This window comes from Mytilus trossulus, chromosome 10 (genome assembly GCF_036588685.1).
Source record: "Mytilus trossulus isolate FHL-02 chromosome 10, PNRI_Mtr1.1.1.hap1, whole genome shotgun sequence".
NCBI classification, from domain to species: Eukaryota; Metazoa; Mollusca; class Bivalvia; order Mytilida; family Mytilidae; genus Mytilus; species Mytilus trossulus.
Window position 1 is genome coordinate 56,707,261 of NC_086382.1, and position 72,089 is coordinate 56,779,349.

Here is a 72,089-nt window from a genome sequence, read left to right on the forward strand (position 1 = left end):
TTGATCCCTTAAGAAGTTATTGCTTTTTACGGACAATTTTACACACATTGTTTATGTTTTTTAACTTCACAAAATCTTCTTAAACGAAACTAGTAAACAGTTTTTATTTCATTTCCTTGTACGTTTAGAAACAGAGACACTAAGGCTGAAATTGAACATATGGATAAAATGCATTTATTTGCTCTTGGAGAAAATATGGCAGATACAATGAACATTTAAATGTCATTTTTAAGAGCAAAAACAATCATTGATGAAAGATTTGAATAAAAACCAAACTGGTGAGCGATTTAGGCTCTTGAGAACTACTTGTTCCTTTTTAAACCCTAATGTAGAAAGCATCATTGTGAACTTAATATAAATCCTTTGCTTTTTAGGTGTTATTGTTATGTATTTGCTGATTTTGTGTCATAAATGGATACCATATAACCCCCTTGTTTAATGTAATACAGTATTTAAAAAGCATTAAGGGTTTAAAATTCAATTACTAAGGTGTACACGAGTAACGTAGTTGAGATATGTAAACGAATCGAAAATAATGTTACATTTGAGAATTGTAAATTTGAGATTATCGCGTCTTTCAATAATATCTAAAAGTTTGAAGTCCATATTTGTGTCAGAATGGAAAAAAAAGTTCAGATATGAAATAGACATGGTAGTATCCTTCATCTCAAGTTCACTTACGTGAGATGTACGTTTAAATGACAAAATATCTGAAAGTGAAATTAAAAATTCGCAACATGCATTTTGTTAAGTCTTTGACATCGTAGAATGAGACTTATTTCCAAATAACAAAACGAGATATTTTACACCTTGAACATGGTACATGACCTCCATTCCCATGTCTAGAATTTTATCTAGCATTTAAGTTGGGTAACTTTGTTCACTTTTAAGTTGCATATTCTAAATTCTTTCGACGACTTTTGTTTGTCATTCCGATGTTTTTTGTGTCTTTCTTTGACTAAATAATTTGGATATCTCCTACATATACTTTTGTTTCCATCTAATAAAGGAAAATCGTATGGCTCTAGAATATTCATATTGCGCTTTATTTACAGTTACTGATTGTGCCTTTATTTGACATGTATTGTATGTTTTCTGAGTTTCATTATTTGTTTAGCAAATATTCGCCTCATATATCAAAGTTACAAAAATTGTTTTTCCAAATTCTTTATATCACATAGTTGTTTGACAGTGAACAATATCGATCCTTATAACAACTACTTTTTAATTTTAATTTGTGTAAGTTCTAAATTGTAGAAATACGTATATGTAATTCTTGTTAATTATATTGGACACTGTGAGAAAACTGTCAATCTATAATAAAAGGGTTTTTTTCACACAAGGTGACGTTAAATGTGTCTAATCTGAAAACATGGTGAAACATTGAAGTTTTTCTGTCACAGGCATAGAAGCTCTCATCAAGTATTTGGAACCATTTTTTTAGAATTTTTTTTTTGGTTCGGTCTTTGGATTATAAACATATGACATAAGTATTTTTGAAACGTTATATAACCACTAGGTTGATACCACAGTTAGTAATTGTATCGTTGCATCAATAATATCACAGCGTTCACTCTGTTTATCGAGAAAAATAATCGTGAAGAATAAGTAACAGTCGACAAACATTGCGATCGAATCGTGAAAGAACTGGTATCGGATTGTGAAAGCAAATATTTATCCTGCAATTAGCCAACTATTGTACAAATAACAGGTATACAAATAAATGTTTGCTTTGTTTGTACTTGTACAAATAAAGTCTCCTGTTACCCAACGTCCTTGTTGAGCAATTGAGAATATGAGTATTTTTGTTTCCTTACTGGTTCATTTTGAAGTTCTCTTCGCGGTCCGCGTTTCAACTATGTCGATTTCTTTGAGAAATTAATGACAATAATTTATATTTTGATAACTAAATTTTCAAGTTTTGGGAGTAGTTTTTCCGGATAAACATAATATATGTACATTGTCGGAAAATATAAATTTTATTTGTACACGCTACGAAACAGGAGAAAAGCTCGACAGAGCCTCGCTTTCCGTCCTGTTTTTAAAGCTCGTACAAATAAATTTTATATTTTCCGACAACATACATATATTGTATATTTCAACTGCAAAATCTGTGAAAATATCCAGTGTATTATCTACAGGTGTAAACATTCGTGAATATTCTAATTCGGTAGGTCACATTCATGAAAGGAAAGGGGGATTGTAGTTACTACGTAAGGAACATATCCGATATCATTTGTGAAACAGTTATTCCATAACGGTCAACCAACTGGTGATGGCGTCCGTAAAGTTTACAAAGGGATGATTTCAACTTCACCATTTTGAACTCTTGGTTTAATAGCTTCCTTGTAAGCAGCAACCCTCTATCAAGAAAATCATGAGAGGCAATGCAAGCACGGGAATATCGTATCAATTGGGAGATATATACCCCGAATGCAGGACGGGTGCTGCTGGAATGTTGCTACCTAGAAATTGAAAGTTCACAATTGGAAAGCTGAAATCATCTCTTTTGTCGTAAAGTTAGACAGATAAACTATTGGTGTAAAACAGAAGACAATAATTCAACAGCAGAATTTGTTTGAAAAGATAAAGGATTTGGTTTTAGAAGAAAGTCCACGAATGTGTATTTTATAGTAAAATATAGACATTTCAGTATACAGTATAAAACACTTTTAATTAACAAAAATATTATAAGACTTTATTATCAAAAAGATTCTCTACGGCTTAAATAATAAAAGATTGCTGCTTACAAGGTTGCTATCATATTCCCCTTTAAAGTATTTTTCTAACGGTTAAGCATATCTTTAACTCATTTATTCCTTTACCATAGGGCTACTGGTAATACTTTATTTTTGTTTCTGAATTTTCAAAGAGTAATATTTAAATGCTTAAATATACTGACTGTATTTTACCTTTTATTAATTAATAATTGCTATAACAACACCTATTGTATTTTATTTGTAGGCATAGATTGAATATATTTTTATCAAATGTTGGCATAGGTTGAAGACATCCATTTATTTCATATACTTGTTGGGTCAAATTAAATAACTTGCATAGAATGAAATTATATTTTGTGTCACACTGAAACACAAGATTTCTGGTTCATTTTATCAATTTCTAAATTGTATTCCTCCAGGATAACCATAACCGTCATACTGTTTACTACCGTATACCCATAATCCAAATTTTGTTCCATTCAAATGCTTTATATGGTGGGCCCCATGTTCAATACTTACACTTCCGGTGCTGAAATCATCCGATCCATGAGAAATACTATATATGTTAAGTGTTATACGCTTATCATCAAGAATGAATCCACCTATCTCGCTACTCTGCACTACAATGCTTATAAAACTGGAAAAGCCCTTTGATGGTACAGCAAAATGATATTCCGGTAAGTATTGATTAACGCCATGAATAGTCATCATGAAAGTATCAAAAAATCCTGGTAATGTATATTGAGGATAGACAGTTACGATAACGTTATCTGATGACTGTATGTATGAAATTTTCTCGTGTTGAAAGTCTAAATATTCTCTTGGTCTCAGCAATATGGAAATTGCACTTGACGTATTTTTGAAAGTAATTGAGGTTGCATTAATAGACAACACCCTTACAGTGCTCCATTTATATTTTGCTATTTCTGGAATGACATATAACGAGTCAAGTTGATCTGTCGGTAGGATCATTTCCATGATTGGGTTACAGTCATAAACCGATGGGGTATTATATGTGTTAATGCAGTTGCTTCCACTAATAACAAACACAGGTGCAGAAGATGTCACCAAAGTTCCAGTTAAATCGTGTGTATGTGAAAGCTGAAAGGTTTCGTAGGGATTTAGTACCATGGTTATGGAAGAATTTAGAGAATATTTTACATTATTTACTGTTATTGGACCCTGATCACTTTGTAACAGAATATGCACTGTTGTATTTGTGTTTAAAGGAGATACAGCCATAATGCTTCTTGATTTAAAACGACGACCAATATTAATTATATTAAAAGACGGAATAACGTATATAGTAGATTGGTATTTAGCCGGTATAGCCAAGTATCCTTCACCACCGTACCGAGCGTCATAAAATCCATAAATAGATGCAGTATCATTTGTACATATTAGCGCTCCATGCTGACCAGCTCCATCAGCTGTTATCCTCACGGTATCACCAAGGGGAAATGCAAAGTTTTTTGGTGTAATCAATACAGTCTTATAATAATTTTGAGAAAATTCCTGGACTGTTATTTTGACTGTACTGTTCCCAGCCACAAATAGGTCTGATTCTCGGTTTACAGTATACTCTTGTTGTAAGAAGAACACTTTGAAACAGGAAATGTCTGTGCCTGAAAAAGTCGACTACTAAAAAAGTTTTTTTTTAATTAAAGAACACTATCATATTGTGTCATTGTTTGAAAGTCAAATATGTGTTTTTACTATAAAATTGTAAAAACAATACCAAAAGGCGTTTTTGATCTCATATGGGCACAAGCTATCCTTCAAATGAGATAACGTTTTTTCTCAAATGTAATAACAGTAACTAAAATGCTATGCAAACTTCATAAAAAGGCAATGTCTTGTTAAAGCACTTCTTGTTAAACGTACACACGGTAGGTATAGTGTCCGGTTGGGATCCTGTTTTTTTTCAGTGATATGATCGGGTGTTTTCCAGTAATTTAATCGAATATTTTCGAGTGTGATCTCGTTTATTCGACTGAATATGATCAAATGTTAAGCAAACAGCACGGATAGTAAGGTCGTCTTACCGAGGAGCGTTTTGTACAGTGATTTCGTTATAGTTTGGTTAAGTTTGTCATGGATAAGTTATGTTACTTCCCAAAACTCCCAAAACGATTGCCCCAGTTCTTTTAAAATGGGCAAGTAAAAAGCATATAACATGTCTTTATCTATATTGTAAGTCGAACAATCTTAATTGAAATTGTTGTTTTAAGAAATTAACGCAGAATAACCAAAATATCATAATTGGTATGGGTTGGTTAAGCGATTGACATGGTTCAGTTAAAAGTCTAGAAATTCGTCATGGTTTTGATTACATTTGTCATGGTTTAGATCCAAATAAATACATATTTGTGCCAACTTAATATTGTTAGTTTGTTTGAAGTCCATTGTGAAATATTAAAGTAACACAATTATCTAATTGACTAAGGAGTATAACACAAACAGTAAGGTTAACGAAAAGCCAGGAATGGAAGATGATAAAACATTTTGTGATTCAATTTTATTTTTTTAATCATTTTATGTTGAGTACTACTAGTGCTACCTTTGACATTTGTGCGGCAGGAAAAATTTTCCGGTTCTTCAAATGTACGGAACCAACAGAATAATGCTGTTAAGAACTAGAAAGGAAGTTCATAAAAGTGGTTGTCGCCAAAAGTAGGTAGCAACAGTTAGGAAATCTATTTACATCCCATATGCATAGCTTTCTTGCAATATCAAGCTTACTGGTTGTGTCATATATGTAGAATCAAAATCGTCCATAGATTTTATATCCAGTATATAAAATAGCAAAATATAAATCTTTTGGGTGTATCCATGGCAACAATCTGCATTTATTTGTTATAAATATTTAAATATTGCAAAAAGGGTGTAAAGATGACACATATTTCCCATAATTTTCCTAATACTAGTAGTAGAATTTCAATACCTTTTCTGATTATAGTTATCAAATGTACCAGGATTATAATTTTATACGCCAGACGCGCGTTTCGTCTACATAAGACTCATCAATGACGCTCAGATCAAAATAGTTAAAAAGCCAAACAAATACAAAGTTGAAGAGCATTGAGGACCCAAAATTCCAAAAAGTTGTGCCAAATACGGCTAAGGTAATCTACTCCTGGGGTAAGCTGAATTTGTTTACATCTATCTTTCAATACATCTCATTTTTTTGGTAAAATTGCGTCAATAACTTCGTGTAGAAAAAAAGTGTTTGTAAACATTACATTATTTTTTTAACCATTGGCTGGTCTAGCTATGAAATTCGGAGAGTCAAACAGAAAATAGCCCATACAACATGTAAAATATAATCTTTATGTTCTTATAAACCATCTGTGAAGGCTAAACTAGTACTCATTTGTCTAAAAAAAAGAATTTCATTACACAATAACTTTCATATTTGAAAAATCCACCGGGTCGAAAAGGCAAAACAACTCCTAACTGTGTATTGCTAACTCAAACGTTATGCTTAACAGTTACGTGAATAATGACGTTGCAACATTATACTTATGTGTTCCGAACAATGACGTACATAGTCTTGAAAAGTCCTCAGATGAATGAAAGGGCTAGACCATGCTGCTTTTAAAACTCAGTTTGTGTATTTGATTTTTAATATGTATTTATATAGATAGAAAGATAGATACAAGTCTAAATTGAAAACAATGTTCAAACCTATGATTGCGTTGGATTAAAATTACAATTTTTATATGTGTGCATGTGAAACGAATTCATTGGTAGAGAGGCCTAATACAGCACAAACAACATTTTCCCAAAGACCACAAAAGTGACAAAAACGTTTAACAAAACGCATTTGACTAACAGGTCGTACAACTAAAGTTCTTAAATCTTGCTGACTGCCATTGACGACTGCCAAATAAATTGATCAGAAGATGAAACATGGACCTTATTTTTTTTATTAAATACCAAACATACTTGAATAAACTTGCGGAGAAGATGGAAAACCACAAACATGGGGTGCAAAAATTTGTACAACATATTAGGATTTCGACAATTTTTATACGTGTGCATGAAAAAAAACGACATTTTGGTAAAGTAGTCTAAAACAGCACAAACGACATTTTCCAAAATCAGGCATGAAGATGGAGTTGTTACAGATCACCTGGATTATCTATTGTAAAGGATCCTACAAATCAATGTAAGATGCAGTCAAAGAAATAATTTTATTATAAGTACGTCTAAACCAGTGACGACTCTATAACATATTTCAAGCCATCGAAATCTCCAGCAGTGTTGATGATACATGCATAAGGCTAAAAATACATTCTGTGTTTTTTTATTCATATCAACATCAACCTACCAATGTTCATTCTGTTAATTTGTTATTATTGACCTTCGCTTAATTACAGTTACAAACTGGAAGAGGTCAGTTATTAAGCCACACGATGTCTTCTTTCTTATTTAATTCTACTTTAAAACTAAATACGGATCATTTCGTGAAAAAACACAGATGTTTTAGATGTTGATTAAAACAGATAATACAAAACACTGACTTTAAGTGAACTACAAAGAAATTGTGCGTATTTTTCGATCAGAACATGTAAAGCATATAAATACGATGGGAACTCATATACTCTCGAAAAAGCAGTGAAATAATCTGCTCGCTTGTAATTTCACTCGAAAAAAACTTGATCTAAACTCGAAAAAAGTGGGCCATTCACTCAAAAAAATTAACATGATCAAAGCTGGACACTATACATACGTACCCTAGTTCGCCATTTGCAATCCTTGACATCTACGTTGAAAGGTTGCTTAAAATACTGGAAAAGTTCGAGGCAATTGACCGCAATTATTATAATCATGCTATTATCAGACCAGACATGGATCCTCTGTCACAATTTTACTCCAAATACTGTCTTAACGCAGTTTTTTTTACAATAGGTATCATATCAGGTTTACAAAGTAATTTCTTATTACAATAGGATTATACTTAGCAGTCCGACTTACTGTCTTCAGTAGGCCATGTAGGAAATTAAATTTCCCTAGAATTTCGTCATTTTGCATAAAATAAAAATATCGCATGGCGTTTCTCTTTCGTTATATTCTATTTGCGTCATAGAACAAGAGCAGCAAGAATATATTAAAAATAAGAAATAAGAGGAATCTATTACGTAATATAAATGGGAGTCAAAAGCGCTAAACGCATTTAAAGGCGTGTATTACTAAATAAACATTTGGGATTTAGTATCAATCTATGGTTATCTCCTTTTTCCGATAACTTCAACAAACCGGGTATTCAATATCGGACTTGTTGAACACGTAAGTTTTTTGAGTAAACTGAAATATATTTTTCAATCGTCTTTTTAGAATTGAAAATTGATTTTTTTCATTTTTTATTTCCTCTTTTTCTGCGACGTTTAAATTTTAATTTTATATCCTTGCATACATGATTTTATTTTCTTTATATATACTGTAAACCAACTAATTTTCGCGGATACTTTATTTCGCGTTTTACCCTTGCTTGACCACTTCGCGGCTATTTAATTTCGCGATTATCTGATATACTTGATGAAGTTTGTTGAGGAAAGATCAAATATTGACATATTCGCGACGATTTATATTCGCGTTATTTTTCTACTCGCGAAAGTCGCGAAAATAAATCGCTCGCGAAAATAAGTTGGTTTACATTATATATATATATAAACACCTCCCGAAACGAAAGCTTATTTTTTATAAGCTAGAGTTAGAGGAGGGAATAAGGTCTTTATAAATGATAGGCGGTGTTGTCGTAGAAGTTAGAAAAAAAGGACAGGTTCCAGCCCCGGAGCACGAGGGGAAGTTACGAATCAAATCTACTCTAACATCGTTAGGTTGACTGTATATACAAAATTATACAGTGATTGTATGCTTTTAAAAATAGATAAGCATCCTGCAATTATACTAAAGATGAGTAGATGATAATTTCTGTACACTAAAAATAAATACTTCGTGTATTGTATCAGAGATCCTTGTTTAATTCCTACACGCAGGTAATACTATTTTTAATAAGCTAGAGATAGAGGAGGGGATAAGGTCTCTGCACAATGCTAGGCGGTGTTGTCGTAGAAGTTAGAAAAAAAAGTACAGGTTCCAGCCCCGGCGCCAGGAAGGAAGTTACGAATCAAATCTAGTCTAATATCGTTAGATTGATTTTCTAGGGACTTTATATATTTATAAACCGAATAAACCGAATTCACCAAAAAAATTATGAAAATCATTGTATAAAAGTGTGATATGTATTTAAATAAAAAATAAGATTGTTTTTATGGGATTATTGATTACGCGCGGTTTCGGTACTCTTTCATACCCAATTAATGATGCTTTACATTCGATTAAAAGATGATATACCTTTATTTTCACAGCGAGTCCCATGATATCCATGCACACATATACATCTGTAACCACTTTGTACATTTTGACATGTTCCTCCATTCAAACAATAACACTTAACTGGAATTACTGTAAGTTCGTCATTATAATATAATTATGCATTTAATTCGTATGATCGATTTTGATAAAATGCTAGTTTTTTAGTTATGGATAAAATAAGTGGTTAATTCTAAATAAATCTCATAGGATTGTGTGTCACCTTTTGTGTGTTCTTTCACGTTGTTTACAGTAATATTAAGGAAGTTGAATCAATTTGAAAGACTTATTTCTTTTTTCTGTACCACCGTTGGAAAAAACAGCAGCTTTTTCATAGATTTTGAAGTAAAAATTACACTAAATTGTACTCACGAACCAACACGATATATAACGATCCATCCGCAGTGTCTGACCACCGTTAGATTTTCTTGCATGATCGTTTTCCCCATGATTTGGACATTTATTCGAAAATAATATTGTAGGTATTATAGGATTTTTTGTATGTCCCATATCAAAAAGGTTACCTAGTCGGATTATTCACAGATTTTACCAATTACCTACCATTAGGCTGTGTTTGTAAAGGATAGCTCCTTGTTGTAAGTGACGGTATTGGTGTTCCTATCATCTGATAATCATTGTTACACAAATTTGCATCACAACATAATAAATGGCTCATTGATCTCTTTTCACTTTCTTCTCGTCGTCCAATTATAGGCAATGAAATATATTGCGAATCACATACCTATAAATTCAAAATAGCATCTTTACTTGCCAGTTGCTATGCTGACATTAAAGGTACAATTTTACTGCACCGGATGCGCATTTTGGATAAATTATTTTCTTTTCAGTATTGCTGGATAACAAAATATCAAAACATCCAAAACAAAAAACAAAAAGGGACACAAACATTTAGAGATGACTGGATAAGAAATCAGAACTTTGCAAGAGGTAGATCATTATTCCCTCATGCCTATTGTATATTTTCTGACTGTATGCTGTAATACGAGGTTTCGGGTGGGTTTTTTGTAGTCTTGCTCAGTCTATAGATTTTTTGTTGTGTTTTGTGTACTAGTGTTTGTCTTTTGGTACGTTTTCGGTTTTTGTCATGGCATTGTCAGTATGTTTTTTACTTTTTAAGTTTTTGTATTATTAGTATGTTTAGCAAACGAGTGGCTGATTTGTCCATATTTTTTTGGCTGCAGTGGTTGTTTGTTACGAATCAGAAACTTTTACAAAAAAAATGAAAAATAACGAATACCGAAGTCCATAATCAAGGACAAAATCAAAAGCTGAAAGACATCAAACAAATTGACAAAAATGGTCAATTCCTTACATGGAACAAACATTTTCTTGTTTATAAACTGGGGGATTAAACATGATCTTATAGCTAGCTTAACCTCTCACATAAATTTATGACATTCGCATACAATTCGATTATATTGTTTGATTATAAAACAAACAGACATAATAGGTAAAAATGTCAAAAAAAGGGGTCCAATTGTCAACATTGTTTTATAATATTAATCACTATACAAACAAACAAGTGAGAGAAAATTCAAACCGATATTCCCGATAGCTTGCCACTTTGAAAACATTACCCAGTAGCATGTAAACAAACTTATTATCAAATTATTGCAATGTAAAATAGGACACAGTATGTCCCGTTTTGGTCATATAGCTCTTTGTTTTCTTCCATGGGTTTTAAAAGTTATGGTTTCAGCGTTTCTTATGAAGAATATTCAAGAAAAGGCTTTTAGGTTTCTTCAGACAGATTTGTAGACAAAGTTTAGAATACTTTATGTTACCGAAACGTTATCTCGTGTTTCCTAAACTACGAGAAATTATAACTGATGGTACGGATTGGCATACGGTCGTCGCAATGTATTGAAGTTTGCACTTTGTCATCCCTTGTTTTCAATTTGGTACATGTAGATACCGCATTGTAAACTCCACAACATCTGTTTACAATTGATTTTTTTTTAATTCTAATGGACTTTGATAATATACTTACATGCTTTTCTTTACAGCCACTGTGATAAAAGTGCTCTCCAAAATGAATCTTTTCTTCTGTATAGCAAATCTATTCGAAGAATACAAGTTTAATTCTGCTTTTGAAACTCCTCTGATTAAGTTAATATGGCAACATTTGTCTGTCATATTGCAAAAGTAATTGTATTGTCTATCAAAAATCGATCAACTTTGCCATCCCTTACTGACCTTGCTAGTTGTCTTATCCTGATTTAACTCTCCTTTTATACGTTTTTTGTAACTAAGAGCAATTTAATGTAATTTATCTTTTTAAACAATCCACAATTTATCAGTACTATTTTAACCTTTTTAATAACCATTATTATTCAATGAATTGCTGCTATATTCAAGGTTTGGAATATAAATCCTGCTTTTAATAGAATACAATCTCAGATTACAGATTGCGGCCGCATTTCTTTCTAACCAAAATATTGTAAACGTTGTGTTGCGTTTGTTTTTGTTTTCTAACGCTAAAAACGTAGAAACAAATACATTGTTTAATAAGTCTTTACTGACACTGTTTGAACTTTCAAAAATGCATGCACATGTTGTTGGTAAACAGATATTTTACAAACGTAGAAACAAAAACTTCGCTTTATCAGGTTGAAGTTAGAAACAAATGTAGCATTTGAACTAACAAACGACAAACGACAAACTGCAGAAGCATTTCGTGCGTGTGCATAGTTTGTCATAGTTTATGTTAACTTTGCAAAGGTATGTTTGAAAGAAATGTACAAACCATGTGCGCGCTACGTCGTTTGCATCGTTCGGGTTAAAAAGAAATGCAATTTGCATCATTAAAACTGTCGTGAACGTTGTTATCGTCGGCCTCGCTTGCCTTGAAACTCTTATAAACCATACACTATTATACATTTTGTATTACCATTTTACATTTTGTATTACCATAATACATTTTGTATTACCATTATACATTTTGTTTTACAATAATACATTTTGTATTACCATAATACATTTTGTATTACCATTATACATTTTGTTTTACCATTATACATTTTGTATTACCATTATACATTTTGTATTACCATTATACAGCATTACTTCTTTAACGGCTGATGTAGGTTTTGTCTATTCATAGTACAATTATACAAATTGTTTAAATTTTATGGAAAGCATATATTAAAAACTTGTATATACTAGGCACCTCGAAAGGATCACAGAACGACACTGTATGACACTCGTCTGCTGTTAAGACGCCTTGACAGCTATAACATATACGTCCGTCATATTGCGTTGTATCTATAGAAAAACAAGGAAAAAGGGAAGAAAATTGAAACGCCAGTATAAAGAATACAAGATTGTTGAACAAATAAAAATATGAACATACTTGAGAACTATTAGTATAGCTTTATCTCCAAGTATATAAAGTGTTAAAACTTATTTTATTGCGACGCAATTTTGAAACAATAAAACTTATCATATATCTATAAACACACATCGTTATATTTTTAAAAAACGCGGTGTATAACATATTAGCAAATTGATCAGTTTTGGGAAACATCTTTTCGATATTTTGAAATTTGTCAACATGATTGAATACGTCTTCTGTGTTCTAGCTTGTAGTATAAAGGTATAAAATTCAGATTGAATCGTGTAATTACACAAACTGATAAATTGAAAAGATCCCGAAAAAAACAATTAATTCTAACCCAAAATAAAGGTAAAAACAATTCAAATCCAGTAGGTACTATTTAGTGACAGATATGGAAACGCTATATTTGTTTAATTATGAAGATTTCATTCTAAAGTCTTTAATTAAACAAGTTTCTAATTTTTTTCAGGACTCATTTTGCTGCTTTCAGATTCATGTACATTGTATTTCTTCCTTTTTCTTTCAGTCCTTTAAGTGACTAACTCTGTTTTATCCGAGACGGTATTCATAAAGGGAACATTTTGATATCACAAGGAGTCCATGCAAAAATATGAAATAAACATAAAAAAGAGTCTTCTGTAAAAAGACCCTAGTTTTTGGTGGGGTTCGTGTTGTTTATTCTTTAGTTTTCTATGTTGTGTCATGTGTACTATTGTTTTTCTGTTTGTCTTTTTCATTTTTAGCCATGGCGTTGTCAGTTTGTTTTAGATTTACGAGTTTGACTGTCCCTTTGGTATCTTTCGTCCCTCTTTTATCACCAATTGTTGCTTTATAAAACAAAATGAGTTCACATATGGAAATAGAACAGACGGAACGATACAGACTATTATAGTTAACAAATGGTGAATATCATTATTCCGTTGTTCTTGTTAAAAGGGAAACAGTGTTTTACTTTGATTGTTAGTAAATTAATACATAAATGATAATCAAGTCTTTTCCTCTGCCTTGTCTATGAAGTATTTGATAGACTTAGGATTTTCTTGTCAAAGAATGTATTAATTATATGTATTTTGCAAAATCTTTCGGTATCTTTTTTCTTAAAAGCTCTTAAACTTCGTTCAATATTTTGCCTATTAACATTTTTGGTTCGAGCGTTTCTGTTGATTTATTTGTAGACGAAACATAGTGTCTTATTGGAGTTTTGCCACATCAGTAAAAACTTAAGTAGTATGGATATGTCTTTTGTCAAGAGGTAAGGTATTTATTGAATGCTTTTATTTTATCATGAACAATAATCTCAAAAAGTTATTGCTCTGAATTAATTTTGCAATAACCATTCGTAGCATATATCAATGATGTGCACCGATGAATTACTATACTATTCTGATTGTGTGTTATGAACATTGTGGCAGCTATTGTCAAATGATTGAATTACCTTACGCAATAATCGTGCAAAGACGGTAGAACATTTTTATCTTTATATAATATTATATCCATCTGATTATATACATGTATGATAACCTATTTTTTTTAAATTGTTGCCTTTAATCTTGGATTTATCAACATAAAGCTTGGAACTTCCAAATTTAATCTTGGAATTATCAAGTTTAATCTTGGAATTATCAATTTTAATCTTGGAATCAGCAATTTTATCTTGTGATTATCAATTTTAATTTTGTAATTATCAATTTTAATCTTGGAATCATTAATTTTATCTTGTGATTATCAATTTTTATCTCGTAATTATCAATTTTAGTCTTGTAATTATCAATTTTATCTTGTAATTATGAACATCAATCTTGGAATTATCAACATTTGTCTTTGAATAATCAAATTTAACCTTGGCATTTCTAATTTTAATCATGGAATTATCGAACATTAATTTTGGAATTGTCAACTTTAATCTTGGATTTATCAACATTAATCTTGGAATTATCACCATTAGTTTTGGAATTATCAACATCAATCTTGGTATTATGAATTTTAATCTTGGAATTATCAAAATAATCTAAGAATTATCAACATTAAACTTGGAAATTCCAAATTCCATGTTTTGACCCTCGTTTGTCCGACACTGATTTTCCGACTTTCATTAACCAAGTAAATTTCTAACTTTTTACCTCTGCTAAACAGTGCACTTCAAGTGTGCTTTACTTTACTTTTTGTCATTCATTAGTATTCCCACTATACCAATATTACTTTGGAAAAAAAATAAATAACCAATTTAAACAAAGTCATTTAACTTATTAAAGCAAGAAATGTTATTGGTAGTATGGTGGAAACATCAAATATTCAAGCATATTGAAAAAGACCTTTCTTTTAAATCAAGTGTCCTTTGCTATTTCTATTCAATCCCTGATATCAATTTAAGTTATTGTGCAAATATACCATGGATTGTTTTAACTTAACGGGACATTTTCTTCGAGACATAAAAAAAAAATATGATTTTGTTTTGATTAATCATTTTTAGAATCCAATTTGGTTCACTTTATCAAACTAAAATAAGGAACGACACCGTTGATAAAATTGTTCACTTGCAAGTACAAAATTCGACCTCTTTGAATCCATATTCATGCAACCAACAATTTGACTCCATAGATATAGATGGTCACGCATGAATTAGGAGTGTTCCTTCATTAAAAGAAAAATAGTGTCAAAATTGACAGTGAAACAAAGGTAAACCATTTGATGACTGTTTCAATCCACAAAAGCATGTTGTAAGGAATATATCTATATATTTGTGGTAAAATTATTCCTTTGAACACCTAAACCATTCTCCTAACATTTTGACTGATGATACTGGCGGCCGGATTTGTCATAAAATTAGAAAAAAAATCTCAAAATCTACTTATTATATATAAGTTAACAATTATTTTACAAGGTTTAGTTTGATGCTAGTATATAAGATTTTAAATTCATTGATTTTTTCCAATTGTATCACATATTTTGAGTATAAATCCCGAACGCAATTTTAACGAGACTCAATCATCAGAAGAATACATGCTAAAGTATGATTTTCTATTGAAACGAGATCAAGAAGGGAAGACTTACTTACAGCATCATTTTATAATGATTTTATAGATTTTATTCCATTTTTGGTTTGGAAGATCACAACAGTTATTTAACGGATCGTGTAAAAAAAAACTATGTTGGTATTTTACATCAATGTTTTGTTTATGCATATACGTTGGTTATTTTTATTTATGAGACTTTGAACTAATGTGTTTTCTTCTAAAGTCTTGATAAGCGAGGCGGAAGATACCAAAGTGATATTATAATCCTATAAAAAAAAATATACAGAAAATGAATAAAAGACAAACAAAAGTTTCAAAGCACTAAATGAAAACTTAAGACTACGAACCCCACAAACTTCGGAGACTTCTCAAGTGCTTCACAAGGCTCAAAAGATACAGCTCCACATGTGGCACCAGATTAGCTTAACAAATAACCATGTGTTAATTCAGTCGGCATAATGTTTTCGTAATGTAATCCGTTGATGTTTACGATGGACGTTATATGAACCGCGACAATGAAATCAAACTAATTCATGTTATTGAAGTTGGTCCTCCCATTTTCGGATTTTTAGCTAATGATATAAGATAACTTACCTTCTCCACATCCATATGTATTACAAAGATTGGAGGAGCAACATTGGAAACAGGCAAGAGAGCTATTAAATTCATCTGTATTGGTGTGACATGTCTGTTTATGGAAACAAAAGAACTGTCATGTTAGTATTATTTAGTATTGATAATTTAAAGGGTCGCTAGCTTCGAGTATATACAAAATATAAAATATATTTGTTTTTGTTCAATTATTTATGCAAGTGGAATAGTGAAATTATATATCGCTTTTAGGAAACAGTATGGTTCAATGTTGTCATATTAATCTAAGGAACATTGAGGATGAATTATTCACTTGCAAGTGAATCATTCGACTTCATTGAATTCCTGCTCATGTGAACATTAATTTAACACCTTAGCTAGATAAAGATATCGCATGCAGTGTGGGTGTTCAATTATTCAAAGGAAAAGAATCAACATCGAAAATGAAACAAAGGTAAATCATTTGATTGATTGATTCGATCCACCAAAAAAATCACTTATACATGTCAAAACATATATTTAATCTATAATATGAAATTAAAAAGACATGGAAAAACTCGAAATGCACGAGTCTGATACTGTCTATATCTATATTTATGTTTATATCGCTGATATAACAATCGAAGGTCCTAGAGGGTCAACTCGACAGTTCAACAGAACGCGTCTAGATTACAATACACACAAAACGAAGCTATATTTTATCGAGCCCAGGCGTGGTATAATGTATATTTTAGTTTTTTTTTTTTATAATTTGATAAATGCTTTGCATTGTTATACATCAAATATGAGAATTTGAGAAAAATCGATGAAAATATGATGTGTATATTGCGGAACGAATATCTGCTAATGAAGTATTATTTCACGTTCTTTCAATTAATGTTGTAAACTTGCTGTTGAGAATAAATATACGTGATATATAACATAAGATCGAATGTGTATGTTGTTCTTTTTATAATGCATTAACATAATATGATGGTTTTGTACATTTATACAAGCGAGAGAATAGCCTTGCTTTAAAACTAAGTTTAATCAACGATTTTTAAATAAGAAAATGCCCGAACCAATAGATATAATATTGGCATGAGTGGAAATGATCGAGACAACTTTCAATCCTAGTCACAATGTGTTAAATTATATCCTCATATTCCATAGATCGGTCTCAAACACAGAGCCTTGTCTCACAGAACAGCAAACTATAACAGACTTCAATCATGACTTGTGTAAAACCATTTAAACTGGAAACTTAAGGGTCTATAAATATAGGAAGATGTGGTATGAGTGTCAATTAGACAACTCTCCATCCAAGTAACAATTTATAAAAAAAAACAATAAAGGTCAAGGTACGGCCTTAAAAATGGTGCCTTTGCTCACATCGAACAGCAAGCTATAACGGGACCTAAAAAATACTAGTGTAAAACCATTCAAGCTGGAAAATCAACGGTTAAATCTATAAAAAAAAAAACGAGAAATGAGAAACACTTATGAACCCCATCAACAAACGAATGCAGCGGGTTTTAACTTCTCAATATGTACCAACCTTCACCCTAACCTGAGATTACTAGTATAGTGTAAATTCACTACATCGAAGGACTCACTATAAAATATCAATTGGAATGGCCTAACGCAATCAATAGACATGTTTACAATAACAAGAGAACATTCATAAAAGGAATAGATTTGTTTTATGACACAATGTAAAACAACATAAATAAAACAAAAATAGAAAGGGGACTGAGATGCACAACAAAAATAAGAAAGACATCTATGGACTTCGACAAAATGCCGTTGAATAATATAACGTACACAGGTAATTAAAAAAGAAGTTTTGTAAAATAGGGACGAAAGATACCAAAAGGACAGTCAAACTCATAAATCTAAAACAAACTGACAACGCCATGGCTAAAAATGAAAAAGACAAACAGACAAACAATAGTACACATGACACAACATAGAAAACTAAAGAATAAACAACACGAACCCCACCAAAAACTAGGGGTTATCTCAGGTGCTCCGGAAGGGTAAACAGATCCTGCTCCACATGTAGCATCCGTCGTGTTGCTTATGTGATAACAAATCCGGTAAATAGTCTAATTCGGTAGGTCACATTCATGAAAGGGAAGGGGATGGATTGTAGTTACGACGTAAGAACATATCCGATTTCATTTGTGAAACGGCGTCCGTAAAATTTACGAAGGGATGATATCAATTTCCCTATTTGGAACTCTTGGTTTAATAGCTTCCTTGTGAGCAGCAGCCCTCTATCAAGAAAATCATGATAGCAAATGCAAGCACGGGAATATCGTTTCAATTGGGAGATATATACGCCGTATGCAGGTGCTGCTGGGATGTTGCTACTCAGAAATGGAAAGTTCACATTTGGAAAGCTGAAATCATCTCTGGAAATTGTAAGGAGTGCATAGAGTTCAAAAATATATTTAAAAAAATAGATAAATTTATAGTTCAGAGTACGAGAACAGAAGTCATAATCTATCGTTATGCTAAATACCTATCAAAAAGATGGTATATATATTTATTTAAAAAAAATAATGAGGCGAGATATAACACAAAATAAGTAAACATTGAATATAAAAAATACCATGGCAACACAAAGACGCAAATAAGAAACGAAAGACAAACAGCAATATACATACAGCTGAATATAATTATCAAAAATACCAGGATTATAACTTAGTACGCCAGACGCGCGTTTCGTCCACATAAGACTCATCAGTGACGCTCATATCAAAATATTAATAAAGCCACACAAGTAAAAAGTTGAAGAGCATTGAGGATCCAAAATTATAAAAAATTGTGCCAAATACGTCTAAGGTAATCTATGCCTGGAATAAGAAAATCCTTAGTTTTTCGAAAAATTCAAAGTTTAGTAAACAGGAAATTTATAGAAATGACTGTCCCTATGGTATCTTTCGTCCCTCTTTTATATACCATAAAATGAATCAAATATCTCATATACTTTATAAGAAATGTTGATTTTTTTTTAAATATATGAGATATCTCATTTCCGTTTTAAGATATCTTATGTATGTAGTTTATACGATGTCTTATATAATTGATTAGAAATCTTATAAAAAAAATCATATAAGATATCTTGTAATTTATAGTATAACTATGTAAGACATTATATTAAACTATATGAGATAACTTATAATATACATAAGATATCTGATGAACTATGTAAGAGATCTATAAGATATCTCATATTATATATGAGATATCTTATTTAATATTATCTATAAAATATCTTATATACTCTTTCTTTTATAAGATATCTTATTTAATCTTTCTTTTATCTCATATGATATCGTATATAATCTGTTGAATAGATATATCTGATATTATCTTTCTTTTATAAGATATTTTCTATAATTTATCATATTTATAAGATATCTTCTGAATTATATTAGCTATATTACAAACTATATAAGATATCTTATAAACTATATAAGATATCTTATAAACTATATAAGATATCTCATGAATTGTACAAGATATCTTATTAACTATATGTAAGATATCTCATGAATTATATAATATATCTTATAAACTATATAAGATATCTTAGAAAGTTGATAGTTATCTTGAGGTTAGAGTAAAAAGTAAAACGGCTTGCCATAAGCAATACTCAATCAAGGAAATTATGGTCGGGAATGCAGGCTCTGGAATATATATACTTAATTTGCAAAAGTTTTGTTTTCAACATTTACATATTCTACATGCTTCTTTTTGTAACTTCATGGGGTGTAAAAGAGTTGACCGAAGTTCATTCTACAATTGTACGCATGGTCAACGCTTTTACAACCCTATGTAAAATTCTCAGCATAATAAACCTTATTGCTATGAGTAAATATTGTCTACTCAATTACTGGTAGTATTGGCTCTCTTACTGGGATCGTCACTTTTTTCCTAAATCATGTACACCAAAAAAAATATTCTACAGGATCAACATTCTCGTTATGTACTCACGTTTGGAGTCATACATCCGCTTTTGTAGATTATCTCCCCTGTTTTGTCTGTAATTCGCTCAACACCACATATCTGAAGGAAACAATGTATTTATAATATATTGCGGTTCAGTTCCAGACGAGGAATATAAAGTTATTCTAAAGATAATATCATAACAATTTTGTTCTGATATATAAAAAATGTCATATCAAATAAATCATTACTCACAAAATGAAATGAGGTCGCAAAGTAACTCGCTAGAAAGAAGCAAACATCGATAACCATAATATTATAGTCTATTTTTCAACGTCCGACTGTAACGCCTAATCAAACATGTTAAAAAAATCAATCGAAAAGTAACGCAGTTCACGTAAGGAATGAAAAATACCTCGATCGAATATTTATAAGAATGACTCATACACCAAAGCTGTTATAGTAAATATAAGTAAAACAATACCTGATTATCAGAGCATTCTTGGACGTGTTCACAAAATCGTGGATGTCGAATCCCAGGACAGTTGAAGCATGTCAGAGCTAGCGTTAAAATTAAAAACCAGTTTGATATATTATATACGTATCCTAGCTGAATTCATCACTTTCTAATATAATTAGGAATACAATTTTGCACGTCAGACTCGCGTTTTGTCTACAAATGATAATATAATAGAACTATTCAGCTTTTTTTTAACCTATCATGTTGCCAGAACTTTTCATTTTAGCTATTTACTATTTACTTCAAATGTTTTAAATAGCTTGATACTAAACAGTAGCTTGCAATATTTGTATTCGTGTTGGATGATAAAGGAAAGGAGTGAACATTAGAGATGTTTAACCACGAAGATAGACATTTACAAAAATAAATTCATTTTACATAGTTTTAAAGACATCAACAATGTTTTTATGGTTTGAGATATAAAGTAAAATACCAAAAATACCAAAACGATAAGTTTTTTTTATCAATTTGCAAAATTAAAAGCTTGAACAAATGAATAAGAAACAACTGTCATATTCCTGACTTGCTGCAGGAATTTCCGTATGTAGAAAATGATGAATTCAATCTAGTTTTATAGCTAGCTAAACCTCTCACATGTATGCCAGTCGCATAGAATTTCATTTTATTTACAACAATAGGTTAGCAAAACAAACAGATGTTAATGTTTGTGTCATTTTGGTCTTTTGTGGATAGTTGTCTCATTGGCAATCATACCACATCTTCTTTTTTATATAGACATAATAGTTAAAATTGTCAAACATTGACGTTCTGGATACAATTGAACTTTGTAAACATGTATACCTGAACAGCTAACTGCCTGTAAAAACAGCAACACAAGGTTACCTGAAAAAATGTGTAGAATAATTGTGAATTTCAAATTGAAGTCGCTAAAAATGAAACTACGGTTCAAATATGAATTAAGATGATTAAGTATATTTCTATAAGTAATTTTTTGTCTCAAAGATAGTATTTTTTTTTATATTTTTTCAAATAAATTCATGAATTTAACTTCATCATTTGGAACTCTTGGTTTAATAGTTTCCTTTTGATTAGCAACCCTGTAACAAGAAAATCATAATTAGAAATACAATCCTGTACTGATCCCGATGTTGCATGAATGCCTGACATTATCATGTGACGTGTTTTTGCAAAATGAAACTGGACACGGTAAAAACGGATGTATTCTTATATTAATTGCTTCAAAAGACCATAGTCTGTCACATGGTATGTGTTGTCATTTAAGCGATATGTGTTTAACATTTACATAAACGGGAGGTTTGGCTTGCAATAAACCAGGTTCAACCAAAATTTGTTCTTTAAAGGTCCTGTACCAAGTCAGGAATATGACAGTTGATATCAAACAGTTAGTTTCTATGCTACTTATTTAATGTGTTAAACTGAAAACTCGGCGATTCATCAATCTAGTCTCTTGTACATACCATTGTGCCGTCATATAGCTAAGCTTTTACCGGCTTCAAATATCAACATCTGAAGTCAAGTGCTCGGAGCACAAAAAGCATGCTCGAAATATGAAATCCAGCATTTTGATTGGTTTATTTTGGAGTATGAGTATAAAAACTGAGTCGCAATTTTTATGACATCATGGCCAGGTATTTTAAATCTTTTGTACGCTTCGGAATGTAACACCATTTGAAGGAAAAGAAGATCCTCGGGAGAAAGTTGAGAAGTTTCGTATATTATTTGAGAAATTATATACATGTTTGTTCGTTGCAATGGTTGAACACACATTGCTATATCTTTGGCCGTCATCAATGACCTTACTAATTTATAATGGATATGTCGTAATATTGTCTTATGATGATGGATACGCCATTGAAATAAATACAAATTTAGAATCACTTTTTTGTTTTAATTGTATCACACTCTGTGAAATATGATACGTGAATTAGCTCTGCATGCAAAAACAAAGCAACAGACCGCAACCATAAGTGATATAACTTTTTCGACATCAAAATGCAGTTCAACGAGTTCTATAAATGCACATAAACTTTAGTAACGCATACTCCGTCTTTCTATATGTATTGCAATTACCAACTTAACGGTTAAATAAAACAAAATGTTTCTCGGTAAACGTGGTCAATAACAATACTTAAAAAATAAAAGCATCAATTGTGTAGGCTATATGACTTACCTCTTTATAAATATGATATATTAGTAAGGCATACAATTTAACGATCATTAGCAAATCAATGGTGTGTAGTAGAGAAATTAAATAAGGGACATTCAGTACTTATCAAAGCAACTCCCTTACAAGAAAGGAACTTTTTTTTCGAATAATGAATTCTCTTCGAGTGCCTTTCAAAAATGGTTGTTCCACTCAGGTTTGGTCTTTAATAAACAAAACTTACCGACTTGCATTATTCTTTAACAAGTGTTTTCTAGATATGTTTCAATTCATATGACGCAAAAGTTTAATCTCTGATAAACAAAACTAACCGACTAGCATAATATGGCATTGAAGGTTAAGATAGTTTTGGTCTAATCTTTTTGTGTCACGATTTACTATAATCAGGTGATACACAGCTACATTTTGCATGTTTATTTTTGCAGTACCTTGAAGTACCGAAACGTACTTATTAAATAATGTACTTGGAAGCTATGTTGCTTTATGTTAGAACCATACTTTCATAGCTATTGTAGAAATGGAATTGAAAGTTGAATGTAACAGATTTATCTTTTAATGTGTAGTATATTGTTGGTGCAACAACTGTTCTGAAGCATTCAAGTACTTTTGAAGGTACCAGGATTATCATTTGATACGCCAGACGCGCGTTTCGTCTGCATCTTTCTATAATGGGGTATGAAGTTTTGGAGGTACATCAATTTTTCATTTCATATTTGCTAAAGGGTGACAATTTAAAGGAATATGTATGTTGATATTAAATGTGTGAAGTCTATTTACCAGGTCTGTGTAGGTCTCTATATTGTTCGTAAAATTTTGACTTCGAATACCTCCATATTTTACTAATACCGGCGTCACACATCAGCGTAAAGTTCCGACGTACGCCAGACGTGGTTAAAAATCATGTTCTGTATCGTTTTTATCTGGCGTACAAGTAGCGTACCTAAACGTTTATCTGGCGTACAAGTAGCGTACCTAAACGTGTATCGGGCGTTCAAGTAACGCATGTTGAATTATGCCTGGCGTTTGTCTAACGTAGATGGAATGCACGCTAAGAAGGAAAAACAAGTCTCTTGAGACGCATTACGGTCGTTTCTGGGATGATAATACGTGCTTTTGGCGTGTCTAGGACGTTTTATTATGGGTGGTTGTTATACCGGCGTCACACATCAGCGTACGCCGGGCGTGTTGAAAAATTATGTACGCTGCCCATACGCTAATAATTTTGGATGCATTCAACCTGTCAATTATAACGTGTGCATAACGAGCTTTAAGCGTGTATTAAACGTACGAGAAGCGTACCTAAGCGTTTATCGGCGTTCAAAAAAATTTATGTTGACGTATGCCATGGCGTAGATGGAATGTACGTTACGAAGGAAAAAGTTTCTTGAACGTATTTGAGACGCGTCCCGGTCGTATCTTTGATGTTCTATTATGTTTTTTTTTGTTACAAACACAACTGCATACGTTTTAGTTAAAGTCGGACGATCTTGAAAGCGTATACAACGTGCCTTAAATGTGTCGCAAGCTTATCTGTAGCGGCCGGCGTTCAACGCGCTTGTAGCGTATGTGATACGTGTGATACGTGCGTGTAGCAGGTATACGATCATCTTCGCAAGACAAGGGTTACTATTAACACCCGTTCTCCTTATCCCTGGCGGATTGAGATAAATTTTCGGAGACATAATGTGAGACTGTTTATAATGGTTGCACTAGAAACTTGCTGCATCCAATCAAAAAGCGCCTTTAACATGATCACGTGTAAATGTAGAAAGTGTTTGTAAACAATTGCCACGTGTTACGTCTTTACATGTGACTATATTTAGTGATAACTTGAATGTTTTTAATCAACTTATAGTAGCTCCTGTGTATGTTTCATGCACAAAAGCATGAATGTTTTTTTTTCGTTTTTTTCTCGTTTCCGGCTTTACCAAGATTGTAGCATCTAGACTCCACAGTGTTTTTACCTCCAAATTGAAGAGTTCAATTGCTACAATTTTGGGGTCCTACTAAAATGCGCCCGGGTAAATAAAAAGCGCCAGGGGAAAAGAAAAAGCGCCCGGGGAAAAGAAAAAGCGCCCGGGGAAAATAACAGGCGCCCGGGGAAAATATATAGATATTTTATTGGCATGAGACAACTTTGTGTTGATGAAATAAGTTATGCACATTATTTTTTTTAAATTTTAGACAAGTAATTTTTCAAATTCAGATAATAGACATTTGTAATAAAAGTATGAATGTTTCAATTTTAACAATAATATAATTTATGAATACTATATTTCGAAAGACTGATTAAAATGGATCACAGTTTATGCGGAAGATTTATAAAATGTAAGACATCAAAAGGCATGTTTTTCAAAAACGATATCAAAATGAAAAATGTAAAAAAAACGACTTAAATTTCACAGATTAATATTAATTTAATCAAAATTAAAAGAGTTACACATAATACATCAGCAAATAAAGCAGTACGTACTATACATGTACCGTAGTAAAACAAGGGGGTAAAAAGCAGGAGTTAAATTTAAAAATAAGCATTAAAACCCTGTTAAGCATAGCCATTGAAACAGTTTTAGTTTCATAAAAAAGATATAATAAATGTATAACAGCATCTGCATAAAAAAGTGTTCACAATGCAGTTGCGAAAATATTAGACTTCAGGCATCATATCCACATTTATATTAAGGACAAAACAAGCAATGATTATTTTAAGGAAAAAATTTATTGTTATAAAATATTATTATTTTATTCTCCCGGGCGCTAATTTTCCTTCTCCGGGAGCTTTTTCCTTTCCCCGGGCGCTTTTTCTTTTCCCGGGCGCTCTCGGGCGCTTCCGGGTGCTTTTTAGTAGGACCGCAATTTTGCCGTTTCAGAATCTAATGCATCCTGGGTAATATTTTCAAAAGCGTACACCAAAGCGTTTTGATTGGTTTAAAACGTTATAGACAATGGAAATTCAACCAATGACGTAACGGTATTTTCACTTTGGGGTACAAACAATGAAATTACCCATGATGCTTTAGATTCTGAAATGGCCAATTGGTCAAGAATAATGTATTCGGAATTCGAAGATGGAATACGATAGACACACGCTCGAGTTGGATGAAAATTTTTATGCTGCATAAAATTTTCTCAAAGTTGTAGCGTACACCAAGGGTATACCTTTGTATTTCGACGTACTTCAAACTTATTCAACGCGCGTTTAACGACTGCTTAGCGTTCCTCTGGCCAACCATCTTGAAGCGTATACACAACGTTCCCTAAACGTGTCTCAAACTTATCAGTAGCGTTTTCAACGCGCTTGCTGTTTATGTATTATGTGTGTGAAGCGTACATGTAAATGCTAGACAAACGCTTGAGCAGGATGAAAATTTAAAGCATTCACCAAGCGCTTACCTTTGAATTTCGACGTACGCAACGCACGTTTAACGATTGCTTAGCGTTCATCAGGCGTACACTTAAGTATTCGACTTTCCGGTGTCAACGGTTTTGTCCAGTCTTGCTAGTAACGTACGAGTTAGACCTGAGATAGTTTTATATTGCATTTGTACATTAATATTGTTGTGGATCGGTTCATATTCACAAGCTATACAGTTGAGTCTGCCTCATAGCTCGACTTACCTCTAGAAATTTATAATAAGATTCAGTAGAGAACAAAAATTAATGACAAGAGATTATTTCAGCTTCACTTTTGCATGTTTTGTGAACTTTCCTTTACTATGAAGCAACATTGATATAACAGCGCCTGAATATGAGGAATATATCTAACTGTTGATTAGATGTTCCAAGGCTTGCATTTCCAATCATGATTTATTTTGAGGAGTACTGTGCTGTTCACAAGAAAGCTACTAACTAAAAATTGTGGTGAAGTTGAAGTCATCCCTTTAAAAAAAATTCGGGATGATGATGTAACAAGGAGTTTGAGCCCTTTTTGGGATAAGAATCTTTATCGGATATCTTTACAAGTCCCCTATAACAGTTGGATGACGTACCATAATGGAATATCTGATTCACAGAGGACAACAGATATGTTCCAATCGTCCAAACTACAATCCCGTCATCGTTTGATTAATTTTTTGCGAATGAAACCTACGAAATTTACTTATCACTGACGTGTTTGTACGTACATGACCAACACGAGGTGTGCCACATAAGGAGGATCTGCTTACCTTCCCTGGTAATGTTGAAGTTTTAGTGGGATGTCGTACACATAAATATAATTATTTCTTTTTTCAGATTTCCGAGAATGAAAATATTAGACCTCATTCATGTATTTGTGATAAGGAAATCAAATACTAGACACAAACTTCGATAGTGACCTAATACGCTATGTATGGAGTCAGTAAATTCCATATAGGGTGATAGCGCAATGTTGTGTCCCTTAGTGAAAAGACTATGTTGAGGAAAATAAAGAAAGGCTTATACAGACGAAGAAATTGATGATGCACTATTTAAATAAATGCCGAAAAAATACATATTTTAAATAAGGAAACAAGTTGTTATTATTTCTGAAAAGGCCGATGTAAGTAGATTCGTCATATTCAAAACTTGACCACTTTGATAGGCTTCTCTGATAAAAGTCATTTGTTACAACAGTGTGCTAGTGACATAATATGATACGTATGGAGTCAGTCAATTCCATATTGGGTAATAGCATAACTCCAAGCCTAATATGGAATTTACTGACAAAATAAATTACCAGATTACAAATGTATCCTGGTTACAGAGACTTGAAACTATATTTCTACATGATATTGCCTTGCCACTTCTTAATAGCCTGTATTCATGATTTTGTTATCTTTTGTTTTGTATTCAAATAGATTTGCATTTTAAGGGGAAGTAACTCTTAAACAGTGCATTTTCTGAAGGATTCTACATGGAATTTTCCTATTTTGTATTTTAGCCGGAAAAAACATACGGTAACCCTATCTTTTTTGATATTCTCAAAGCATTGTATGAAAGCTATCTTTTCCTTAAGTATTTAACAATTCTATCATTTTGTTTAGTTTCTAATCACAAAATTGTGTTTTTTCCTGTATCATCCATACAAAATGTGTAATTTTGTCACGCTCTGTAGCTTGAGAAAATGCGCTGTGACCTATCATTTTTATTACATTTTTCAACATATATCAATAGATACTACGTTTTGACTAAGTATGATTAAATTCTATCATTTTTATTTTAGACTCCCATCCCACCTTAAGTCACTTTATCTTATCAATCTACAGTGACTTAGGAAGTTTGCATCTCTTTAAGTGTTTCAGGACAAAATTCCTGAAAGTTAATCTTCTAAATAAAGATGGTTTTGAGTTAAGAGTTATTTCCCTTTTTCAACAAATGCACAAGTTTTCCCATTTTCAGTTTGTTATGTTGACTGGTACAGTTTTTAAAAAAGTTGTTTTTCTGAAATATCTTAATTTACATAAGCTTTTTTAATTCATTTCTACAATCAAGTAAAATTTCTTCTCAAGACTTGGTGGTACATAATATGTTTCAAATTAGTTATAAAATAAACAAAAAACAGTTGTTCACAGGTAAAGTACATAACTATAAATCACACGGGAGAAATTTTAGTAAGCAAGATCAAATTTGCCATGGCCAAAAGCAATTAATTTCTCATTTCTGATATATAATTCTGATCATCTTTTCTCTTAAGTTTTTGATGAGTTGAAATCAAAATACAATTTACGTACTATATGATAAGACATAAATGAGCTATCCAACACACAAGAATTAATAAGGGATAGTTCTATAAGCTTCCTTTCAGTAAATTTATTCAGACTTTACTGTTTATCGATATTTCTGATGAATATAAAATTCCATTATAACGTATATCCAATATCTTTACATGTACCCATTCTTAAATAATGGAACCGCATATTAGATTTTTCTGTTTCTCAAATGCATCCTTATTCTTGATGAAGGTAACATTCATTCAAATTAGAAAAGAATCTAATAAAAAATTAAGTACTGCAATAAAAACTGATGACAAGACAAAAGCATTATTCCCGAAATAACTTTTTAATTTGTCAACATCAATCCAAAACTATTCATTCATGTTATTTGAAAATGTGTCTGTAGTAAATATATGAGATTTTGTTTAAAAGAAAATGGAAACAAAGTCATCTCACATGAAAACACCTTCAATAGACAAAACTTAATATGTATTAAATGAAAACATGTCTGAGGTAATATTGTGTTTTTATTTAACTTTCCAATGAGTTTTAGTTAAATAACATTAAAAGGAAATCATATAAAAACAACAACAAAACAATATATATATAACAAATAAAATAGAAAATAATCATAAACTAGTCATAAACAATCACCCACATGGACATGAGACAACAAATGCTTTGCTCCTGAATGAGGAAATAAAAGAAAGATTCCAGAGTTTAAAATAAATATACCTGGTTTTTTGTTTGAAAATAGGAATAAAACCATTTGAAGACTTTGTATCTGTCATACTCTGAAAATTAAAACGTACTGAAGAAAAACTTATCAGATCAATAAATACAATTAAATTTGAAATAATTACATTTTAGTAATAAGCATGTAAAATAACAGGATTGATTTCTGAATTCTGAATTACAGAAATGTTATATCATGTATATATTGTCCTTAAGACTGAAAGATTTCATTTAAAGATCTCCCAAAATGTATACATATTATAAATAGCTACATGTATTAAATATTACTTAACTTTCCGAAAGGGTTGTTGTTCAAAGACTTAAATATATGTACATATACAAAAAATTAACAAAGATGAGAAAACTTCAGAATTTAGGGAGTGATGTCGGAGTTTCCTAGTGTCACACCAGGAAAAAACTCGGTGTATGGAGTTTGGGATGGCTTTCGCGAAAAATATACTGTATCTACTAAAATGGATACAATTATATAATGGATGATAAATATTAATATATGATATGACCAAAAAAAACTTATATGTCTGTTGTGGGTTACCCAATGGTCCCTCAACTGAAATCCTTAAATCATTGACCCTAAGCCATTTTATTGCCATGCCATTGTAAAGGAAAAGATTAACTGAACTTGTCTCAAAAACTTTTTTAGACATCCAAATGTTCATCATGTTTATTGTCCTGCCATTTTATTTTGTACAAAAACCAAGGCAAATAATCAATTATTAAAAATGGGGTTAATTTGGCTATGACAGGAACAACTGAGACCATAAAAAATACCAGACCACATAACTCAAAATAATGTTGCAAAAAAATGTAAAATAATGAAAACACTGACCTACCTACCTACCATATTTTTTGCAGGAAGAAGTCGAAATAGATCTTAATCTTTTTGTCTAAAATATCTATAAAATAATAAGAAAAAACTCCTTTGTTTATTTTCTTTTAAAATGTTTCAGATACTCTCATACCATATAATATATAAAAATCATAATATGTATTATGATTTTTGTTCTTTAGGGATAGGCAATAAGCATGACAAAAGTTTAATTATTTTTGATCATATTATAAACAGCTTCCCCAAGTTGTTTTGTTGTCTGATTCATGCTGTAGGCTTTGGTTGCTTGATCGTAGCATTCATCTGTAAGTTTCCATCTATGTAGGCTAATCTTGAATCTTGTCTCCAGTGAAATATGTTCAAAGTCAGCATCATGTGATAACTTGTTAAATACCTTTCGACATGCAACATTCATGCAGGCATTGAGATACTTAGGTAACTTGTATTTTTCTGCTTCTATAATGTTTTGGACAATTTGTGGTGAAGTTATAGAGTCACTTTTCTTCTTCACCAACTTTGTGAGATACCAATCTGCCCTTATTCTGGCATCTTCTGCTAGGTATTCATCAATCAGAGGCAAAATCTGGTGTATGGTGTCCTCTGAAAATTAAGGAGAAAATAAATTAAGAACAAACATTTACCCCAGATTAATTTTATTCAAATGGTTCTTATTTCATGGATTTAGTTAGAAAAGGTAAAATATTGTCTTTTAAAGTATTAAAGAATACAAAATGTAGATTAATGTTTAATGTATATAATTTTTTTATGCAGAATCTGTTATAACAAAAAAATATCAATGTCATGTGAGACTTTATGACCTATAACAAATATGTATAAATTTAAGACACATTTACACATACATGTAATACAAAATGTATTTCCCCATCATTTGAACTCTGGTGGATTATGGTCTCATTGGCAATTATATCACATCTCCTAAAATTATTTTTATATGAACTATCATTATATATTAAATAGTAGTCTCTATTATAACATCTTGTCCAAATACTGGGCAATATAGAGATGGCAATACAGTATAAAAAATAGCAATGTTCAATAAAATGGAGAATGGAAATGGAAATAGGGAATAAGTAAAATATCCGGTTCTATGTTGATGAGTTGCTGTCTCAAAAATTTATACCCCATATCTCATAGCAGACATTTAAAATGTTGCCTTAAATTTGTATTCAAACTAATGCAACTGTGGTTATTGGAAATATAGCAACTTCTTGATTGCATCTCTACTTTTTTCTATTTTTTTTTTTTTAATTTTTATTTTATCTATATATCAGTGTGTATATTGTGACTTATCATTTAAATATTTTTTTTATTTACCCTCAAATGGATCCTGGATACCTGGATGTGCTACACGTATGAACAAGACAAAACTTTTATAATCCTTCCCAGTGAAAACTATTTCATTCTTTTTCTTCTCTTGAAAATCACTGGTTAACATTTTCTCAAAAACCACTGATATCTGTTTAAACTCTTCCTGAGTAACATAAAGCTTTCTGTTGCCAATTTTTAGTGTCAAGTCAGATAACTGAAAAATCGAGTCTAATCTATCCATCTCTTTATTTCTATCTTCTTCTTTCCTTACAAAATGGTTTTCACATCTTGAAACTGGTGTCACCGAGCATGAAGACAAGTCCTTGTCCATGAGCCTTTATTCAAATATAAGAAATCACATAATACATGTAATAGATTATACATTATCATGATTATGTTAATGCATATTAGTCAAGGAACAAAGTTCTAATGTCCCCTGTGTTGCTATTTTTTTCATTTATCCAAAGGTACTTTCAAGGGCAATAACTAAAAAAAAAACATTGGTTCTTAAAACAATTTATAGATACATTATATAAAGGCTTCAGAGCAAATGCAATATGATTTTAGTTATAATTAGTTGTTCCAAGAGGCATCAATTGCAATGATTAAAAATATTTGATCAGAACCTGCTCTTGAAAATATAAACCTATAATACATGTATATAAAATTTCATAAACATGATAAAAGTCAGGGAAGAATTGTGAACATGAAAGCACTTATGATGTATTGTCCATATAATTAATGTGTCCAAGGTGCATAACTCTTTTAAAACTATTTGATCTGCACTGATTTTTTTGTAACTGTCCAATACATTGCTAATATCATGAATATAAACCTACATGTATGATATAACATGTTCAAGTTTTGGACAATCAATACATTTGAATGGGAACGTATGGTTAGAACCCCCCCTCCCCTGCCTTTAATTTTAACATGTGTTGAAGAATGCCTGTTTTGAAAATGTGCATGTCCAGTTTTCCTATCAATTTAACAGTTTAAATTTTTTATCCATATTCCCCATGCAAACATATATAAACAATTACTGTGATCTCTGGGAATTTCCTTCACGTGGATCTTTAATGTTAATGTACCTGCACTTGTATTAAAAAGAGAGAGATTAATAATCAGTTACCAGATGGGTTAAAAGAATAGATAAAGTGTATCAATAATACATTAAACAGATTCTGATGAAGATTAAGATGACAGAAGTCTATAAATTTAATTAATTAAATTCACAATCTTCAAACTTTGATCCCTTGAAAATTTATTTTTCAGAAATGGAAAAAAAGTTCTAAAGTCAGGGGGTTTACCTAGCTAGGGTCGGTCAGATAACTGGAATCACACATATATTTTTATCTGGCCTTACGTACAACGTATTCTAAACTTTAGAAAGATATATATATTTTACAGTTTATCATTTGCCAATCATGTACATGTATCATTGTAAGTACATGTACACCTATGTTATTACAGAAAATATATTTGCCTGATAATAAAAAATGCATTTTGATGTATTTACTAATCATCTAATAACAAACATATGTTACTACAGATTAAGAAATAAAGAACAACAGACAACTCATGAAATTATCTGTAATAAGACATGTATGGTTTTTTTCTCTAATAACTTTCAATTAACTTTATAAGTTAGACACTTGACTGATAAAGCAAATGTAGTGACTCAGTCTAGTCCAAATAATTTTGACATTACGTCTTAAAAGTGTATTTTATATTTTGCTTAGTTGATGGGCGTCAAAGAAAAGTAATAAAATATCTTTAAAGACGTTATAATAATAGGACTAAACTCTATAGAAAATGCTGACGAAATTTGAGTTCACACAGTCATTTTTTCACATAAATAAGGCCATTTGTTTTCTTGTTTGAATTGTTTTACATTGTCTTATCGAGGCCTTTTATAGCTGATTATGCAGTATGGGCTTTGTTCAATGTTGGAGGCCGCACGGTGACCTATAGTTGTTATCTTTGTGTCATTTTGGTCTTTTAATTTGTGGACAGTCGTCTCATTGGCAATCTTACCACATCTTCTTTTTTATAATATTTGAACTAATTCTCTTACTTTTCTTCTCTATAAAACTGTACTCAACTGAATAAGTCAAATTCTAATATTGTATACTCATAGAAAGTGAAGAGTTGTTAAAATCACAAAAGCTTTGTAGTTTGTAATCTTTGGTGGCAGAAACCAGTTATTTTACAATAAATCTTTAGAATTTCATGGATTTATGATTTTATTTTCTTGAAAATTCATTCAAGCTTATATACAAATAAAATGTATGGTTTCAAGGAACTAAGATGTGTGCGTGCTTATGTAAATATATAGAAAACCTTTAAATGTGGGTGTCTGTCCAGCATGGAGATTTTAAAATTTATAAATGCATTGCAAATAAGGCAAAAAATGTGATGCTCTGATACCAATCTAATGCTCACCTGCAGAATCCTGCTAAAAGCCGACAAGAATTATAGGCAAAATTCAAGAGATAAAGGATATTCAATGAATTAGAGCCTTGTCCGAACCTATCCTTACCATCAAAATCTCAAGATATTTTTGTTTACAAAAAAATGAATATTTCCCCTACTTTGATTGGATGCCGTCAAGTGAGGAGACTACAATTTTGACATCTGATTGGACCTATATGTGAGGGAAATCCCCTCTCTGTGTATGCAACTACTTACTTGTGTAGTACAATAGCCTAGAATCTACATTCATTTATTTTTTCAGTCCACATGAAGCAGTTATATACCTCAATACTTAACTATAACAAAATTTCTGCGTGGGACACTTGTTCTGGTACACCAAAACTGGTACCTGCCACCTTTACGCAAAAAAACAAAAGGATCCATTTGCTGGAAGGGACAGAAACGAAGAAAATTATTGCCTTATTGTATAGCGTAAAAAACTCCTATTTAAAACCACCGCACGTTTCACCACTCGGAAATTCTCATCAGGATAAACTGTTTCATTTAAAAAAAAAAAAAAAAAAAAAAAGGAAGCACACAGACTTTTCTAATCTTTGTCAAGCACTTACTTTAGGATTTATTATAGTCAACACATTTTAGTGTCGATTTTAAAAGCTCACTAGAGCTTGTGTTACTTTGTTACTTTGCACAGGCCAGTCAGTGTATCGACAATAAAAAAACAACTTTAATTTGATTTGATTTGAGTTCATTACTGAGTAATCATTATTGATAGTATATATATATATATACAAAGAGTGAAATTTAATTAATTTTACGGCCTATGTAGCCATGCGATTTTACTGAATGAATAGAATTACATATATATGGTTATCTTAAAAATATCAATAGTACATGCTGGGAACAGTATATCTAACATATATATGTTCCTGGTACATGGTATTGGAAACTGTTTGCATTTCTAAATCAAGTTACTAAATGTTAAGCAGACTAAATATATTTTGAACAGATTTTTTGTTCCTTATTTGAGTATACCGAAATAAGAGAACTGTCTATTTATTAGATTGAGATGATAACAGACACCTAAGACGATCAAATCCAGCAAAACGTTTCCATCAACTCATATTCAGATGTCAGAGGAACACAGGAGAGATTAGTATCATCTACTTCTACTTCTACTTTGTAGTGACTTCCTTCGACACGATTAAGTTTATGTAACTTAAACTGCGCATTGCTTTATCTACATACCATTCTTGGAAAATATTATAATTTTGAACAGCCCCCTCTTTCATTACCCAAGGAGATATAAAACGGGTTAAAAGAAGATATATTACTCATCAGGAACAATACATTACAAGCTTAATCTATGTTAAAGTATACCAACAACAACTACATCTGATTCCGAGTTGCTTTCAACTACGACATTTGGTCGATAGTTTTCTCATTGAAAATCATGCAATATGGTCCGAGAACACAGTTATTTCGTAGTGCAATTCTTAAAGACCAGAAATTCAAATAAAAAATCGCAGCTGCTCCATCTTAAGACTAACTGAGATTTGACAGTGTAATGTACTACTACTGGGACAAATAATATAAAAAATATAAAACTTCTACCAGCTCTAACTCAAAATATTGACAATTCTGTGTTAAGGGGGTCTAAATTTAGCTTGACATTCATCAGACGTGTTAATTTTTGTACCCTAAATTTTTAACTTGACCAAATCACTTCTTGAAATAAAGATTAACCACCCAAGTTATTTTAACATGTAATTTCATCCCCTTATTTAATATTTCATGCATTAAATATCAAGAAATACATTAGGAAAGTGTATTCAAAAAATGCAACTTATATACTGTTCACACTAGGGACTTTATTCTTACCAAAGGACGATATCTGTGTCCTTGGACCTATCGCGTTGATATTTTTGTAATAAATTCAACGAATTGTGTTTAACCTATAATAGAAGAAAAATAAACAAAAGGGAAAGGGAAAGCATTTGAACAACAATACATGTTACCGTGAAAAGAGATGTATCTTACAATGATTTGTTTTCTTATATTTTATTTAGTTGAGTTTAATTCTGGGTTAGCTACAAATAGATGTAAGATTTCTTTTCCTCGACAAATCAGTTGAATCATTGGCTTAAAGTTTATAAACATCACAATCAACAATGATAATGTTGCTCCTATTGCATAATACATGTATTGTATATATATATATATAGCAGGTTATGACGTTGCAATCAAACACCCGATTCTCTTTTATAGTCATAACGATATATATCCGTCGAACTGGTACTTCAATCAGCATTTATAGTTGGATTTTGATATATTATCTGCATTCAGAAGACTATCAATATTTAAAAAAAGTACCATGCAATTTTTCTTGGGCTATGGAAAATTCTACGTTTCAATTCACCGTTTTACATAATTAGATATATAAAAAAAAACACAAAAACTATATAGTATTTAGTTATTTCTGATAATGGCGTCTTCTTGCGTTATTTAGCTCCTTGCACAAAGGGTTTTCTTCAAACAAAGGCAAAGGAAGTAACACCACTTTCCTGTCATTCTTAGCAGATGTAGGATGACGGATTGCATAAAAAATACTACCATTGATTATTTCTGTTTACTTCATATTGCGTAAACTGGTAAATTCAACTGTAAACTCGGACATTAATATTCTGACCCCACTCATTTTAATGATGACTTTTGTACTTTGGTGAGTTTTTTTTAATCAGTTGTGTCAGATGTTCGGACTCCTTGGTGTATTTCCCTTCGATACACGGTAAAAAAAAAGTAACACCCGTTAATCTTTTCATATAAGACTTAAAATAGCTCATAAAAAGATGTTTACCAAAATTTAAGCAGATTCTTGATTTTTTTAGTTGTTTTCAGACCAAAGCTGTACCAATGAACATATAAGGTAAAATTCGACCGAATCAGCCTTTCCCGCCACATTCTTAAAATTAAAAAAAAAACGAAAAGGAGCTTCATGGCCTATCAATATTTTTAGCTTATTTTGAATGTTCTTACGGCTTATAGTATCAATTTGAAATTCTTGATTTTTTTAATTTAACCCATGGCAAGTACATCCCAAATGTGCTTTTCTTAAGTCAGTGTTTTTTTTCTTTCTTGTTGTATATTTGAAATGTGTTGTTGTTGTTGTTTATACCCTTATGACATACTTGGGTTCGATTAGAGGTTGAATGATGATATAGATACTATTATCAAGTGTTGAAGACCGACTGTTAACCTCCTGTTGTCATTTTTTGATGCTTTGTGTTGGTTTAATTCACATGTAGTGATTGTTATCAAATATTATCCGAATTTAGTAAAAAATAAAAGTAGTCCGTAGTATAACGTTTTTAAGATTGGAGTTTTCATAAAAAGGTAAGTTTATATGTATAAATCCTGTAACCTACTGAAAGCATCTGTGATAATGAATTAAGTATGAATATAAAAATATGAAGATGTGGTACGATTACCAATGACACAACTATACAATGTAGTCACAAAACCCCAAATGACATAGAAATAAATAACTATAAGCCATAACTCATACCGCATAGCCAGCTATAATGAAAGGCCCCGAGATGACAAATGTAAAAATATCAAACGAGAAAACTGACCTTGGCTTTGTCAAAACTCATTTTTTTTATACTCAAACTAAAACTCAAAGTGCTATATTTTATTTCGATGGACTCATGCAGTAATGTGCATTTTGGTCCAATAGGGCGAGTTACTCCAATTCGTATAATTTTGAAGTACAGAGTTAGATATATATCAAATAATAATTACCACAAGGCGAGGACCAAATGATATTCTGGGGTAGGATCGATGATTTGTTTCCGTATTGATCAATATTTTTATTTATTCAACACATGCTTGTTTTCTTCGTTTTTTTCGGCGCAAATTTTTTTTCTCTCAATATTTTACACAGATGTATCCCCATTTTTTGTTGCAGAACATTAATTCTCATCCTGTCTTGTGAAAAGTTACGTTACTTTACAGTTCTTAACAGGCCTTTAAGAAAATGAAATGGTCGTTCCCTAATTTTGCTAATCGTCTTAAATCTTAAAGATTTTTACATGATTGTATTCCCTTACTTTTATGTCACTCGTGAAAAGCATAAAAAGGCAAAATTTGACTTTAATTAAAGTTCTTTTTTTTTAATCTAAATTGTGTTCGTCTCCTACGTACATGTAGATATAAATATAAATTGACTAAGAACACAATTATTTAAGTACTATTAGTAACATTATTTTTTCTAATTATAGATGAATGATTCAAAAATAAAGGCGAAATAACTTTGTCATTCCAGGAACTTACAACACCGGCACAGTTTTTTAAAACTCATATATTTTATACATTAGACCTTAATCTAAGAAATCTTAAGAAAGGAACGTAAATGGCATAAAAAAAATAACACTATCATATTACTCTCATTTGTGAAAGCCGTTCTATTCTTTTTATGTAATGTTTTCACATATTCTCGAATCCGTTAGAACTCGATTTCATTCGGTATTTCTGATTTTACTCTTAAACAAATAACGCCCATCTTCAATACAGATACAAAGTTAATAGGTCAATGGAAGTTAAAGTTTGCTAGAGATACCTGGTTTTGATGTGGACAATTCTTTTCTGTCCAGATTTGATAGTTATCCATTTGTATGCTATCATCTACATGGTTGATGACATAAGATAATGATAGGTTTAATGTAAACAGCATAGTAAAATATTTAGCCACTGAAGTATTCAAAGTTAGTATAGTTCATATATTTCCACCACATAGCAGGTAGGTTTTCATAGTATTTCAACCAACAAGTCAAAAAATTAATCGAAAATTAATCGTTTTTCTCCAACTTATAATTTTTCATTGGTAAAGTCAATACGTTTTTTTTTGTACCTTAGTGTTGATGTTATTGGTTGTATAATTTGAGATAATGTTTATTTATTTAATACAGTTAATGATCCCATAATAAGGTCAACATTAATATTAACATTTTTGTTTATTATCACAGGCCATACGATAACCCGTAAATGTTAACTTACTTTTCAATTTGTCCTTGTTGAGTAGTTGGCTTATTGATAATGACATAACAAGCCGTTCTCGTCATACTGTTCTCCATGGGTTTTTTTTGTTTTGGTTTTTTTCATCATTAAAGGAGTAAGTCCGGTAAGGACCGATTTTGGCCTCAAATTTCAGATTCATCTGACGAAAGAGTTTGACCACTTTTTAAACACTTAAGTGTCTATTTCATTTGAATCAATTAGTTTATATGAAAGATTTTAACTGATTTAGTCATTAAAAACGATCCGATTCAAGCTCAAATATGAAAAATCTTCCAAATATGCCGAAAAATGTCACTTTTCAGATGTTTCTTTTGTCAATAATGAAAGTGGCCGCATCCGTGTATTATTATAAAATACAACTTACATTTCAATATTAAGGATGAACAAGAATGCGGCCACTTTCGTTTTACACGAAAACCGTCTAGAATTTAACTAAAATACTAGAATTGTGAAGATTTCAGTATTTTAGCATGGCTTCATGGTGCTAGTATCCGATAATCATGTGTATGTGCATTGTATTGTAAAAAAACCAGCCCATATTTATGTAGCAGAAGCACTCTACTGTCCAATAAATAACTGAAAGGTTACATTTTAACCATTTTGTAAAACTGCTATATTTTGGGGCCAAAAAGGGGTCTTACTGGACATACTCCTTTAATTCTCAGTGCGTATTTGTGAACTTTTTCAATATCTGTATGTTAATTGATAAATATCAATGTGTAAAAGTCCTAATTTTTACTTGTATAGATATCAATAGGCGGAAACAGAATTTTACTTTTATGCAATATGACAAAAACGGATATTCCATTTGAAAATTTAAATACTTTTTTAATCAATCTGTTCAAACGTGGGCAATATTTAAAATACAGTACATGAAAGCATGTTTATTTTTAAAGTTTTAAATGCTATGAATATTAAATATACCATTTGCCTTAAAGCTCTTCCCTAAGTAGACATTTCATTTCGACTTCTCTCTATTAATTTTATTTTAGCGGAATAATATTTCGGTACCATTTACTCGTTAACAACGTATTTATCTTGTTGGCTTAAAACATAGTGTCTAAACTTCGACAGAACAAAATGCCTCGACTTGAAAACATTTAATTTCTAGTATGGTTACATGAGTAAAAATATTTAACTTCTGTTTGCTTTTTTGAATAAGCAGGCGCGTTATGGTTGCCAATGAGACAGCTATGCACCACATACCTAAGGACGGTTTTGTTTTAGTGAGAAATCGTTAACAGTAACTATAAGAACACACTGACATCATTTTCCAGATTAGTGTAACAGTTTTTTTCACAGTCGTTCTAGATAAAATGAAAACAAAGAGCAATGCACTGCAAAACGATGATTAGAATATCGACTAAACTTCTCATTTCAATGAGTAGATTCCATTGAAAGAATTAGACTCATAAAGAACGAAATTTGAATGGATATTGCATATTTGTGACATTTTGCATCTTAATACCAATTTTACTATTCAAGAAACTATAGAAATGGGTAATGCCAAAAAATTAGGAACCGGTTTTGTGAATGTTGTTAAACAATGCTCAGTGTAAAACAATTCAAACGAGAAAACTAACAGAATTTATTACTCAAAATAATGAACGAAAAAACAAATATGAGTTACAACATATAAAAAGTACATCTGTGCAATTGTATATATACCACTGTACATTCGAATAGGTTGTTAAACCATCAATCTGAAAAAAATGTATATACACTGTACATATGAAAATAGGCATAAAACTGCCCATATGTACGGATGGAGATACACTGTATCTATAAACTGTCATACAGATTTATCGTTTATCTAATGAAATGGATATGACCAGTACATTTGATGATATAAATAGTTAAAGATTCCACTGTGTCAGGTCAGACATCAAATGTTCTCACAATGCTATCTATCAACCTTGACTACAATTTGTCATGTCTTAGCATGCTATAGGTGTAGTTAAACTGTACTGACTACTCAAATATTTATGAAATATACAGCCACTGACCGCTTTAAGACTTGTATGTAGTTCAAATTATCGCATCTACTTCTTGTTTATTGTTGAGGTTATCAACAAGGTCGGATACAGTCTGTATCAGCTATGATTCGCAGTAAAGTGATTATTTGGGATCATACAGTGAGTCTGCTGAGAGCATTTTTGACCCTAAATGCTCTCCAACAGCCTACTTTATTTGTCATGATCATTTTTTTTTATTATTATTCTGACGTCATTGATGAGTCTTTTGTCTGTTGGCAAATATTTTTCGTGAGAACTCTCAACTCATAACAAATTCCTTTTTGAAGGTTATATTGTGTGAGTAACCTCGCCTTCTGAGGCAAAGTGGAAATCAAAAAAGAACCAATACAAAACAAAATATGGTCTTTTGTAAAAATATGGTAAAACACATACTATTTTTTTTTCATTAAGATAGTAAGTCGTACAATTGACGTACATTCTTATTTCATTTGAATATATTTTTTAAATTCTAGACCGATTATTTCCTGACATTTTACAATCCAGTCCAAAAAGGAAAAATCTTTATGCGACATTTTCTAAATTATAATTGCAAATCAGATCAATAAGAGTGCAAAACGATTAGTGCATGTCAACATCCAAACATAATTCATTTTCACTTGGGATTTATAGATGATGAATGTTTATTAATTTAATGGACATTCATTTCTTTACGGTTGATATAATAAGTGACCGAGATGGTGATATTTTCCTACTGAAGATTTGTATACCAGAGGTAAGGTGTTTACTTTATAAACTAACACTACTGCTTAGTATAAGACATAAGTTCAGTGTGGCTATAGATGACTCCATATACCATATACCAAATTACTTTCAAGACATGTGTCGACATTCTGTATGTGCATTTCCCCAAGTCAGAAGCATGTAATTCAGGGGTAGTTAGTTGTTCCATATCATGTTTTTCGTTTATTGCTTGACCATAATTAAGGTGGTTCGTTTTCTTGTTTGAATTGTTATAATTCCAAATTTTAGGGCCATTTATTATAGCTTGCTATGTGATATAGTCTTTGTTCGTTCGGTGACCGAAAATTGCTAACCATTCTGCATCAAAAAAAAATTATATGTCGGAGACTTGTCTCATTGCAATCATACCACATCTTATTATTTAGATATTTCTGTCTCTTTGGAAAATACGTTATTTGAATTGATTACAACATGGACATACCTGCCTTTTCGATGTCAGAAGACTTGCCAATGAGACAACTCTCCACAAGAGGCCAAAATGACGCAGAAATTAACAACTATAGGTCATCGTACGGCCTTCAACAATGAGCAAAGCCTAAATTAATAAAATTCAAGTCTAAATAAATGTTGCCATTTCTTCTTTATATAACGATGTCGTAAATGGATATTTCTGCTTCATTTAACGATGTCGAAGGAACATTGACATTTCTACGATGTCCAATGTGGATATGTATGCATTATTAAAAGCTATCCAATATGGATATAATTATTTCTAATTTCATTACACGATGTATAAATTTGTAATTTGCTTCACTGAAGGATTTCCACAGAAGTTTTTTCAGCTTTACTGAGCGATATCGAATATGGACATTTCTGTTTCACTGAACGATTTCCAATAAAGTCATTTCGTATTGTATGTGGTGTTTAGCGATGAAAAAAAATATGGATAAGAAAACATTTATGTATATTAATATCGTGTGTTCCGAAGTAAAAATAAAAGTATAGGCAGTGGAATAAAACAATTATTCCACTTGGCATTTGGATATATGAAGATTTGTTCACCATCGACAAGTCATATTTCCCTTGTGCGATGGCCTCGTGATATATGTTTTTTTCTTAAATCTTTATAGAAATAAATGAAAATTATTAGATTGCAATTTGGAAGAGCAATACAAAGTTCGAGTAGATAATGCATAGTAATTGTGAAATGATAAGAATTTCTGCGATAAAGAGGCGAAAAATACCAGTGGAGGATAAACAATTATACATAGTTTTGTTGATCAAGAGAAAAACAATACATAGTTTCGTTGTAAAGATGAAATTTCACATTTGCTTGACTACCTTAGATAGCTTCATAATAAGTATGACAATTTTATCAAGGACATCAGCCACAGATGTCTGATAAACATAATTTAAATTTTGACACCTCAAGGTATTTATTTATATATTAAATTTTACTTAAAATAATAACAGATTTATTTTAATTTGCATATAATTTTTTGATATATGATATTTCTTTTCAGATAACAGCTTGAACTTCAGAAGATTTTTATTTCATGTATGTTACATTCTAAAACTAAATAATATAAAACCTTTACTAGTTAGAACAAGTTGTGATTGATGTTTAAGCAGGCATTATCTCGGTGAAGCCTAGCCAATGCTAGCGTCCAATTAAGATTCACTCATGATTTAAAAATACAATATAATACTATTATGCCTAATGCTAATGTAATTTTTTATATTTTCGAATTCTTATGAATAGCAACAACCTGCCTTTTATAGTGATTAAGATTATAACACAATTTTGACTGCTGTATCCCTAAATTTGACAGTTTTACCTATTATGTCTGTTTGTTGTATGTACACTAAGTTCTCAATATAAAATAATGGAACTTTATGCAACCGTCATACAAATGACAGGTTTAGCTAGCTATAAAACCAGATTTAATTCAATGTTTTCTACAGAAGAAAATGCCTGTACCAAGTTAGCTGTATGCCAGTTGTTATCCTTTCGTTTGATGTTTTTGAGATTTTCATTTTGCAATTTGCTTAGGGACTTTTCGTTTAGAAATTTCCTCGGAGTTTTTGTATTTTTCTTTTTTTAACTAGAAATTTGTGCGCAGTTATACACATGATTATTGATTGCGTCGATTCTCCTGGGTAAACAATTTATGCAGTTTCTTTACACTTGTATTTATGTTTCATACTTTATATGGTAATTATTTGTATATGTCTCTACAACATTGTACTTTTCTTTACGATAAAAAAAAAAAGAGGAATATATTTATATGATGACTCAGACATATTTTGTAGGCAAGCATGAAATTTGATGATATCTTAAAACACATCGGTGAGTTTGGATACTACCAGAAACGGCTCTATTTGTTACTATGTTTACCAGCTATCAGTACGGGGTGCTATATGATGATGTTGGTCTTTGTTATGCATGCGCCAGATCACAGGTACGATTTAGATTGCAAATTTTGGATTATGAATTTTACTTTTATTTGATGATAATGAAGATGAAAAGGAGAAGATAGAGTAGGATGTGTAGATGGTTAAAGTTCAGCCACAAATATTACAAAATCATACCAGGACTGGGTCATATAAACGCTGAGTTGTATTAAACCCGCTAAGTTAACAATCCGAAGATAGACACGCCCCTACCAAGATACATAAATCTGACACCGAGATAATCAGTTTTCCTTAGTTCCAAAAGCTGCGGGCTAAGCAAGAAGGAAGAAAATATAAAACTTATTACACATCAACATTCAACACCAATTAACTGATTAACCAAATGATTGAAACATTAAGATAAGCATAAATCAACAACCTTTAAAAAGTGGAGCAGATAATTGCACAAGTAATGAGCTAATATGAAAGCTTGTTTTGAGATTTCACCCTTTCCCATCAAATTAATGTTTCTTCCAAAAACTACCATGAACAAAACTGTATTTATACGCTTTATAAACATATATTATATAAGGAGATGTGATATGAGTGCCAATGAAACAACTCTCCATTCTAGTAAAAGTAAACCATCATAGATCAAAGTATGGTCTTCAACATGGGGTCTTGGCTCAAACCGAACAGGAAGCTATAAAGGACCCCACATATGACATGTGTAAAACCATTTTAAGGATATACACCCAAGGAGTCATAAATTTCTATAATTAAACTGTTTTTCTTAACCTGAATTTTTATGACTTTAAAAAATAACTGATGAAGAAAAGATCTATGGTGGTGTAATTCGTTTTTTCTACGACCATTTAAAAGTACCCCATTTTAATGATTTCCCCAATCTTAATAAATTTTTCCCAATTTTTGAGCTATTATAAAAACATAACAGTTTCACAATTTTTTTTTTTTTCATACTTTCGATTAATATGAATTGCTTTCTACTTCAATTGAACGTTGGTGGATATTTATCTTATTTGCATTCAAACCACATTATTATTGTTGTTATTTGGACCAATCTTAATAATAAAAGAAAATCTTAAAAACATTGCTTTGTGTTTAAATTAGAAAATTTGATAAGAGAGGGACAAAAGTTACCAGAAGAACTGTTACAGGCATACTCATAAATCGAAATAAAATGACAACCCGATGGCTAAAAATGAAAAAGACGAACAGACAAAAACAAATGTGTTGCCTTAACGTTTCTAATTTGCCATGATGTCAATTCCTTAGGGATTTCTGTACCCAGAACAAAAATCATATTATTTCAATTCTTTTGTTATAAATTATTGAAAAAAAACACAGATCTAAGAATTTTGGAAAGACAAAAAATTATATGGAATATATATAATAATTTTTGGTAAATCATTTCTCTGTACCCCTCACTCATTTTGTCAATATTTTAGCTGATGACACCACTGCCTGGTTGTAAAATTTATAAATTGAAGTTATCAAAAACTACTTATTTTCAGTACATATTTTTTTCCACAGAGTTTCGTTTGATTATAATCATTTTAAATTCAGTGATTTTTTACACGTGTTATGTTTTGAAGTAATATCCGAACCAGATTTCAACGTGACTTTGGAATATTTCATTCTTAAGCTAAAACGAAAGATTAAAATAGATGGTTTCTAAACTTGTAAGCATTATAAATGAATACCGTAAAAAGATGGGTATGAAGTATCACTTTTCATTTAATTTCTTTTGATGGAATCATGTTTTGGTAATGAGTAGATATCTTCGTATTACAATTAATTAAAAATTGTTATGTTGCCTTGTATGTATGTCATCGAGGAATGTTATGTGTTGCCTTTGAAGCTTACAACCAAGAAAAATTTGATGAAAAATTAATTGTCCTTTTTCAATCTCATTTTGAAACTTGTTTTAATATATACCGGTATATATACACATGTTGTACCGTAGGTATTGTTATCATAGTTAAACACATACTATTTATTTCAATAAAAATGGAAAATATGAAACATGGGAAAGTACATCAGTTATATTTGTCAGTTCTATAAAAAAAAACACTTTACCGTGTAAATTACTTATCTTTTTTATAATTACAAAAATCGGCTGGTATATAATATTTAAATTTTCAGATGTCAGATACCTGGTTTGAACAATGATACTTACAATGTACAGAACCACCAGCATGCCAGTATAATAAACAAAACAATTCCACCATCTCATGATGAGATACACAAGTATGATCGCTGCCATTACTACCAGTACAGAAATAACACCAGAGACATCGTCAAATGTTCTAAATGGGTTTATGATACCAACACTTTCCATGAAACATTCACTTCAAAGGTCTGTGTCATAGTCAGTTCTCCAATAAAATCATATGGACCACCTCGATGCTCTCGTGATAACGTGCTGAGCCTGGAGCCAACACAAATTCTTGATAATTGGTATTTGCTGCTTTTCTGTTAAGCATGGTATTTGCTGCTTTTCTGTTAATTTCCTGTTAAGCATGGTATTTACTTCTTTTCTGTTAATTTCCTGTTAAGCATGGTATTTGCTGCTTTTCTGTTAATCATGATTTTTGCTGCTTTTCAGATAAGCATGTTAGATTATTGAATCATGAAATCATTTTTGATGTTAAGAAATGAAAAAAAAAATTGACAAAGTTAATAGAGAAAATTGGGTACAGAGATTTAACGTTAACGCTATCTAATCAAAGAACCTAAAATAATTAATTTAAGTGAGCATTGATTAAGTTTTATTTCACCTTACGATGGTGTTGCACTTCATCTTTCATGAGTGACATGATTTTTAAAAGTTTATGAAATATGATTGGAAAGAACTTGTTTTACAGATATATAATACCTTTCTTAATGTGTTGCTTCTTTACAGATGAACTTTGTTTGCGATGATGCAATTAAAACCTCACATGCACAAATGATATTTTATGGAGGAGTTCTCGTTGGTGATGTCTCGTTTGGTATATTGTCAGACAAGTAAGATCCTTAAGAGAAACAGAGAGAGAGATTTCTTAAAACAATAATAAATGTTAAAGTGATAAGAAGCAGCAACTATGTATTCAATTATGATATAGCTTTATTTTTTATGCTGGTGGACGTTTCGTTCCCGAGTGTATCACCAGCCCCGTAATCAGCACTTTGGTGTTGACCTAAACATATATGATATAGGCATTTTTATTAATTTACTGTTTGCAAAGGTATGAATTATTCAAAAATACGTAGGACATTTTATCCCAGGCATAGATTACCTTATTGGTATTTGGCTCAACTTTGTAGAATTTTGAGGCTATCAATGCTCTTCTCCTTTATACTTTTCTAACTAGTATTTTGATCCGAGAGTCGCATATGAGTCTTATGAAGACGAAACGCGCGTCTGGTTTATCAAATTATAAGCATAGTTCTTTTAAAAACTATCATGCATTCTGTAGGCAATAAATACTCGAAAATAATATGAAATTTAGTATGAAAATGGGGAGTGCGTCAAAAACAACAACCTGACAAAAGAGAAGACAACAGCTGAAGGACACCAATGAATCTTCAATGCAGCGAAAAACTGCCGCACCCGGAGGCGTGTTTCAGCTGGCTCCTAAACTAAACAAAAATATATACTATTTCAGTGATACTAAACTCCGAAATATACACAAGAAACTAAATTGAAATATCATACAATACTAATAAAGGCCAGAAGCGCCTGACTTGGGACAGGCGCAAAAATGCTTTTTTGAGAACTCAACTCTTCCCTTTACCTCTAGCCAATGTAGAAAAACAAACACACAACAATACGCACAGTAAAATTCAGTGGATCATGAGAGAAATAAAAATAATAATCGTTTTTATATTGTATTTACAGAATTGGCAGAAAGAAAACATTTTTGTTATCAACCGCTATAACTTTAGTAATGGCTGTTGCCGTTGCTTTCTCGCAGAGTTTTTTAGTATTTGTCATACTTGAGTTTATGATTGGTGCTGCACATCATGGTGGATTTATGATCTGTTGTGTCATGAGTATGTATACATGTATTCAAATCTTTGAATTGTTCCGAATTGTCAAGACTACCGCTGTTTGAAATTATCTAACTTGTGTTCTGTGTTCGGAATTGTTGTCCCCATTACTCTTCAACGTTATTAATTTGGCTTTTTAACGTTTTTGGAGACATTTCGAGAGTTCTTTTACAAAATTATAATTTGATAATTTTGGTTTTACAACGATGAAATTAGGATTATTGGAGATGTGACGTATACTTGAATGAGACATCAAAGAAGCAAAACATTCAAAACATCCATAGGTCAATATACAGTTCTAAACAATTAACGGTTGAAGTTTAATCACCTAGAGACGGAACAAGTTGTAAATGAATTAAAAGAGAATATAAATAACTTATATTATAATGCAACATCGTTTGTAAAGATCATTTTGATTTGAGAACTTCACCCATAAGACAGATATTATTAAAAATAAGTTTGATGCGTTCGAGCTTGTAATTTTGCCAATAAATAAGGGACTTTCTATTTTGAATTTTCCAAGGAGTAACGTATTTTTACTATTTTACTTTTACATGGCATCATTTCACAATTGATGCTATGAAAATGTACGCCTAAGCGTTGACGTTGTTTTCAGTCAGATAACACTATTGTATTGCAAGCTCCGACTCCAGTAAACTTAATTTGCAATCATCAAATCACCAATTAATGCTGTCGCCAATTCAATTTACATAAACTTATCTTTTTAGTTTTAACCAATATTAAGTTCCCTAAATAACAAATATTATAAGTGCAATATTCAAGACGGTCACATGGTGTGAAGGTGATTACTATGTGTATGCTATAATGCTTAATATGTACTAATTTTGATAATCTGACCACTCTTTGCCTGCCGAGTTCAAATCGTTTTGCACACCAAATAATCTTGCATATCTACAAAGTGCTTGAAACACCAACATTATGAAACCATCAATTGTTACAAGATGCCATTTAATCCAGATACGCTGTAATATGTACATATGTATTATCACTTTCAAACTTATTAAACGATTCACCTTTCAATTAGGACATGCAGCATTTACACTATGACCATTTACTTTTAATTTTTAAACTAAAAAAAAACTTTGCGAAATAGACATACTAGTAATCAACTCATGTTCATATGTTTTCTATTTTTTCTCGAAAGGTTTGGAATATGTTGGACCGTCAAAGAGGGTTCTTACTGGTATTCCTATACATATTTTCTTCGCGTTTGGTATAATGTATATAGCATTAATGGGTTATCTTCTACGTAACTGGTTTTATGTACAGCTGGCAGTAGGTGCTCCATTTGTTGTTTTCTTATTCTATTGGTGGTAAGTTTACACCTTCTTTTTTCATTTATTATGTTATTATTTTTTTCCATTGTGACGTCATGATGCAAATTAAGCTTTTTTTTTATTGTGCATTAATTGAAAATTGTGCAACGGATTGATACTTCATATTCTTTGTTTTTCTATTATAGTGTTTTGGTTTTTTTTTGTCGACTATTTGCATATCTTCATCTATAATGTTTTAACATATCATATGCTTTATTGTATGTTTTTCCTCTATAAAAACAGGTTAACTTTAAAATTGAGATGATGGTACAATGCATCTGACTGAAGCTGTTTTAAAATAAACGTTATAAGTATGCCATGTATTTTATTACTTATTACACGTTGTTTTTTATAATTTACTTTTTAATCATAACTAAATACCTTAGTATATGGATACACTTTTAGTTGATCATTCTAATACAGATATCATAGAATAAAAGAGTACCAAAACGTCTAAACAGTCTTTAGTGTTATAAGTATTTTTTAGTACTCTTCTTTGTCTATTGGTCTTATGTTTTAGTCATATAACTGTCAGTTTATTTTTAACTTATGAGTTTGTATTTCCGTTTGGTAGCTTTTGCCTCTCTCTTAAACGAATAGCAAAAGTTTAAAACACTCACGACCGTACTATTCGCGTACCTGGCGCCTGTCTACCAATACATCTGCTATGCGTTATATATAAACTTTTTACCAAGCATACTTTTATCGTACTGTTTTAATAATATAGTTTTAATCTTAGATATCTATATGTTTCAATTTTTTCATAGGATGATACCAGAATCATCCAGATGGTTGTTAAGCCAGGGAAAATACGATGATGCTGAAAAAATTATACAAAAAATAGCAAAAGTAAACAAGAAAAAGATTCCATCTAGAATAATTGATGAAAAGACACTGGAGACTCCCAAGACGGCTAACGTGTATCACTTGTTTTCTACCTTAGAAATGACTAAAAGAACGATCATACTTTTATGGAACTGGTAAATTTTGAAAGAACGTCGGTTATATTAGTACAAAAAAAAAATGAAATATTTGATATTTTCGTTACGTAGATATCAAATGACAAAAAGTGTCTGTATAAACATAAGGCGAAGTGGTATGTTTGCCAATGAGAAACTATTAATCAGATTTCAAGGGACCAATAAACAAACACTACGTCATTTTCATTGATTATGTTTCTCTTTTTTTTCATGTCTGATTTTTTTTCCAGCTATTTTGATTCACTGTCGTAACTGTTTTGTTTGGTCTACTACGTTCCCTTTCGATATTTCGATAGTGTGTCACATTTTCCTGTCTTGTTTTAACCATTTAAACATGGTGTTGCTTTTCAACTTGTTTTGATTTATGAATATTTGCAATAAATGGAACCATTTTGTCACTTGTCAACAAAATGTGCAAGTACTTTCACCTTTTTTTATTTACTATTACCTCGTGGTATCTTCGGTATTTGTTTCTTGAATTAAATTGATCCTTCAATTGGCGTGTTTGCTTTTATCTGTTGGTCATGTGTTTGTTTGTCTTTAAATTGTTTGATACATATACCCATTGGCTTCTTCTTACTTCAGGTATGCTATTTTCTGCCCAATTTGTGGTTTCAAAGATTGTTTCTTTTTATATCTTTTATTTGACTTATTCCTATGCTTTACAGTAAGCTAATGGTATATTTTATAAGAACATCAGGTTATGCATGCAAGTATAATGCAAAATTTTTTGTCATTTATTTTTTATGCATTTTATAGATCCTTTTGCAAATGTATTTGAAGATACAACAGATCAGGCACATTCTTCATTTCCATTCTCAATTTTATTAAATAATTTATCTTATCACCAAAACATGGACATGCATCTGCGACTAGAATATATTCGATCTGAACATATCGCCAAAAAATCGCGGAACAAATCAAACAGGCTCATACGTCATGAAAAAAAACTACAAAGAGACAACAAAGTGTATTTGTACTTAATAGACATCTTTAGACTGAGCAACATTATATCCCTTAACGTTAACTGGGTGGATCTCAGCTCGTGATGAAATACGTCAAATTGACATTGGAATTAACCCCAACTTTACCACTTGTTACTCTTGTTCCACTAGCTACAGGTACATTATAAATAGCAGTTAAAATTGAGAATGGAAATGGGGAATGTGTCAAAGAGACAACAACCCGACCAAAATAAAAAAAACACAACAGCAGAAGGTCACCAACAGGTCTTCAATATAGCGAGAAATTCCCGCACCCGGAGGCGTCCTTCAGCTGGCCCCTAAACAAATATATACTAGTTCAGTGATAATGAACGCCATACTAATTTCCAAATTGTACACAAGAAACTAAAATTTAAATAATACAAGACTAACAAAGGCCAGAGGCTCCTGATTTGGGACAGGCGCAAAAATGCGGCGGGGTTAAACATGTTTGTGAGATCTCAACCCTCCCCCTATACCTCTAACCAGTGTAGAAAAGTAAAAGCATAACAATACGCACATTAAAATTCAGTTCAAGAGAAGTCCGAGTCTGATGTCAGAAGATGTAACCAAAGAAAATAAACAAAATGACAATAATACATAAATAACAACAGACTACTAGCAGTTAACTGACATGCCAGCTCCAGACTTCAATTAAACTGACTGAAAGATTATGATTTCATCATATGAACATCAGGCACAATCCTTCCCGTAAGGGGTTTAGTATCATACCATCATAACATATATGAGAAGAACATAACCCGTGTCATGCCAACAACTGTTTTTAGAATAAATGTGTTTAGTTCCGACGCAAAGACCTTATCAGTGACTCAATATTAACGCCAAAATATGCAATCTTTAATGACTTGACAACAGTATCGTAATTATATCCCTTCTTAATAAGTCTATTCAAAGGTTTTGTAAGTTTATGAGGTGAATACTGACACCTTTGTGCTTTATAAAGAATATTTCCATAAAAAATTGGATGTGAAATACCTGAACGTATAAAAAGTCTGCATGTTGAGCTATATTTACGAATGATGTCTTTATACCGATGATAAAATTTAGTAAATGTTTTGACTAGTTTGTGATATCGAAAACCCTGGTGTAATAATTTTTCAGTAATACATAAATTTCTCTCGTTAAAATCTAAAACATTGTTACATACACGAGCGAATCGTACAAGTTGAGATATATAAACACTTGTCTCTATCAAGGAATCATGATGTAAAACACAGGACTAAACATGTTCTTTATAAAATAATAATATTTTTTCGAAGAAGATGAAATAGAACATTGTAATTATTCCATTATTTACAGTAATTATTACACACATTATTTTTGTCTACAGAAATATTAGATTGTTTTTTCAGTTTTTTCATAACTTCCTTTTAGGATAGTGATTGCTATGGTATACTATGGAGTAACCATGCATACCGGAGGCAATATTGGTGGAAATTTCTACCTGAACTTTTTTATACTTGCTATCGTAGAAGTTCCTGCTAAATTGCTTGTAATGGCAACATTAAACCGCGCTGGAAGAAAAAAGATCCATTGTTTCTGTATGGTTGTTGGAGGCGTCGCCTGTCTGTGTACAATATTTACAGTTCTATACGGAGGGGATGGTGAGAAATTATTTTTTTACACATCAGACGTTTTTGGGAACGACCATTTAACATCAAAAAGGGGGTTATAATTTGTTTCTAAAAAAGATATTCGAATCCCCAGATTGAAGAAAATATTCTTCTCAAACAGATGACAAAAACATTTACACAACCCGCCCCCTTTTTGAAGTTAACTGTTTGCTCCATTATTCGTTCCCCAAAACTTATTTATTGCCGCATAAATCATAACACTTATCAGAAATTGACGACATATACCAAGGGGACAGTCAAATCTCGTAAGAAACAAACTGTCAACGCCATAACTAATCAAGTGTTTTCGAAGAACCTGGTTCGCTCACCTCGGGTTATGTGTAGATCTCGCATTAATGCTTATTTATTCATAACACTTATAAAGGAACGAATTTCTTTGTTTATTAAACTTAACATACTAGTAGTATTTATATCTATGTTTGATGCATTATATACAAACTGTCGTGAAGTAGTTCTCATTTTACCGACCTAGTACTAATATACAACAACAATTCATCAGAAACTTATCGAAAACGTTAGTGTGCTACTGCGAGTGTCTAGTTCATAGTCCTGATTATTTGATATTTATAAGACCCATCACGATACATAAAGGCAACAGTAGTATACCGCTGTTTAAAACTCATAAATCCATGGACAAAAAAAATAAATCGGGGTAACAAACTAAAACCGAGGGAAACGCATTAAATATAAGAGGAGAACAACGACACAACACCGAAACGCAACACACACAGAAACGGACCAAGCAACAGACAAAACACCACGAGAATAACAAATATAACATCAAAACCAAATACGTGAATTTTGGATAGACAAGTACCGTGCCACGTCTTATCTCAATATCTCAAAAATAAGAGAAAACACAAACGACTCAACGTTAGAATGCAACACACACAGAAACGAACAATATTAAAACAATGGCCATCTTCCTGACTTGGTATAGGACACTTTTAAAGGGGAATAAAAGTGGTGGGTTGAACCTGGTTTTATGGCATGCCAAACCTCGCACTTTAATGGCAAAGTTAAATATAACATTGAAATGACAACATACTATTACAGTATGTACAATCTTCTGTAATCGAAACTTTTATTTATTATCATTATTATTTTTTTTTATTTCAGAACTGCAACCACTGACCCTTACTTTGGCCATCATTGGAAAGATGGGTTCAGCTGCAGCTTTTGCAATTATTTATATCTATTCTATGGAACTTTATCCTACTGTGGTTCGAAATAGTGGAATGGGTTTAAGCTCCTGTATTGCAAGAATTGGTGGAATGGTTGCTCCTTATGTAGCCCAATCAGTAGGTTCTAACATTTCTTACCTAGGCTGGACGAGTAATTAATCGTGATATTAATAAATGCTGTTTTATTCAAGTTAAATTCATTGACTTTTTTTACAGATATTAAACTGTCTTATAAAAATGGTCAAAACAACCATGTGTTGATGTCCAATATTTATAAGACGTTCCAAATGAAGGCAACGATAGTATGTCGCTGTTCAATAGTAATAAATCGATGAAATCTTGAAACATACTTACAAGACACTTTAAACACAATTTTGGTTGTAGTTTATTTGACCTTTTAAACTTTTTTGGATTCGAGCGTCACTGATGAGTCTTTTGTAGACGAAACGCGCGTCTGGCGTGAATACAAAATTTTATCCTGGTATCTATGCTGATTTTATTTGCACAATTAATGACACATAAAATTTTGAAGATTCCATAGTGTCGTGCTGTAACAACTTACCTACTCTTCATTTTTGCTCGACTAATGGAGGAATATTTACACAGTGTATGTTTTGTGCTTTTTTTTTTTAGAACAATCTTGTCAGCTGATAAAAGATGGTAACATTGTTTTTCAAATTGAAATTTAGTTATTACTTATGAACTCAAAATCGTAAACTATTTCTTAGTTTTTGGTTTTCCCGTATCTGCGTAGAAATCTCTTTCTTTCTTGCGGTCTCATTTGTCACAAAGCTTTAAATAATATAACATCATATTGTTTCTTGCAAATTTGATCTTTTCGATTACGGGAAATAAATAATTCAAAAATAAATGCGTTACATTGTAAAATAAGCCAGCATATTTTTTTTATAGCAAACAAAATGTATTTGTATGGGTCCTACCTGATCAATCAACCTTAGATCTTAGTATCTGATCAGAATCTAAAGCCGAATTGGTATACTCATCGTTTAAATATACACACATGTATATATATTTTTTTAAATCTTTGATATGAAACCAAAAATAGTTACATGAATGATGATAGCCTTTATTTTTTAACGTATAAAAATCCCTAATAATAGGACACACATCAGAAACGTTTCATATTTCCGTTTCAACAGATTCTAAAAATTAAGCATATACTTCTGTTTTATTTTATAGGGTGATGTTGTTGGAGGTAAATTCGGACAAGCTTTACCATTAGTTATATTTGGTGGTTGTTCAGTTTCTGCGGGACTACTTTGTCTGCTTCTTCCGGAAACTCTTAATAGGAAATTACCTGAAACAGTAAGAGAAGCCAAAGATTTTACAAAGTGAGTTTGTTTATACTTCTTTCATATGTTTTAATAAGATTAATATTCATAATGCTTTCAAACAATTGCATTGAATGAAAATGAAAATAAACCTAATATATACAATTCATTGCAGCAAGTATTAATGTAACATAAATATAGCAATTATGCAAGTGAAATTTGAATTTTAATGATGCAACAAAAACAATGAGGAACATTGGTCAATTATTCCCCTTTAATGATAACACAGGTGGCAGTGCTGTAGATCAGGTCCAACACACAGCATCTCTTATCTATATCCTATTGAGAATTACATTGTGTATATTTGTATACAAATTATAATAAGAAGATTTTATAAATAAATGTCTTTTATCTGGATGTGTCTTGTAGAGGTGGACATATGTTTTTAATGAAAATATCAGCAGAAAAAGGATAAATAACACAACTGTAATGCTTAAATGCATCTATTATAGGACTAATAGAATGGACAGCTAGCAAAAACAGCTTAGTTTGCTGTGATCTTTATTTTTTGCAGAGTGATCATGCATCAGTTAAAAGTTTTGACAAATATATAATTAATAAAAATACCGGTAATTAAATTAACAATTTTTGATTTTATGATATTTTATGAACTATCTGTTTGAAATAATTTTTTTATAAAAAGTATAGTTATTTCATTTCAGCATTGAATTTTAAAATACTTTTGAAAAGATATTTAAAAGTAATAGTCATGTTTGTTGGCCCAACACTAATTAACTCCCAAATTACATCAGACAAGGCCAACAGATCTAGTGTGATCAGTTTATTTCGGGATGTATATGGGCATTTGAGTGCTTAAACTGTAATCCACCTGATGAAGAACCAAGAAAAAGAAGTGACTTTGACACAAATATTCCAAATTTAATGTTTTTTTTGGCTTTATGACTGACTCAACTATTAAAAGAGGAAAACTGTCATGTCAAAGTAAACTACAGAGACATGTTTACAATGAGCTGTTATGCCTGTATTATGTAACCTTTAACACAGTCACACTGATACTCTATAACAATTGTTGAGGTCTTTCTTTATGTAAACATTTTGTAGGTGATTTCTAGCTCTTTTCATTTTGATATCCCACTTTACTTTGGCAAAAAATAGTCATTTAAATGATTTTTGGTTCCTAGTCACTGGTATTTCAGAAATCTATTGTTGTCAAATTGCTGATCTGTATTGAAGAGTATTTAACACTATTGGTTCCAGCTATATCTCTTTTGATATTGATGTCAAATGTGCAAAGTCTTTTCCAAAATCCTGATTTCTGTCATTTGATTCTCATTTGAAAATTTAAAAAGTGTCTACATAAAAAAAACATCAAATTTGGAATTGAAAGCTGAGTTTTGTTTTTAAGCTGTCATATATATAAATATAAAGATTAACAAATAAAAAAACATGCTTAATTTATATATTTGTGTAAAAAATTGAATTATTATAATATAGTCATAAATACATACATGTACATAATGGTTTACTTTTATAAATTGTTACTTAGATGTCTCAGTAATTGGCACTCATACCACACCTTCCTATACATGTACCTATGTATCTAACAACTCTTTTACATTTCATTTTTTTTTATTAATAAAGAAAGAAATAATAGTCTTTATTGTAATTATGTGAAAAAAATATCTCATTTTACTTCCACTGCAATTTATAATTTAAATCTCTTATATATTGATTTAAAAAAAGACAAGAATTATAGTTCAAAGTGTCTCCATTGTTTTATGTAAACTGTATATTATGTATACATAATGTTTTAAGTCATTGGCCCATATGGGCGTAAAGTGCTTTTCAATAAAGTTATATTAAAGTAATTAATTTATTAAAAGTGATTAAAATAAACAATAATACAAATGAATTAATTATAATTAAGGCTTAATTATCAACATATACATATTTGTGTATCATGTGCCAATGAATGCATGCTGACTTCTTATCATACAAACAGATGTTGGACCTGATCTACAACAGCGCCATCTGTAATTAAGTGGGGATAATCTTCACCAATGTCCCTCATTATTATAACAACAATATAAAGGAGAAGCAATGAAGCCATAAAATTCACGAACATCTAATGTTTCTAAATTCAAATTAATATGAGGCAGGTGTTACCTGTGAATAGGGACGAAAACCTTTAGAATGCTAGTCTTATATCCCGTCTACAACAGCAGATCGATATGTAAAAACATTTATTGTATTTTAGCATTATTTCTGGTGAGAAAATAGTCTAAATAGTTATGACGCCTTCTAAGGCTATTCTACGTTTTGCTTTGACGCTTTTTTGCGTCGTAGGATGAAACTTAGGGGTCAAATAAAAAAAAGGCCTCTCAAAAAGTCATAATTATTTGAACTAGTGAGAAAGTACAGTCATTGGATGGTGTTAACTTCCCACTATAACACCATACACCATTACACCATTCACATTTACATCATACACCCTGTGTCATTAACCATACACGTTACAATTTGCACCAAACAATTTACGCATTACACCACAACGCAATTTAGTTTCAAAGAAAGCGTGCGACTACAAAATTTTTAATAATGGTTATGTTGTATACCTAATTTGATCGATAATTTGATGATTTTTGTGAAATTAAAATTCTATAAAGATATTAAAATCAAAATATCAAGGTTTATATGCCTTTTATCAGTGCTTATCAATGTTTCCGGACATATATGTATATATATAGTTAACTCCTCTATAGATTATCGCACACCAGTTCCGTTATATACAACAATTATGAGTTATGCAGTTTGCACTAACACTTGCAAAGTCAACCTGAAGGGTAAATTTTCAAACTGCATGGTTACATCTGAGATTTGTCTATAACCACTGATATAGCAGTCTTAATTTATATGTTATATGGAAAGTGGCATGCGGTACTTTTATATATGAATGCATGAACATATCATGATGGCACACTAATGACAAAAGACAATAACACTATTTAAAACCTGAACAGTTCTGTGATTTGTGACACACATGCTATAGCAGTTAATGTTTTTGGTTTTCAATGCATAGAATATACAAGTGAGAATCCTTCAAATGGGTTTACCTAACGGCCTAATTTATGTACAAATTAATTAAAGAAAAAGTAATATGATATACAGCAACAAATAACAACCACAAAATAATGGAATCCTGATTTGGGACAGGAACATGCATAGTGACGTATGAAAAAAAACCTCAAAAGCTAGTTGAAAAGAGCTTACTTATCTTATCGAGCTATAACACAAAGTAAAATAAAGTATAGGATTCTCCAAATACTTGACAAGAAGGTACATTTATTGGAAGGTTTGATAAAAGCAAGTTGAAGAAAAAGTGAAGATATGTACCAATAAAATCTGATAACCTCTAGAAAATGTCATGAACATGATGAAGTGTTCAATTCCACCTTGTTGATTTCTGGCATGTAATCGAAATGCAACTACTGAATGTCACGAATAGCTGATACTAGTTATCTTTTTGAAATGTACAGAAATAAAGTAAAATTTAATGGCGACTGCTAAAAAAACACACACACAAATACATTTCGATGCCTTGTATAGGCAACTATACGGCATGTTTTTTTCTCTCGCTTTTAAATGTTGTACGGTTGACTTGATTTGTTTACATCAACTTCATTTGAACTTTGATGGGTGGATGTCTGACTGTCAATTACATCACATCTACTTATTTTTTTAACATCTGAAAAACATCTCCTTTATACCAAACTATAGAATATGGGAATAATTTTTCACAGTTTCTGTTTATACACGGAGAAGAAACAATGTGGCAGTGGACAAGAAAATTGTCTTATTTATTTTTTGGGTCAGACTTTAAGCGATGGTCGAATGTTGTATAATTATAGATTATTACATGGCATTTTTCATATGGCCCTGGTATCAGCCCTCGACTCAAGCCAGAGGGCTTTAGCAGGGACCATATGAAAAATGACATGTAATAATCTATTTATCACATATTTTTAAGCAAGAGAAAACAAATAGCTTACATCAAATTATGTTTGATATTTCATCCAAAATCAAAAAGATTTTTAACGAAAATAAAATAAAAAGTGTATCACTGTGAGTTAAAAAAGTTCGTATCACAGAAGGTAAACAGCGTTTTGTGAAAAGTTTCACAAATAATTAACAATAAATATATTAATTCTAAGAATTGCAAATATTAAACGACTTTCCTACTTTTTTCTTCTACAGCAGATTCGTAACTTTCTAAATTTCTTTTCATCATGTTCATTGTGTTCAACTTGTTTACAAATAGTCTTTGATTGACAGTTTATCGGAAGTTAAACTCGGGGGCTTGATATGGATTTCGAGGGCTGATATCGATATCGGCCCCGAGGGCTGGTAACCAACCTTGACTTCCGGCTATTATTGGCCATTCAAAAACGTACATATCAGTACAAAATATGTGATAATTCAATATACATTATATCTCCTTTGAATGCATGGCAATTTGGAAATGGGTTTGCAAGTGGCATCAGGGAATGTAGAAGGTGATAACATCAAAATGTTTGTTTACCTTTATGATCATTCTTCATTGTTTCTTCGCCATGTTAAATGCATCGCGGTACAACACAACTTTCTCACTTCTTACTATTAAAGATGTTGATGAGAAGTTTACTTCTCTTTTTACTTCTCATTGTATCATATTTTCTTTCGTGTTATTCTTTTGGTTGCTAAGCCTTGCATGTTTTATTAGAAAACATAAGTTGTGTCGATTTTCTCAATACATGTAGGTTGTAGGTACATTACGAAGTTATGAAGATATTAATAACACATTCTATGTAGAATAACTTTATAATTTCATAATTTTGAATAATACATAAAAAATGTCAGGATTTATTATTGAAAAATCGGCTTCGTTTAAATGACACTAATTTGTTTTCTTTTGGCAAGTTTTGTTGCTAATAAAATTATTGAAATATATGATAAAGAAAAGTTTGACTTTTTTTATCGTATTTTTTTTTATTTCAATGTTGATTTCTCACTCTCATTGTCAATTAGTTTATGAGTTAATTTTGATTTTTTTAAAGTCTGTATTCTTCGTATCTGAGTCTCCATTCATTTCCATCCTTAATATTTGGGTGCCCCATTTATATTCACCATTCTTTATATTCGAATGCCCTATTTTCTTTGTATTTGAATGCCCTATTTTTTGTATCTTTAGGTGCTCCATTATTCTTTATTTGTGTTACTTTCTTTGCCATATTTTTCTTAGAAGTGTACATTAAAATAGTTATTGTTTTATTAAGAATTGCTCTTTCTATTTGTAGAAAATTAGACCTCGATGATACAGATAAAGAAAACAACAAACTAAAAGAATACCTCGCCAATAGTGAAAACGAAAAGGGGAAAATATACGCTGTTTCATCTTGAAAATTAAAACAAATATATTTAAAGGTCTGAAAGCATCAAGATAAAATGTACGTTTCTTATATATATTTACATGTTGAATAAATAGTATTTATACTTTTTAATATCTAATAAAATAAAAGATTTAGATGACATTGTTTCAGATTACTTCTTCAAATATTAATAATTACAAATAAAATGAACACATAACCTTTTGATCAAATTAACTGAGGAGCTGGTATGTGAACAACTTATAGAATGAGTAAATTGTTAACAGGAAAGGCGCTATACAACTTGGTTTGAAAAGACGAAAAACTGCTAGTACTCCTTCTTTTGATCATTATCGTTTTGCTAAGTGTCTTCTTTTATATATTTTAACACCAGACTTGGACTTCTTTTGAATTGTCTTTTATTGTGCGTAAAGAAGTGTGTTTATTTTATACCATATTGGCTAGAAATATCATAGAAGGGTTGAAATCTTACAGATCATTTTTAATTCTGCCGAAGTAATGTACCCGTCCAATTCCAGAACTACAAGTTGAAAATTTTAGTTCGTTTATATTTTTTCGGAATTTAGGGTGGCGTCAATTCTGCTGAAGTAGTATATATTATTGTTGGGCCAGATAAAACCCGACTCCGGTTCGAGATTTTCTCGCTCCGTTGAAGATCTGTTGGGGACGTTTTTTAGTCGAGTTTTTGTCTTATTTACCTTAACCTTATTTTCGTCCTGAATTCTATAAAGTTGTTTTTATACTGCACTTTTATCCGAGTTTTTTTTATAGCAATACAGTGGTATATAGGTTTTAACAACGTGGATCTACGCAGTGCGTCTGCCAAGGGAAAAGTTGTCCGTTTATGCTTTATATTTTACTTTTCGTATTTTTTCATTCTTTCGTTATTAACCTTCTAGTAATGAGGCCTCATAAATCAGATTTAACGCTGGGTGTTGGTGCCTTTACGAAACAACCAAACAATCCGATTGGATTCTTCAGGATTTCTTAAGTTCCGATCATTAGTGTAGATACACCTTTATCAAATGGTGTATATAGTAATTAAAGACCTTTCCATGTGTTGTTGTATCCCGTTTTGGGGTGTTAGCTGTATTCTAATTCCTCAAATATTTGTTTCCTTTTATACTGGAAACACGCTTTACTGTGGTAATTGAAATCCTATGGCAATAACTGCTAGAAACAAAACGTTCATGATCTTTTTTCAAGTTATTGGATTAAACACATTTTGAAAAGATTGAGCAGGGAAAATCGACTTGTATGCAATAACCAGAAACTAAGCGATAGAATTTTTACGATAAGATATGAACAGATAGTCCCCATGCTGTGCTTGCATAAAGAAATAGAAAAAGATCGTGGTCACAGGACTCGTTTTCTTACTACGAAACAAGATAGAAAAATTCATAAAAAATCTTTTATAAAGGTTGCATTATTTGATTAACAATGTATCTCGTATCATATCGCAATGTTGAAAAACAACATTTAATCAATCAAAAATTTATCCGGTATCTGATTAAAAATGGAGAAAAGTTCAAATAATAGGTGTGCAAAATATATTCAGGGATAATGCTAGTAAACCTCTAATCGTTTCTGGCTATTTTACAAAACAAGAAAAATGATGACACCTGATATATCTGAACACGAAATTATTGAAACTATCCAACTTATTATTGAAAATTTCACCAATAGGTGGGTAAAATATATTCAGGGCTACTGCTAGTAAACCTATTCATTTCAGACATGAAATTGATAGATATCCATATGAACGTTTATTCATTTATAAATGGTTGGCGTGATAAGTGACTGATCTGTTGATATATTCAATCTAGTCTTAACATGTGTATATCTGGTAAGGTGTTTACTTTATAGAGTAACAGCATTTTGTAGTATAATACTTATGTTCAATGTGTCCTTACATGACTCCTTGTACATTATACTAAAACACTTTAAGCCCAATGTTTACAAATTCAACAATTCCACATCTTCTCATATATAATAAACAATGTCGTTAAATAAACTTACTTTACCCAATACAAAAAAGTATTTGTAGTAAAGCAGGAATTCTACAAAATGTAGTCCATATGAAATTAAATTTGTAAAAACACAACTTCCTTCAAATAATTAAAACACAGAAGTCTCCCCATCAATGAAATATGTTCAAAATATATACACGGTTAATGTAAATGATGCATGCACAAATAATTTATACTAGACATGTAGTGCATACATTTATAATATATCTGTTTACTTATTGTCATTTGTTTCTTGATGGTTGTTATAGTAAGTGACTTATCTGGTGATATTTTCTTTCTCGCCTGAAGACTTGTATACCAGGTAAGATGTTAAACTTTACAAAAAAAATGTTTGACAACATATTTAAAGACTTCAGACCAATGTCGGTCCAACATACATGTGTAAAAAAAGAGTGAACATATTTCTCGTGCATGTTTCGAGAAAATTAAGAAATGAGAAGTATATCAATTTGTATATCTTATTAAAATTAAGAGATATACTTGTTATATGTTCAAAATCATGTTAAGTCATCTATCATTTTTCATATAAGGAAATGCCTGTACCAAGTAAGGAATATGAGTTGTTTTCCAATAGTTTAATATGTATGAGATTTTGTTTTTGCAATTTCATAAGAGACTTTCCACTTTGAATTTTTCTTGGAGTTCGGTATTTTTTGTTATTTACATTTTAACCTGGTTTTATGGAAGTACACCACTTATTTATGGTCCCATTGCTTTCTATGTTAAATTCCTCCGTTTCAAGCAGGCACACCTCTTTTATTTCAAGTTCAAACAAAGTGGCAATCATTGCATTTTAAAGCAACACTTAATGGTGTCTTGAACTGAAAAAATCAACATACCTTTAATGGCATTTAAAAAAAGAACTGGTTCCCGGAACTTCAGATGTACCAAAACAGGTACTTCAGATCTGACAAACAGGGAAAATGTACCCTTTTTAAAAACTTGGTGCAGTTTTTTTAATAATCAAAATTAAAAGTCTAAAAGTATTCTACAATGATCACCTGTCCTTCAGCTTTCATTTGATACCAAATAGTTATCAAAAGTACCAGGATTATAATTTTATACGCCATACGCGCGTTTCGTCTACATAAGACTCATCAGTGACGCTCAGATCAAAATAGTTGAAAAGCCAAACAAATACAAAGTTGAAGAGCTTTGAGGACCCAAAATTCCAAAAAGTTGTGCCAAATACGGCTAAGTTAATCTACTCCTGGGGTAAGAAAATCCTTAGTTTTTCGAATAATTCAAAGTTTTGTAAACAGAAAATTTGTAAAAAAATACCTAAATATTCTACATATTTTTAAAATTACACTCATGCGTAGGAACTATTTTGTGTTAAATATGTACTACTTTCTGGTATGTGCTTTCTGGCCGGGCGTGAAATAGTGGTGTTACACCTTATAGAGATTTCTCATTTGCAATAGTACGTCATCTTCTTAATTTCATAATACTGACTCCTTGAAAGATGTCTCATTTAAAGTTAGTCAATATGGGCATAACTGAATCATTGAATGAAGTCAAATGTGGAAAATTCCAAGGGCTGATCGAGGGGTTTCCAGGGGTTAAAACCCCCCTTTTTGACGATCAATGCATTTTTAACGGATGTATATGGTTAGAACCCTTCTCCCTTTATCCTGGGATTGGAACCCCTTTTGAAAATGACTGGATCCGTCAATGCCGTCTTTTTTAGACAATCAACAAATTACATGTGCTTAACTCTTGGATCTTTGTTAACTGCTCGACCAAAGATGACTAGTAGGCGAGTGAGCTGTCACATTCCTGACTTGATACTGCCATTTGTAGGAGAACGTGGATTGTTGTTTGCTTAGGTAGGTAGAAAATGCATGTTTTGATATACTTGTTAATAAGAAATGAGAAATATTTCAATGTGTTTTCTTATTGACGATAAGAGATATACTGGGTATATGATCAAATCCAAGTTATCATATATCATTTTGTACATAAGGAAATTGCCTATACCAAGTAAGGAATAAGTTATATTCCATTTGTTTTCATGTGTATGAGATTTTGTTTTTTGCCATTTAATAAGGGACTTTTCGATTTCTATTTTCCATGGAGTTTTTGTTTGTTGTTTTAGAACTCCTTTTGAAAATGGCTGGACTCGTCCAAGTGGTCTGTATTTAACAATCAACTAGTCCCATTGGCTTGAGACTTTGATTCTTGTTAACCGCAAAGAGGAGGTTTGACAATTATAGTAGACGAAATGTGCTTGATCTAAACGGACTCTTTTAACATACTACAACAACACTTCAGTTCAATTTTATCTTTAATTTTACAGTACAATATGATTTAAATAGGTTCAAAATAAGTTTTATCTACAAAAACAATCAACGACATGTTTTTAACATCGTGTAGCATTTCAATGGCACTAGATACGAGTTATATATTTTGTTCATTGATTAATGAAAGTAAAATAAGGAAATAATAATTTGATTTGATCAGCCAGTATGGTCCATTTTTGTCAAAATAGGCTAAGAAACTTTGATGATGATTGTTTTCTTGCAAGTGAGGAATTCGACCTCATGGAATTCTTATTCATGTGAATTTTAATCTAACCTTTAAGCTAGATATTGATAACGCATGAATTGTGTGCATGTTTGATCATTTAAAGGAACAGAATGTCAAAATTGTAAGTGAAACAGAGGTCATTCATTTCATTGACTGATTCGATCCTTCAAAAAAACATTCTTATGCAGGTAAAATGATGATTTACTGATGTTTTTAATCTATAAGTGAACTCAACTTGTATTTTTGTCTATCTGATGAGTTTAGCCTTTTTCAACTGATTTGTATAGTTCGTAATTATTTTTTACTGTTATACCACTATCCCAGGTTAGGGGAGGGTTAGGATTCCGCTAACATGTTTAACCCCGCCACATTATTTATGTATGCGTCTGTCCCAAGTTAGAAGCCTGTAATTCAGTGGTTGTCGTTTGTTTATGTGTTATATATTTGTTTTTCGTTAAAAAAAAATTACATAAATAAGGCCGTTAGTTTTCTCGTTTGAATTGTTTTACATTGTCTTCTCGGAGCCTTTTATAGCTGACTAAGCGGTATGGGCTCTGCTCACTGTTGAATGCCGTACGGTGACCTATAGTTGTTTATGTGTGTGTCATTTTGGTCTTTTGTGGATAGTTGTCTCGTTGGCAATTATACCATATCTTTTTTTTTTAATTAAATAAACCAAGAAGAATCTATTGCATGAGTTTCTCTTCCTATTTATATCTATGTTTATTATGTATATATCGCTTATATAGACATTTGTAGTCTTCGGGAGGTCAACTTGACAGGTAATTAGATGGCGTGTAGACAAAAAATACAAAACGAAGCAACATGTTTTGAGCTAATGTCCTGTAAATTATTTATTTTGGTCTTTTTTTATAATTTAATATATAGACATTTGTAGTCTTCGGGAGGTCAACTCGACAGGTAATTAGATGGCGTGTAGACAAAAAATACAAAACGAAGCAACATGTTTTGAGCTAATGTCCTGTAAATTATTTATTTTGGTCTTTTTTTATAATTTAAATAATTATGTTCAACACTGTAATTTAACCAATAAGAGAATTGTGTCAAATCGGTGAAAATGAATCTGACAGCTAGTGTCCTTTTTGATATAAACATCGTGTAATATTTCAAGTTTTTTCTGTATTTAAATACATATTTTTTTTTTATATTTAAAACAAACGTTGTTATGTTTATATGACAGCTCGTATAAAATTATAACTTGCACTTATAGAGACATGTATGTTACATTCTATAAATAAATTATGTAAAAATATAAGAATGTGTTTAAACGACAATGCGAACGTCCCATTATGATTTACTTTTCACTAACAAGTAAAATATAATAGTTGTGAACATGTATACAATTGATTATTGAATGCATATAGTTTCCTTGGTAACCACTTTATGTAGCTTTTGCACACTCGTAATTATGATTCAGTTATTTGTATACGTCTATTTGTCTATACGAATTTATGCGACTGTCATACAAGTACGATGTTTAGCAATTAAAAACCAAGTTCAATTCACCATTTTCTACATTTGAAAATGCCTGTAACAAGTCCGGAATATGACAGTTGTTGTTCATTCGTTGGAAATAGTTTATCATTTGATTTTGCCATTTTATTAGGAACTGTCTGATTTGAATATCCTCAGAGTTCAGTTTTTTTGTGATTTTACTTTTTCTCTATCACACTAAACTTTATTTCCGAGAAGAAAGATGAATCCGCATATGATGACACAGGAATGTTTTGTTGTAGGCAAGCATGAAGTTTGATGATATTTTAAAACACATCGGTGAGTTTGGATACTACCAAAAACGGCTCTATTTGTTACTATGTTTGCCAGCTATCAGTACAGGATGTTTTATGATGATGTTGATCTTTGTTATGCATGCTCCGGATCACAGGTAATAAGTTAAGATGAAAAGTATGAATTTCAAGATGATGAGAAGGATCGGGAGAAGGAGGATGAATTGGTTGTTGTTATAATAAAAATAATATAAATTAACGGTACCAATTTTCTTGCACCAGATGCGCATTTTGACAATACATGTCTCTTCAGTGATGCTCGTGGCCAAAATATGTGAAATCCAAAGCTTATATAAAAGATGAAGAGCTTTAATCCAAAAGGTCCAAAAAGTATAGCCAAATCCATGAAAAAAATCAGAGCTTTGCATGAGGGAGATACATTCCTTAATTTATAATAATTTCTTATATTTTATAACAGCAAATTTTAATAACACAAAAAATCCGTATTTTCATGCCAGTACCGAAGTACTGGCTACTGGGCTGGTGATACCCTTGGGGACTAATAGTCCACCAGCAGAGGCATCGACCCAGTTGTAGTTATAAATTAACGGTATCAATTTTCTTGCACCAGATGCGCATTTCGACAATACAGGTCTCTTCAGTGATGCTCGTGGCCAAAATATTTGAAATCCAAAGCTTATATAAAAGATGAAGAGCTTTAATCCAAAAGGTCCAAAAAGTATAGCCAAATCCATCAAAGGAATCAGAGCTTTGCATGAGGGAAATACATTCCTTAATTTATAATAATTTCTTATATTTTATAACAGCAAATTTTTATAACACAAAAAATCTGTATTTTCATGCTAGTACCGAAGTACTGGCTACTGGACTGGTGATATCCTCGGGGACTAATAGTCCACCAGCAGAGGCATCGACCCAGTGGTAGTTATAACTTAACGGTACCAATTTTCTTGCACCAGATGCGCATTTATTCAGCCACAAATATAACATAAGTATACGAGGACAATATCATGTATAGTCTGAGTTGTATTAAACCAATATGGGATTTCAAACGTGTTTGGCCGGAAGGGCACAATGCGCGATAGACACGCCCCTACCCGGATACATACATTTAACATAGATGATCAGTTTTCCTCTAGTTCTAACAGCTGCGGAATAAGTGAGCAATACAAAACAATTAACGATATACAATCAACACCAAATACTCAAATGATCGAAATATTAAGATATACATAAATATGCTACTAATAAGATAACGCAAGTTAAGCAGACACGTCCACATTATCAATTAATGGCTATCTTCGTATTACAATTTAGTAAACTTGTTATGTTACCTTTTATGTATGTAACCAACGAATGTTATGTATTACCCTTGAAGCTTGTATTTTGTACAAGCATACACCAAGTAAATAATTTGATGAACATTTTTTTTAAACTTGAACATTGAATAATTATCCAATCGATCAATCATCTTAGTTTTGTTTTTTTTTTCTTTGTGAGCTCTGTAACGTTTACCTATAATGGAACATATCAAATATTTTAGTCTCATTTTAAAACGTCTTTCTATACATATATAAGTACGTTTGAACCAGTATCGACTCTACAACAGATTGTATCCATCGGATTATCACCAGTGATAGTGATACAAGGCTGAAAACACAATCTGTATATATATTAGACCCCTCCTTTTGAACTTAATTTGAGGAAGATTGTTTGACCAATACGGATATATTTAAAATGATGACAAATAAACAGTTCAATTTTTTTTACCCCACACTTCTAAAACTATTTTAATTTAGTTGGGTTATTTCTATCTTACATTTATCCTTTGATGTCTTCCCAAAGGTTCCAATCATTAATCACATAATATTTTTTTAGATAAACATGGAAAAGAATACTAGTAACATATATTAATTGTATAAAAACACTTTAGCATGTACATTACCTATCTGTTTTTCAATTAAAAATCGCCCTGTATATTATAATTCATATTTTAGATGTCAGATACCTGGTTTTAACAATGATACTTACAAAGTACAGAACGACCAGCATGCCAGTATTGTTAACAAAACTATTCCACCATCCCATGATGAGATACACAAGTATGATCGTTGTCATTACTATCTATACAGGAATAACACCAGATACATGGTAAAATGTTCCGAATGGGTGTATGATACCAACACATTTCATGAAACTTTCACTTCAAAGGTATGTGTCATAATAAGCTATTCAATACAATTATCTGGACTGCATCGATTGTCTCATTATAACGTGCTACCTACGAAGATTGGGAAAAAAACAAAGACTTGCAAGTTATTATTTGCTACTTTTCTATTAAGCATGTCATTTGCTTCTTTTCATAAACGATATTTATGAATACGAAGAAACACTGTTTGGCTCTGATTAAATATCGGTATTGATTCTAAGAAAACAAAATGGACAGACAAGATCGTTGATATTCGAGAAGATTGAGTACAGCGATTTTAAACCTGACACTTTCTAAAAAAAAAAAAAACAACAACAACATTGAAAAAAGTGGGCACTGCTAAAGTTTTATTATAGTTCAAAAGTACCAGGATTGTAATTTAGTACGCAAGATGCGTTTATGTCACTTTGAGATGGTGCTGTGTGTACTACATTTAGAACGAGTTGCATGAAATATATGAATAAAACAGTATTTGAAAAATTTCTTTTTAACAGATATTTTATATTTATTTCAATTGTTGTGTCTTTACAGATGAACCTTGTTTGCGATGATGCAATTAAAACCTCACATGCACAGATGCTATTCTATGGAGGAGTTCTTGTTGGTGATGTCTCTTTTGGAATATTATCAGACAAGTAAGAAACTCGGATTGAGAGAGAGAGAGAAGTTTCATACGTTTGATGGGGAGCAAAAACACATGCTTCTTACAGAGAACTATGAGGACAGCGGAACTATCATTAACTATGTATACCAATATGACATAGTTTATCTTATATTTCATTTTCATGTTAAGTAAAACTCGAAAATTTACAACATATCATTACATTAATCAAAATAATAATCTATTTTAAATTTTAATTTACTTTTTTTTTACAGAATTGGAAGAAAGAAAACGTTTTTGTTATCAACTATTATAACATTAGGACTGGCTGTAGGTGTAGCATTCTCGCAGACCTTTTTGGTATTTGTAATACTTGAGTTCATGATTGGTGCTGCACATCACGGTGGAATTATGATATGTTGTGTCATGAGTATGTATATATGTCTTCAGAACTGTGAATTGTTCCGATTCATCAAGACAATCTTCCGACGGTTCTGATTATCTAAGCTGTTCAACGTTGTTGATATGGCCTTCGAACAAAGTTGAAGACGTTTTGACCACAATTTGATAATATCTTTTTTATTCACAATGATGCATTTATGATTATGGGAGATGTAACGTACACGTCAATGAGACACTAAACCAACGAAATGTCCAAAACATTAAGGGGTCAACATCATAAATGTGTATTTAAATCACCTCGAATCTACAAGGTGCTATAGAATTTCATTTTAAAATCCACATGTCACTTTATGTCGGATTCGATTACCTTATATAGTATAACATAATGTATCATTTTTTCCACAAATAAATGTTAAAATATAAAATTCTTATATTATACCACAGAATGATATTTTACATTTTCATATTAAGGAGTGTATATTTTTTTTAGACGCGTCAAAAAAATTTTTGGTTCAAAATCATATGTGTGACTTGTTATGTTATGTACTTACATAACCCGTAAGGAAGGAGTCTCTTCCAAACAGCTGTAAAAAGGAATTTTCAGATTCTTAAATTTCTCATTCTGCTATGCCATTCGAGTTAATAGGGCTCTTCACGGTTAGTTCGGCCATATTGGATAGGGGGCAGATTTTTTGGAAGAAGGTGGAAAAAGTGTGGGAAATCCTATGTGTGTTTCCAAGCAACAGCTCTGTTTTAATGATGTTTTCCCGTATTTTTCACACCATTTTTACCTCTATTATGAAAATCTGCCCCCTATGCAATATGGCCGAACTAACCGTGAAGAGCCCTATTATTCAAAAAGGTTGATGACTTTCAGGTTTTAAGTCGGGTTTGTCTTTTAAAGCTCTAATTAAAATGATATGTTTTGGTTTTGGTCATTTCTCTATTAATTTTTTTCTTTTTGAATTTTTTTCTCAGAAATTCTCAACAAATGACTTTTATTTGATTTCCAAAGTAACCCATACCTTATGTATTTACCAAGCACTGGATACATTATCAAGGAAATGTTACATAATAAATATCCATTAGAAATACAAATTACAAATAAAGGGAAAGTTCGAGGTTATCCAAAGTCTATAACATCTGGTTATATATTTTTTTTAAATCGATATAGAATATATATAGCTACCGCGTTTTATATGACAGTCATTTGCTTAATTAGTTAACTTTGTTTCCCAGTATTCCTGATAAACCTATCTAAAAGGAGTCGAATTTAATAAAATAACAACATAAAAACACTACATTTTAGCCTCTGTTTGTTTGCGAATTTAACGAGTTTTCTTTTCAAACCTATAAAAGGATTCACCTTATATTTAGGACATGCAGCATTTACTGTTTTAATGTTAACTATTAATATTTGAAATAAAAAAACAAAAAGTGCATAAGTTTTCTACTTTTTCTTGAAAGGTTTGGAGTATGTTGGACCATCTAAGAGAGTCCTTACTGGAATTCCTATACATATCTTCTTTTCGTTTGGTATAATGTATATAGCATTAATGGGTTATCTTCTGCGTAACTGGTTTTATGTTCAGCTGGCAGTAAGCGCTCCGTTTGCAGTTTTCTTATTGTATTGGTGGTAGGTATACACCTACCTCGTTTAATAGTAAAGTCATGCCTGGTTCCCATTGTGTCATCATGATGTATAATAAGCACATTGTCATATTATTTTGTCTACTAAATTCATATTTTGTT

At 31.3% G+C, this 72,089-nt stretch overlaps 4 protein-coding genes and 1 long non-coding RNA gene across 11 annotated transcripts in view; 2 read left to right on the top strand and 3 right to left on the bottom strand.

Moving 5' to 3' along the window:
- Positions 1-3,113: 3,113 nt before the first annotated feature.
- LOC134688013 (uncharacterized) lies at positions 3,114-16,139 on the bottom strand. Its single transcript, XM_063548481.1, has 3 exons — positions 16,065-16,139; positions 9,660-9,840; positions 3,114-4,345 (listed from the first exon to the last, which is right to left on the bottom strand). Exons 1-3 carry the CDS (start codon positions 16,137-16,139, stop codon positions 3,114-3,116), a joined length of 1,488 nt encoding a protein of 495 aa, XP_063404551.1.
- Positions 16,140-20,053: 3,914 nt separating this feature from the next.
- Positions 20,054-21,354, bottom strand: LOC134686683 (uncharacterized). Its single transcript, XR_010101637.1, has 3 exons — positions 21,319-21,354; positions 20,482-20,558; positions 20,054-20,117 (listed from the first exon to the last, which is right to left on the bottom strand). It is a non-coding gene; the product is annotated as an uncharacterized LOC134686683 (long non-coding RNA).
- An 8,713-nt stretch (positions 21,355-30,067) lies between these two features.
- Positions 30,068-34,118, bottom strand: LOC134688217 (uncharacterized). 2 transcript variants are annotated; one of them, XM_063548696.1, is made up of 4 exons: positions 34,078-34,118; positions 33,324-33,431; positions 31,253-31,581; positions 30,068-30,517 (listed from the first exon to the last, which is right to left on the bottom strand). In XM_063548696.1, exons 3-4 carry the CDS (start codon positions 31,575-31,577, stop codon positions 30,126-30,128), a joined length of 717 nt encoding a protein of 238 aa, XP_063404766.1. In that variant the 5' UTR covers positions 31,578-31,581; positions 33,324-33,431; positions 34,078-34,118; the 3' UTR covers positions 30,068-30,125. The 2 variants fall into 2 exon arrangements, with proteins under 2 accessions (XP_063404766.1, XP_063404767.1); XM_063548697.1 differs by lacking the exons at positions 33,324-33,431; positions 34,078-34,118 and adding an exon at positions 33,692-33,826.
- Positions 34,119-38,325: 4,207 nt separating this feature from the next.
- On the top strand, positions 38,326-60,862 carry LOC134688218 (organic cation transporter protein-like). 6 transcript variants are annotated; one of them, XM_063548704.1, is made up of 11 exons: positions 38,326-38,477; positions 43,786-43,934; positions 46,033-46,246; positions 46,793-46,896; positions 47,771-47,925; positions 49,088-49,256; positions 50,027-50,239; positions 52,618-52,847; positions 53,997-54,178; positions 55,262-55,413; positions 58,137-58,217. In XM_063548704.1, the coding sequence occupies exons 2-11, from the start codon at positions 43,792-43,794 to the stop codon at positions 58,192-58,194; spliced, it is 1,620 nt and encodes a 539-aa protein (XP_063404774.1). In that variant the 5' UTR covers positions 38,326-38,477; positions 43,786-43,791; the 3' UTR covers positions 58,195-58,217. The 6 variants fall into 6 exon arrangements, with proteins under 6 accessions (XP_063404774.1, XP_063404769.1, XP_063404771.1 ...); XM_063548699.1 differs by lacking the exon at positions 58,137-58,217 and adding an exon at positions 60,708-60,862 and having other exon boundaries at positions 38,327-38,477; XM_063548701.1 differs by lacking the exon at positions 58,137-58,217 and adding an exon at positions 60,708-60,862 and having other exon boundaries at positions 38,353-38,442.
- Positions 60,863-67,117: 6,255 nt separating this feature from the next.
- Positions 67,118-72,089, top strand: part of LOC134688220 (organic cation transporter protein-like) — an 18,458-nt gene continuing 13,486 nt past the window's right edge. The window contains exons 1-5 of the mRNA XM_063548706.1: positions 67,118-67,262; positions 69,123-69,336; positions 69,866-69,969; positions 70,211-70,365; positions 71,805-71,973. Of these exons, the coding sequence (XP_063404776.1) occupies positions 67,120-67,262; positions 69,123-69,336; positions 69,866-69,969; positions 70,211-70,365; positions 71,805-71,973 (785 nt within the window). The 5' untranslated portion in view covers positions 67,118-67,119. The remainder of the gene's footprint in view (positions 67,263-69,122; positions 69,337-69,865; positions 69,970-70,210; positions 70,366-71,804; positions 71,974-72,089) is intronic.

What these genes read in the sequence shown, in the direction of transcription:
- LOC134688013 (XM_063548481.1), bottom strand. Translation starts at nt 16,139, where the DNA reads ATGAATTTAATAGCTCTCTTGCCTGTTTCCAATGTTGCTCCTCCAATC. An exon ending in TACATATGGATGTGGAGAAG is followed by an intron (nt 9,841 to 16,064) that starts GTAAGTTATCTT and finishes TTGAATTTATAG; the next exon opens with GTATGTGATTCGCAATATAT. An exon ending in TTTACAAACACAGCCTAATG is followed by an intron (nt 4,346 to 9,659) that starts GTAGGTAATTGG and finishes CGACTTTTTCAG; the next exon opens with GCACAGACATTTCCTGTTTC.
- LOC134688217 (XM_063548696.1), bottom strand. Translation starts at nt 31,577, where the DNA reads ATGGACAAGGACTTGTCTTCATGCTCGGTGACACCAGTTTCAAGATGT. An exon ending in TATCCAGGATCCATTTGAGG is followed by an intron (nt 30,518 to 31,252) that starts GTAAATAAAAAA and finishes CTTAATTTTCAG; the next exon opens with AGGACACCATACACCAGATT.
- LOC134688218 (XM_063548699.1), top strand. Translation starts at nt 43,792, where the DNA reads ATGAAATTTGATGATATCTTAAAACACATCGGTGAGTTTGGATACTAC. An exon ending in TTTGGTATATTGTCAGACAA is followed by an intron (nt 46,897 to 47,770) that starts GTAAGATCCTTA and finishes TTGTATTTACAG; the next exon opens with AATTGGCAGAAAGAAAACAT. An exon ending in CTCCTTATGTAGCCCAATCA is followed by an intron (nt 54,179 to 55,261) that starts GTAGGTTCTAAC and finishes TTTATTTTATAG; the next exon opens with GGTGATGTTGTTGGAGGTAA.